The sequence below is a fragment of the Mercenaria mercenaria genome, chromosome 8 (assembly GCF_021730395.1).
Source record: "Mercenaria mercenaria strain notata chromosome 8, MADL_Memer_1, whole genome shotgun sequence".
NCBI classification, from domain to species: Eukaryota; Metazoa; Mollusca; class Bivalvia; order Venerida; family Veneridae; genus Mercenaria; species Mercenaria mercenaria.
The window spans coordinates 54,477,014-54,549,102 of NC_069368.1; the positions used below are offsets into that span (position 1 = coordinate 54,477,014).

The following is a 72,089-nucleotide window of genomic DNA, read 5'->3' on the forward strand; positions in this document are numbered from 1 at the left end:
TTATTCTGAGGAAGATGACAATTTGAAAGAAGTTTTCTTTTTTAAACCAATAACTTAATCATTGACACGATCGTAATTTTAGCACCTCGGACGTGTTATCGGTAATTAATTATAATACTGATAATTAGTTAATTTTATACTGCAAAATTTAATGATATATAAATTCATTATCGTCCTTGTCTGACGGATATTTAACACCATTTCGTTCTTAATTAAACAGATAATACGCATTATTGAGTTTGCTTTGACGCATTAGACACATTTACATTTAAGCAATTACTATACGAAATCAAATCTAGAAAGGCATTTTTGCCAACTTGACATGTCAGAATATCATTTCGATCGGAAGCACCTATATTTAGTTTAAGAAAGTGATTAAGGTGTTAAACATTCATTAGAGATTATAATTGCACATGAATTTTATGCGTTTAGAACTATAAGACTTTTGAATCCCTCTATCTTAATGATACAATAGAACAAAAGAAAATGTCATTATTTCAACTGTTTGCAAATTGTAATCTTTTAACCATGTCTCCATGTATTTTCCAAGATTTAACTTGATTGAGCTGGAGAAGGTTTCCACTTATGATCATACCCACCTTATTCTTCCATTTGAAAGGGCATATCATAGTCGATTGTACCGGGTCTTTGAAAATAGCCCTATTATATACATGTATTAAATGGCTTTACGGTCAATAGTAAAAACCAATGCCCGAGGTTCGAAGGACCGAGAGTCGATATTTTTGACTACTGATTAACATACCGTTCAATAGATGTTTTATAACATCGCATCAAAAATAAATGTTCATGTTTATTCTTCCATTTTTAACTAAAACCCAGCAAAATTAAGTGTTGATCTATAGACTGGTCAATAGACTTTATACAGGTAAATATTGAATTGTATAATCAACGCAATAAGATCATGATATAAATGGTATTTCAGAGGGATTGTATTTTGTTGTTAATATGATAAGAATTCGAATTCTGGGACTAAGAAGTGCTGTTTTTTCTATATATATGTTTTGTTTTTTAAAATCAGGATATATTCTTTATTTTGTCATTGGTTTACAGAGATTTTAACTTATTGACAAGTAAAATAAAGGGAAGAAACAAAACACATAAAATAACACCATGTTGTAAAACATACGTAGTTAATAAACAAAAACACGAGGAATTACTGTCTGTATTTTAAGAAGAGTTATTTTTTGCAACAATGAATGAAAAGTTGAATCATTCAGGTTAGGATCATTCAGCTTAACCTATCTTGAAGAGCCGAAATTAAAGAATTCTTTAACCTTGCAATTTAAATACGGGAAAAAGCTAATATATCATGAAAATAACCAAAATCACTGCAAATCGCAAAAAAAAACACGATATGGAATTCTCAGTGGTGCGTTACTTTAACATATCATATCGGAACGAAATACAAACTTTGTGTGAAGCAGTGTATTTTCAAGTTAATAAAGTACAAATAAAGTATGTTTACATTGCAGTTCACATGCGAGTTTTGATAATTTTGGGTTCATCCTATTCTTATTTCTGCATATAAACATTTGAATATCAATGAATAAGCTCAATACAGTTTGGTAGCGAAGAGATAGATATATATATACTTTGAGTAAATGAGACTAAATAACAGAAATTTATTGGTAGAATGACGAATTCAATAACTCGAAAAAGTACATAAAATCTCAACGAATAGCATTTCGCTATATCGCAAGTTTCTAGCACTGTCCTTCATATTTCGCAATGATTTTCAATAATTTCATCAACATTACTTTCAATATTGCTTTCATTTCATTTTCTTTTAAATTAATTATAAACTTAGTCTCTGATATTGAAAATAACCCATGCGAAAATAGAAATTATCGTCTTTACAATTTAACCGGCGAAATATGTTATTCCAATTAAGTTTTGCAGAACCTCATTTTCTGTCATGTTTTAAACTTGTAGATCTTGACATGACAAAGTGGTCTTCAACAGGTACACGAGAAATAATCTAAACAATTGTTAATCATTATCTATGAGCTCTTTGAATAGCTTCTCTGAGTCGAAAGCAACAACATTCTCAGTAAGATAAAGCAGACGAAAACAATTTCAAGCAAAACTGAGTCAGCCAAATATCAAAATAGTTTATAGAAATGTTTTAGCTTGACTAAGAGAGTAGTTCTGTGTAAAAGTTTTATCAAGTTGTCTCCTTTCTGCAAATGTTCAATGTGAGTGTTTTATTTATTTTAATAAAGCGTTTTGCAATGCTAACATAAATCATAGGTTTATTTTGTTTGCTGTATTTGATTAATTACTGTGCTGCATTATTGCATTTTGATGGAGTTCATAACCTACGTAATCATAATAATTTACTTCTGTAAAGGAAGATGGAAATGAAATGCATTAGCCCTTATCATGCTAAACACGACATTCTGTCTTTGCGACCAGTGAGGATCATGATTAACCTGCACATTTGTGCAGTCTGATCATAATCTGCACTGTTCGCCATTCAGTGAGTATTCTTTTTTGTAAGCACCCCTTTTAACAGTTAATGGTACTGTCCAAATTGAAAGGTGGACGAGTTCATTATAGAAATTTAGCAGGGTAAGGGTTAAGAACGACTGGTGTTTAATCTTCACATATAATAATATGTATTATACATGTATTAAGTAACATTGACTGTGATTGTTTAATAAATTAATAATTATTTATCCTGCTGACTTTTCGAACATGAGTAAGAGAATCATTGACAAAACACTACTTAAACGATATTTGATGGAAATACATGTCGGTTTTAATGAACAGTAAGTTAAAACATTTGGTTTACTTGTTTGCGTGATCTTTTACAAAACAATATGCATACATTGAGCTGTCAGACTTCAAAGAGTAACATATATTCTGACCAGAAGTGTAATTCCTGGAACAATGAACACATGTGGCTTTTCAATCAGTAAGACAAAAAACAGTCCAGTTACATCAGTAATGGAGCGTAAATTGACAACAGTTTTACCAGATCCCCGTTGGATATTTGACACTGTAAAGTAAGGTGAAATAAGATACTGTATAACAAGAAATGTATTCAACTAAATGAAATATTTCTAACAGGGGACGTTACGTTCTTGTATAAATATTTATTTGGTTAATACTTTCGGGGAACTGTTTACGGGGTAACTCGGCAGAGCCTCGTTACCACCTAAACAGGTACCCTCGAACAACACTATATATTTCCATGCTTTGTGGGGTCTCATACTTGTATATCATATATTGGATAATGAAGAGGAATCTTGCATGAAATGGCCTGTAATTTTATAACAGACTACTCTATTTTCCGGAATTGGTTTGCTTACCATCGTAAGTCCGTATAACAGCAGATATGGAAATCCATGGACAATCGAGATATCTTAATTTGTCTGTAGAATAACATTTTGACGTATTTCCCTTGACAGGAAAACAATTTGGAAATATCATATGCACGATATTTACTAACAATCTTTGTCTAAGCTACTAAAAGTGTCTGTGCGCATAGAAATTATCTAATTATAATCTTATTTTTGGCTCTGATAAATGCAAAGTATGTTCCCATTACATACAAATGACACTACATCATTCTTTACTGTATTTACAGAAACTAAATCAGCACGGCACGTCTTCATCATTCTTTTTACGGATAGTGCCAAAATATCAAAATATTTCGCGTAGAACAATATCGCAATAATAAATGGTGTTTTCATAATGCTATAAACTCATAAATTTCACATTAATGATAAATTCAATAATAACTACATTTCTCTTATATCTACATAAATAATCTTCGCATATTGTATTTAAAAAGAAACAATGCTGAACATTCATAAATTCCCACTAATAATGTTACCACAATCAGTAGCAGAAGTTGCAATAATGCTGTTATTCTAACAGAATAATTGTATGCCCTATTAAAAGTGTGTGAAATCATATAGTTTGTAGAGTAAGTGACATTATAATTTTACTGATTTATTGATGAACGTGTGTAAGATTTTCAGATCTACTCACTGGCACCAGACCAGAAAGAAAATGCCTCTGTATATGTTATACCCTACCCCTAGGTATCATATAAGAACCATGGTCGTGAACGGGAAAATATACTAACCCATTTCAATCGCGACTTTTCGCCCGGCGACCCCGCTTATTATCGTCTTTTCGCTCCGCGCCCCCGCTAAATAGCGAGTTTTCGCCCCGCGCTCCCATCTTAATCCTCGTGTTTTCGCTCGGCGAGATCGCGCGGCGAAATCTCGAAATGACACAAATCAGCCATATAGATAATTGCAACATGTAACACTTTCAAAACGAAAATGAAAAAGTCGCGCTGCAAAAAGTCGAAATAGAGAAATAAAACGGCGGGGTCGCGGGGCAACAACCAGCTAATTGTCGGGGTCGCGGGGCGAAAAGTCGAAAACTAGTAATTAAAATGGCGAAGGCGCGGGGCGAAAACACGATAATTAGCGCTCTTCAAACGTCGAGTTTTCGCACAGCGCCCCATTATTAGACTTACTAAATGTAGACTTTTCGCACCGCGACCCTGCTAATTATTGTGTTTCGCCCCCAAAATAGCGAGTTTTCGCTCAGCGCCCCCGTCATTTTAACTTGTTAATTCTCGTGCTTTCGCTCTGCGGGGTCGCGGGGCGAAAACATCAGCCTCCATAGATAACGGAACAGATATATTTTGGCTGCATGTGAATAATTTTCATGTGGTCAAACTATTTCCGAGCTGACTTATTAACAAACTGAAAATATAAACAATGATAGGGAGTCCGATATATTTTTGGAAGGGAAATCGAAACTCGGATTTATGACTTGGCAGTGAAGACATTAATATTGCATTATTTGTTTTATGAAAAGGTTCAAAGTTCAAAGCTAGATCTAAATAATAGATGTAAGATTCCTATATATCTGTCTTACTTCAGTCATAAATGCTTACTTTTATTTACTGTAGAAAGTTGTTGTATTTGCTACATGAATGTAATCCTAGGAAAAGCTGACATGAAAATAAAAATATAATTAAAAGTAACGTTTCTTCACGCCACACTTGTGCATAAACAAGAGCAAAGAAGTTGCATTTACGTTACCTTAAGTTTTAAAAAAAACAATTTAAATATGACCATCTCTGAAAATAGTATAGAGATTATTAACAACATTAAAGTAAATAATGACTATAAGAGATCATGTTAGTTTCAATAAGCCCACCAAGCGCTTTCAAGTACTTCTTTGATTGATCTTTTACAAAACAATGCATACAATAAACTGTCAGACTTCAAAGCGCAACCTACATTGTTACAAGACGTATAATTGCTATAACAATGAGCACAGGTGGTTTTTCAATCAGGAATTTCGTAAACTAGTTGAGTTACATTAATACACGGGCGTGGATTAACAGCAGTTGTAGAGATACCCGTGAGATACGTTAATCTTTGAAAAAAAGGCGAGATGCAAACTGCGATGCAAGAATTTATTTTGCTGTAATTATTGTTTTTTTTTTTTTTTTTGCTTAATCTGAATAGAACTGATAAATTACGGTTCTTGACCTTTTTGCAGTATAATTTTGTGTCATTTAAGCTCAAGTATTAATTCATAGAGATAAATACGTCTGCCACCAACGTGTTTTTACATTGTACTAAAATACATGTATAAGCGGCGTAACAGTAATGTTTTAGTTATGGCTGTAAATATTTTGGGAGTATGAAATCTGCATTTGGGGTGTCATGTTTGCGTAAAAGGTGCAAATACATTTTCTATATACTTTAATAGATTACACCAAATAACAGAATATAAAATTTTTAATTCAAAATGAATCAATAACACTTCACCGACGTGACTCTGGTAACATGAAGGTAACATGAATTTGTGAATTTTCCTTTATTCGTCTTTTGTCGTTTTCTGATGGGCACACATTCATTACTGCGATCATTGCGCATTTTCTTTTTTGGGTTTAGCGCCAGTTTAGATTTTTGAGTTCAACACAATTTCAATTAGTTAACCCTATAGGCGGTGTTCCTGTATCAGAACTAACCTTTTTTCCGCACATTACTGGCGGCTTTTCCACATGCGTTTGAAGTGGAGGACGAATGATTTTTCAGACACAATGTCTTTCATCAAATCATCACGGAGAACATACGCCTCGCCTGGGGATTGCACTCAAGACCCCTCAATCCGTAGATCTATGCTTTCCCTAATGAGCTAAGCGGAAGGGCGCTCATATTCTGATGTTAACACGGCAGACTGTTGTTGCCGAAAACTAAAGTATTTTGCATGTAGAATAATAATCTTTGAAACAGGAAGTTCATGGGATGATCTCATCATAGATAAACAGCTGTAATTTTAAAAACAGTTGACACTTGGGGACATCATATTACATGTAGAAGTAAAAGACAAGAAAACACTAAAACACATAGAAATGGACGATATACGCTTGCAAGAAATCTTCTTTCTATTATGTGCACGTATTGTATCCATATTTAAATATCTTTGATTGTTTCATGCAGATGCTTGCAGAAGGATAGAACTTCTAATAGTGGAACTAGTTCGTAGGTTTCGTAAAAAAACAACAACTGAACTCAACGCTAAAATGACACGTGGCCACCGTGGCCAAGGTCTTGGCTTCAAATTATTTGCCCCTCACCGATGTAGCTTCGCGCCTCGATCAGCTAACGGAAGATCGCTGGTTCTACCTAGGTGCCCGTGATGAAATAATGCAAATCGAGGCACCTACGGTCTCCCTACACCATCAAAAGCTGGCATGCCGCCATATTGCCTATAATTATGTTGGTATGACTTTAAAGACACTGACCACCGGATCGTGCGACAACAAAATGATCTTTTAGATATCACAAAATTATTGCTGTATATCTTAAGAAGGCCTTAACACTTAGTTACTGACAGATTATGTTATGGGAATATATAAAATAAGTTGTTTTTACTATTTTTTCCATTCAAAATTGAAAAGTGTTTGCAACGGGTTACCGGAGGTTAACTGCCTTAATCATTTAGCTTTATATTTAACGACCGTATTCTTCCGTGGTGTATTGGTCAAGACCGCAGGAAAATATTTATTGCCTCGGCAACCCGGGTTACATTCTCGACTTTGGGCATGTTTTTTCTTGATATGGCATTTTTAAGATAGTTTAGAAACAAACACTTATGTGCTAATGTCTATAATCTGATCGAAGTTTAATTTTAAAGAAAGATTAATTTTTAGCCAAAATCTGTAGATCCTTTAAACCCAATAAAAACAGAACAAAAACTAAAATAACATAATTCAGACTTCTTTATTGAACATGCGCAATGATTGCACTTTAACAAGAAATGAGGCTTAAAACCCTGTTTCAGGTTTTGCCTAATAGCTAATTAATTATGATTTGACAAAGTGTTCCACTACAACACTATAGATAACTGTAAGTCATTATCTTTGAAGAGCTCTCAGAATGTTTTACAGAATTTAGCTTTTCTACAGCTGCAATACTTTCACTTAGACATAATTCATTGGCTAAACATAATTTCAAACAGAATAGAGCCAACAGAAAATTAATATATTTGTATATGTTAACGGTTTTATTTATGTTACCATGCCCAACAAAAAAGATGTAATGACTGTTTTGATTAATTTCAATACATTTTTTTTTAATTATGTACAACGATTGCATCTCAAAGCTGAGTAATTTGTCTACCTTATAACCTATAGTATATGTAAATAATTATTTCTTTTAGAAACAAATCCGGAATAAAACAAAATATGACGGGTGGGAATGTTATAGTTTTCTACTTAATCTAGCTTTTTATTAAAAAATAGAATATTCATATGTACGGAACAAAACTAGGTATATTTCGTCTCAATTTTGTTGAACTGAATTACTGTAAACATCTACTTGATAATGATAAAGTTTTAAAACTTTAAAGTTATTACTGTTCTGAAGCGTTCTGATTTTGCATCTTCAAATCGCTGTAAATATCACGTGCAGAATGTCCACGTTTAATGGAGTTTTATACTTGTTCTTTATACATTGAATAATTGACAGAGAAAAAATAATTTGGAAAAAAAACCCGTAATTTGTTGTTTTTAATTACATCTCGTTCAATATCATAAAATGTCTCTGGGTGTGCAAGCGTGCGTGCGTTCGCACACGTGTGTGTGTGTGTTCGGGTTTAGCTTCTTTGTCATCAGTCTTTCAGTCATATAAACATCGGTGTCTATCTGTAGCAGTGTGCAAAATGCCCAACTTATTAGTGCTGCATCATTGGAATATCAAGCCGCAGACACGTAACATGATACCTAATTCAGTCGCAATATAACGACACTGGGGTTACTATCATCTTAATTGTGAGCGCCAAGCGAGGAAGCTATTTGTGCCAGTTTTCACGTCTTTGGTTTGACGCGGCCAGAGAGTGAACCCCCAACCTCCAGCACTCGAATTAGGTGCTCTACCACTAATCATAAAGATAACTAGAAGTTATAGAGATAGTAGGGAAATCCATTGGCAATACAGATACGAGTACATTTCAAATAAAGGGAAACTATTTACAAGTAAGATGTACTCAGTAATAATTAAAAACCTTTGTCTGACTTACTAGAAATGTCTTGTGCATAGATAGGCTTTATCAGGACGCCTTCAGCTGCTGGCTGAGCTAATTTGAAAAGCAAAATTTAATATTTTCTGATTACATACATACAAACGACGTTACGCAATATTGCATTCCCTTTCTTAATTGTGTTTATCCACAGAAACAAAATCAGCGGAGTAAATTAAAATGTTTGTCCTTTCTGGGACTTCGCGTAAACAAAATTATAATTATATTTTTCTTTTGTCATGTCTCTCAAATTACAAATTTTTATAAATGTGTTTCCAATGAACAGTCGATATGCATTCAAAAACGCCCGAATGTCTACGAATGTTTACATACATCATGCATTTGATAAAAAATGTGAAATTTACTAGAGGCATACCATTGAAAACGTACGTTGTGATTCGACGTTAAGCAAAACTTTGCTATTCCAGCGCAGCTGTCGGTAGTTGATGCATTGTCATTCTGAAATATGTTACTTTAAACATGCAACATTAAATCATATGAATAAACGTGAAAGAAAATGAACTTAGTACTGTATTTACAAGGAATATGAAAATACACTGGGTCGTTTAAAGTACGCATGAAGTTTCCCCGGCCTTCAAGTATCCGTTCATTAGAATGTTAATTTTGTCATAAGGTCTAAAAAATTCTTTGTTTCAGGTAACATGCTAAAAGAATCAGGATAGGTAGGTCGGAATTTTTTTTGGATTTTTTTTTATTAAGTGAGACTTTTTGGAAAGTATTTATGTGTCAAAAATGAATACAAATAAGGGGGTTATGCCTTTAGAGCACCAGTAAGTTTATTTCTAACATCACTGACCATGTTTAAAGCATAGAAAGTGCAGTTTTGCAACTGTTTGTTAAAAAGTTGAAAAAAAATTCTCCAAGGCCATAAAAACATTTAGGGTCGGGCCAGAAATTTAGGGTAGGTCGGGATACCGGAAACAAACATTTTTTTCCGCCTAAGTTAAATGTTGTGTAATGTCGAGTTCATCAAATTAGTTCTTCTAAACCTCGACAAGGGAGATTTTACCCGTAATGAAGGGTTGTCGTAAAGTCTAAATAATACATTATAGATATGCGACACAAACTACCTGCCCAACTATTGGATCTGCATCAGTATGGGTACAACGACTGCTGAAGGAAAATGTAAATAAATTCTTGTTAATCTATCTGGTAATAAAGTTGCAAAAGCAAAATGATATGGCTTGAGTAAGTAAATGTGTTGTTGTTTTTTTTTTCTAAAGAAAGACATATTTTCGGTACTCACCTAGTGCTATTCTCTGGAAAGCATTTATTAAAGATTTATCTGGAATCTTCAGATTTCGATAGATTTCATTGTCTGTGACAATTAGTAATTGTTTATTAACATTTTCTTGTTTTCCCAGTTTATATATCATATTAAAAAAGTTTATGAATAAGTTGTGTTTTAAGCGTTTCTAAAAGTAACACAAATGTCAGCAATGTGCCGGAGTGTATCTTGTCGGCTTATGTTTACAGGTTTGACAGGAATCCGAGTTGAGGTATTAGTAATACTGCCAGACGAAATGAACAAACACACATAGCCGATGCTATTAATGCTTACTGTCGTTTGCTTAATCAGCAGTGTTCTAAAACGTGTTTACATGTCTATCGATGCATCGTCAAAGAATGTCGTTATTACTTTGGACACGCAATACAGTCATCTTTCATTCCTATATAATTACCTAATTAAAAATTCATGACATTGTACAATATGCATACAGCAAAGTAGCATTTTAAAGAAACGTCAATGTAGCAATATGTAAATGTCACCAGTTACATTTATCATGGTTATAATAGTGTTTTTTTTTGTCATACTATGTATATTTACACAGTAAGTTCCAAGCGCTCAACACTTAAATAACTAACTAAACTGCAATGACTAGGACATCTAATATACCTCAGCCGAAACTCCTAATACAATTACACATTTCTCTCAATATCTCCGTGTCTGCACAATGTGAGGCATATCAGGTAGATGTGCTTACTATGCATGTAGATACGCCACATTATGAATATACCCAATAATTCAACCTCTGCAGTGAAACACAAAAGATGATAACAGAACCTGGTCTACCTAATCTCTCAGTAATCGAATTATAACAATGATATTTTCATTCCAGGTGATGACAGAACAGATACATTCTAGCTGCATGTGAATAACTCCGCGTTGACAAATTGATTCCATGCTGGTTTCATGACAAACTGAAGATAATAACAATAAACAATGAAGACTTTGACATATCTTATGGGAATATAAATCGAAATACAGTAATTTATATTTCGACAATAAATGTCTGGGCAATACCATTTCTTATTTGAAGGGGTTTTCAATGAAAATTTACTGACTGAATAGCGAACAGTGCAGACCATGATCAGCCTGCACGGATTTTGGTCTGCACTGGTCGCAAAGGCAGACTCACTACGGGTTAAGAATTTGAAAGTTTGATATAGATATTTACAGATAATAAAAATGTTGACTGAATCAATATTGAAATGTAGTAACAATAGTTATACCAATTCTTCAGCTTAGATTCTTGTCATTCCCGTAAACATAGGCCTCTTACACATTTGATTCTAAATATTTCTTTACCATAAAACTTAAATTATGAACTACTTGTCATGATTCCCTGTCCTTTATTCGAAACGTAAACATTTCAATTTAAATTAGAAAGGTAGGAAACATGAAACATATATAAACAGTGACTAAATATAGTTATCAAATAGTTTTCCATTTACTGAAGCGAAATTACGTAAATAACATAACGTAACGTCTCGTAGGATGTATGCACATTTACACGTTCTTTGCACGGCAATCAGCGTGCACTCATGTTTTTCACAGATTTGGCCCTACCGTTTATGTGACAAATAATATAAATGCTTCTACCTTAGTTAATATCTCTTTATGAGCGCTCATCCCCGATTGATATATTCCTCTCAAGCTATTTCTCTAGAATACTTACATGTGACAAGATTAACTCCGTCTAGAGCAGTATTTACGTAAGAACTGGATCTAATTATCTGTAAAGTATCAACATTTTACTGAGGGCAAAATTAGCTTCCATACCAACAATGGTTCATTGCTCCTGGCTATAGAGATAAAAACAATTATTCAGGTAGTCTGATATATGTCTACTGTGAAAGGATATAGAATAATTCCTTTCTTTTGCTTATACTGGTAGGAAATTCGCTCCTAATCTTTATTTGTTTAAAACTGCAACTTGCATGAACACGTCATCTGTTGATGTTTTGTGCATGTGCTCGTATAGACAGATTGTAAACATAACTGTTGAACTATTCAAGGTGATTTCTATCTGGATTTTAGACCAAAATTCCACGAATACTTCAACTGTATTACATTGTTTATCTTACTAAAAGACTAGCACTTTTAGTAACATCGATGGTGCTATCTTCATAGACGGTGTTTCCGACGTAACAGAACGATCCGGATAAGAATGAGACATTTCATTTACAATGGTCTAAAAGTCTGAATTTGAAATATACCAACGGGACCTGTGTATCGTTCTATTGCAAAGAACATACGACAGTAACCAATTAGATGTATCTGCTTATGATTAATGGCAAGTTGCCGGCGTAAGAGTATAGCCCCGAACGCGTATGTTCAAACGTATGATTTTGACTGGAGTGATAGTACTACGTTTATATTTTCTTACTCGGTGAAATAAAGTTGTTAGCAGTACTTTTATTTAAAAATATCCAAAGCCCATTCAGTACGGTTGTATCATTTTCTAATCAGCTCTATAAAACAATATAAGTAATGAAGGAACTTCTGGTTCTTAATTTGATTACGGAATAATTTTTCGGGAAAGAAGTTTTTTTTCTAATTTGTTAAGATTAGATGGCACGGCCAAGCATATATTTTTGCTGTTGGAAATTAGGTTACTTGCTAATAGTGCTTTAAGGGCATTTCCGCTTTAAGCTTCATTTTCTCATATAAATGATGCTGATTTTTTTCGCTGACACTGTCTGATGGTTAACGTCTCAAGAGCGTTGATGTATCTTGCGAACTGTCATATCTGCACGTAGTGTACTGTTGTTGTAAGCATTTTCAAATTGTTTGTGATCTTTAAGGAGGTAGGTTACCTTCATATTTTTATGTGCGCATGTCCAACCGAAAGCTAACGTGACGATTTACGACGACGTTTACGACAAACTAAATGTGTTTGTATATTCATTCATCTGAAAACAAATCATGAACTTGTCTTCCATCTGATGCTTTATGGTATAATAATGCAGAAATAATGAATAAACTGCCGCAGAAACGCTTCAAAACAATTTTGCCTTAAAGTGACGTCATTGACGTCATAACGTTACGTGTCAGTTACCGCGCAAAATTAATAGCTTTTATCTTGAAAGTACGTAATTCTGTACGTTTTCTTTATTTTAACTATTTTCAAATAACCATTATTTGCTGAAATATTTTTATGAGTCTTTTGCTCTGAATAATAATCAATATTTTGCTTCTTTTATGTAGTTATATTAAAATGTTATGCGGAATGTAAGAAAAAGGATGATGGCAACCAATGTTATTTGGAATATAGTTGGGTGAAAGATTACTTGTTTAGGCCATTTTCAAATAAAAAGTCTAGCAGTTTGATTTGTAATACCTATTTTTCAGGTTCCGTTGATTATTTGTTACTTATATACTAAAACTAAGATCTAAAATTGTTCAAATTTCAGTAGAAAATTGTGGTTTCTTGAATTGAATTGATGTTACCATGGAAACGAAGCCCGTGACCTATGTATCTAAATGTAAAATTCAAAAGCGTTGACACTGGTCTACTTACGAAACACAGCTTCGGCTTTTTATTTTCATTTCAACAATATCCATGAGAATAATAGCAGCAAGCTGAACGATTTTTCCATGAAAAATGGCAGACGAGGGGTACTGCTGTACGTGTTCGAAGCTGTGAAATTTGTTTGAATAAATGCAAATAACACGAAAATGTAACCTACGTTAGAAATAATATGTTTTAAAGCAACATCAACTAGGAAGATAATCTTATTCAATATTTTTTTTTAAAGAATTTACGACAAACAGCAAGATATAAGCTATTTTAAACATCTCTGTTGCAATGGTTACTTTAAAATTTAAGAAAAATAGGGTACCATGTAAAGTGCTTGGTATTTTGCTAATAATAGTACCCAAATATTTTATGTTGGTCATTAACAGAATGGCACTGAAGCCGTCGAAAACCCCTATTTTTATACATAGTTGTTTAAAAATGAGAGAAAATGCGTTACCATGGACACACGAGCCCCGCGACATATACATTTTAAGCTTATATTAGAAAGATAACGTGCATACCAGTAAAATTATCAATTATGCAGACTTCTACGGATATCAATGAAACTAAAATACACTGAAAAGTGTTAAATATCCGTATTTTCCTTCTTCTTTCAATATGAAATATATTTGGAGGGTCATGTTCTTCAAACCTGGATGAAAATTGAACTTGAAGGGACAGAGACAAACGAAACTGAGATTGTAGAAGTTAAAACTTCATATTACACGAAATACAATAACATGCTGCGGTTCAACTAGTTTGAATTTACCGTTGTAACAAGGTAACCTACCTCCTTAAGCAGTCAGTCGTTTTCCAAATGAACAATACATCACAACATTGACAACCAGACCTTTTGGATTAAGAGAAACTTTCTTTTTCTATTAAGTGCTTGTCAAAATGTTCGCTGTACGTACAAATAGTACTCAGATAGATCAGGTAATAAATTATATGTATTATATGTATATATATAGAATGCAAACATCAAGCTTGTCTCGCAAATACTTACCGCACGTACATAGAAACATACGGAAATCGTTTGTCATTCTAAAATACTAAAAAACACATTTTGCAATAAATATCAAATACGTCTCCTTAACTGCATAATTACTCTCGGTAAAAGTTAATGTGAGAAATGTTTGATGACAAATAAAGACATATGCATAATCTTTAAGTGCCGTGTGGCGGCTGTACAAAGTCTCCCCGTACTTTGATTCAGTGTTGTTAAGCCGGTGCTAGGGGCGTGAGAGGTGTTGCACATTTCATTACCTCTCATGAACAGACTCAATCAAACCGAGTCTGCTATTATTCTGCTTGGTTGCATTCTATGCTTCCAAAGGATCTTTTTACAGATTTTATTAATTATCACAACAGCAACCTTTAAGTGCCATGTGGCGGCTGTAAAAGGTTTCCCTGTACTTGGATTCAGTGATGTTATATTTTCTGGTCCTTTGGGATCATGGAGTCCATTCAATACATGTGTAATAGAGTTCCGCTTAAGCCGGTACTAGGGGGCCTGAGAGGTGTTGCACATATCATTACCTCTCATGAACAGACTCAATCAAACCGAGTCTGCTATTATTCTGCTTGGTTGCATTTTATGCTTCCAATGGATCTTTTTACAGATTTTATATGCATAGATAAGGAATATTTGTATCATCAGGCAGCAATATCTGTTTTTAAAGGTTGCATGTTTCTCTGATTTATGAAACAAGGTTCCAGTAGAAGAAGCTTTGACAACATGTATATCAATAATTGCAACAAATAATCAGTCAGGCAAGTACAATGTTTTCTAGCTTGTTAATGCCAAATGTGTAACTGTTAAATCCTTAACATTCCCTTTTACGTGCTTATTAGATGTTACACCATTTACATGCTATAGGTGTTGGGGTGTATTCCTGTGTATCTCTGTGACCTTGGCGAGCAAATAACCCGAAATCAATATCTTCCTCATGTTTTACGTTGTGTTAAGTTTGAAAGCCTTAGCTTTTATACTTTCTGACGAATAAAATACAAAAAATTTAGTCTGATACCTTTGAACTTGACCTTTGAGCCAATGACCCTAATATCAATAGGGGGTTTCCATTATTGATCAGAAATAGAAAAAGTGGAAACTCCACTGGTCGCTCAACACGACAAACACGATACTTAGTCATTTTGTAGTTTGAAAGCCACAGCTGTTATACTTCAGGACTTACTGTCTGGAAACTGCTTTGTCCCCCTACTATAACCGGGATATTCCTCAAGCAGTGTTAAGTCAACAAGCCAAGTTGGTAGCTTTATACCTTCCAGATATTATTTCAGTTTTCTGTCATTTTGACCTTCGAGCCAGTGCCTCCAAAATCCCGAATGGTACTTAAATGTACTAGCTGTTATAATTAATGACTTGTTTTGCCGAGACTATTTTTAGTCTACTGGTTACTGTGACATTGACCTCTGGACTATAGATGCCCAAAATAACAGGGATACTCATCAAGAAGTGCTTAGTCAGTAAAGTCGAAAGCTGTAGCTTTATACCTTGTGAGGCAGAGCCTGAAATAAAAAAAGTAGGTCAGGTCCCTGTGACCTTGACGTTTGAGCAACTATTTAAAAAGAAAGAAAGACAGAAATATCTTTTTGTCTCCGGGTCACTTTAACCTTGACCTTTGACCAACTGAATTTTTTAGGGATCCTCCTGAAGTAGGTAATAGTCATTCTGTAAACTTATAGCTATAGCTTATACACTTTATGACATAAGAGTCCGTAAACAAAAAAAAATTGACGCACGAACCGACAACGCCATTCCAAATTCCTTTTTTTTTCAGAACAGGCGTATAAATATTTCTTACCGAAAATCGTTTAAAAGACTCTTTTTTGATCCAGTATTATACATTACTGATTCGATTTCTCAAAGTAATTATTGTACACGGTCTCCAGTGTTGAGCATGTCTGTAAAAATCCTTTATAGAAGTTAGATCTACAATAACATATTTTGCCAAGTATATGTAAATTTGGCTTGGTGGAAACAGAAGCATTAAGATTAAGCCCTAGCCAAAGACAGAAAATGCGGAGTTAGATCAACAGTCAAAGAAAAAACATTCCAAACATTATCAATATAGAATCAGTTATTTCTTTATTAGGCTTTATAATCTCAGCTGGACACAATTAAAATGTAAATTATTCACAGGACCCAATACTAATTTAAAATTGCCGAAGTTCGTTGCCTTCACCCACTTCATATCAAGATAAAACGTTTGAATGCCAGAAGTTGAACATAAAATATTTTTATAATCTATGCTCTTATTGCAATACAAAAACTTTATAATATATGTAATATAGATATAACTGCCTGTTCTTTGTACAACGATCAAAAGCGTTTCATACAGTTATACAAGTCATCTAAGTGTAGATAGTGGTCAAGTTCTTCGAAGTGAAGCGTATAAGACACAGACGGACGGATGGATGGACGTACGGGGTGAATGACCTTCTCCATTACTATGTCTCTTCATATTCTGTGAGGAATAATGTTAATGAAATTTGTGAACAAGATCCTTTGGAAGCATAGAATGCATCCAAGCAGAATAATAGCAGACACGGTCTGATTGAGTCTGTTCATGAGAGGTAATGGAATGTGCAACACCTCTCACGGCCCCTAGCACCAGCTTAAGCGAAGCTCTATTACATGCGGAACTCTACTAAACATCTATTGAATGGACTCCATGATCCAAAAGGACTAGAAAATATAACAACACTGAATCCAAACATGGGGAGACTTTTTACAGCCGCCACATGGCACTTAAAGTTTGCTGTTGTGATAGTTAATAAAATCTGTAAACAAGATCCTTTGGAAGCATAGAATGCAATCAAGCAGTCTTGTAAAGTTAATTGTTTGCCTTTCTCTCAAAAATAACGAGAAAATAGATTTTTGCACTGGTTGCCAATAAATATCCGGCACTGTTCATGCAAAGAATTAATTCCTTTCATGCATGTTGACTTTTACTCTTTACAATTTTCAGATCTGCATTATAAAAAATCAAAACTTTATAAGGGACGTAAAAGGATAGTCTTTCACGTTTTAAATATTAGCACATAAAGTGGCTGTTCTGCAGATGTCACATTTAGATAAACACATTAAATTACTGTAGGAAGGGAAATGACGTGCTTACCTATCCTGAAACATTCAAGTACAAAACACTAACAGGATGTTAATTATTTCAAAGTCATAAAATAAATCGAAGAACCTGTTTCTAAGGATTAGTTCTCTTTGTTGCTTATACATTCACGTAGGTGACATTCTTTGTACCATTTTCTTATTGTCGTTTTTCTCTAAGGTTACTGTTTTATTACAGTTTGGCGATTCACAGCAAATAGTGGTCGTGGAATGACACGATGTTATCTGATGTCATATTTAGATTTGTACCATTCTGTTGCAACTCTTGAATTTTCCGTATCAGCAAAATTACTTACGTATCTATTTTTCGAAATTTAAATAATAAAAGAATATTACGTCAATAGTCTTTGTTAGTCATTTCAAATAATGAATGTGAAGGGCGTTGATTATTTCATTACCTTGAAAGCTAAAGGTTTCCGTTCGAAAATTTGAAAAAGAAAACAATAGCAGTTACTGTATAAAAACACAACAGTGACATGAAGTTTTAACTTACGAATTGAAATCAAAACCTGAATGAAATGTGATATATAATAGATGTATTATTTAGATATAAAATACTAGTAAATGTACCCTCGGAGAGGAATGATCACACATTAACGCTTTTACAAATCAAATGTGCATATTGTAAATAAATCACCATGGATCAGCTTAAGCATTGCCATGGTGTTGCACATTTTATTACTTCGCATAAACAGACTCAGACAAGCCACAAGTCTGCTTTAGTTTCGTCTGGTTGTGGTCTATACTTTCAACAGATCTTACAGATCTAATTGAAATTTAATTGTTGTTTATGGCCGGTGCGCCATGCTAAATGCCAAATGCTAAATGACAAATAGTGCGTGGAAAATGCTATTTGCTACATGTAGTAGCCAAACGCTAAATGCTAATTGTTAATTGCGAAATGCAAGCCAATTAGTGTCGAGCACGATATGGATGTTAATTGATTATTCTGTTACTATGGACTTAATAGTTCTGAACTGCATAAGTGTGCTATTCTTATTCTTGTTGCCAGTGAAAACTGAAGAATGAAGAAAACATATCAAATCTTAGATATTGACAGTTGAAATTTAGCCAGTGCTTAAAAGTCAAAGAAGAGAGTTTCTGAGGGTTATGTTAAGTGTCGTCCATCCAATTTATATCATTTCATAAGTTGCTTAGATGATTTGTTTCATTCACATAATATTTGAACAAAGTAGGTTTACTTTATTAGAATATATTGTGTATACCCGAGAATATTTATTTGTGTCTAAAGGAGACACAGAGTACACTGGAATTTAATCACTTCATTTGAAATTAAGAAATAAGTAATAATAATATTTTACTCGTCAACTGAAAAAGAATTACCTAGGATTGAAAAATGTTGCTGGTTTAAATTATCAGGTTTATAATTATATTAATACACCGTTCTTGAAACGATCAATTTGGTTAAACATTTAAAGCAAGCCAGCATTTCTGGAGTTTAATTGAAATCAGTACAATACTGTCAGATAAAGCGCAAAAATGAGCCCTTTCTCTCCTGATTTTGAACCAACACATTTCTGAACACATTTCTGGACCTGAATTCATCAACGTATAAAGTCTGAAATTTATATTTATACCAAAACCCTCTGAACCTTAATTTGATACTAATAATGTTTTGCTGTTTCAGCTTTTTAGTTGTACTCTATGCTATATTCATGCCGAGTTTCATTAAAATCCGTACAATATTTACATATAAAGGGCAAAAGTAATTCTCTTCTTTCATCAGAACATATTAAACGATAATTCATTCTATTCTAAAAGCTTTTAAGGCAAAATGTAGATTCTTATCTACTGTTCCATTTTGTTCTTATAACGACTGCATAAATTGCCATTAGTAGAATTAAGGAAAAACGACTTTGATCTGAGATTACTCCTGACATAATTGAGCCGTGCCATGGGAAAACCAACATAGTGGGTGTGCGACCAGCATGGATCCAGACCAGCCTGCGCATCCGCGCAGTCTGGTCAGGATCCATGCTGTTCGCTAATAGTTTCTCCAATTCCAATAGGCTTTAAAAGCGAACAGCATGGAGCCTGACCAGACTGCGCGGATGCGCAGGCTGGTCTGGATCCATGCTGGTCGCATACCCACTATGTTGGTTTTCCCATGGCACGGCTCAATTTAAGGGTATAAATGCAGCAACGTATCTATGGTAATAGTTATATAAGACGTCATTTCATATAAATCACTAAAGTCATGCTGTATTCCATTATCGTTTATGTAATATTAAATCTGTATAATTCCTGATTTTCTCCATGACAGAACAATACAGATTATTCTTAATATATAGACCGACAGTGGATTTCGTTCTTGTATAGTTCTCATATTTCTAGACATGATACTACCCCGTAAGTTTGTAAGGATAACGAATCTGCTGGCATATTACAGATAATTTCATATTCAGTCTTTCTTTGTAAAAAAGAACGATGGCATGCTGAATAAGTAAACATGTATTGTAGGGTTCACATTTTTTTGCTTTAATTATGTAACTTTAAAAAAATCCTAACATACTTACGCTTGGTATAAGTTAAGTTGGAACATACACAAATGCATGTTATAGCTTTTAATGTGTTGCTATTTAGAAATACATGTTTAGTATTTTCATATCGAAGATTCTTACAAAGTTTGTGTGGTCAAGCCAATCAGAAATGGTGTAGGCTCCACGTGAGCTAAGTTCTGTCAATATAAGTTTATAATCTGTCTCTCTGCTGCGTGTACATATTTTTTTCCTTAAATGAACACCTCGTCCCGCCAACCCCAACATGATGCATATTAACCTGGCTGCGCTTTCAATCACAGCTTTATATGCATGCTCATACAACGTTATTTTCATCTGATTCATATCTTTGCAGTTATTCAGTGTCTTGTAAAGCTTATTACATGTCTATATTAGTTTAAACTATTCTGCAATGTGGAAAATACTTAAAATTTAAATCTGTCGTTATATACAGATTATACATCTTAGTAAATAATCATTGCGCATATAAATTACGTTCAACAAATATACTGAAATGATGTGATGGATCTATTTTTCCATGACTGTTCAGCCATAATTTAGCTCAGAAACATACATGAGAATTTACATTTGTTTTTGTTTGCAATTTGATAGAATATAAGAATTGTAGAATTGGCGTTACGCATTAGATTCAAAGAACAGCTAACCGAAATAACGTTTAGCGTACATATTTTTCATCAGGCTTGTGTAAGATTCATGTATAAATATGTTTACCAATGGTTATCAGTCCATATTTTGTCTTTTGGAAATTCTGTTAGAACTGAACTTATTTCGAACCATACTGTTATTGGTTTGCAGAAAACATTTGTCTTTAATTTCAAAAGATAATTCAAAATAAAAAAATGCTTCACTTTTGTTATGCACATACGCACGCATTATCACATACATACTTTGTAAAGTTCACTCATTACAAAACATGTTTCAGTATACTAATCCGGGAGCGTTCGAAACTACTAAAAACGGGAATATCGCCTTATAACATGACTTGTATTGGCGTACCTTAATTCTAACACTTTAATTAACAGAAAATAATTGAGGCGAAAAAGTGTGTAAGTGTAAATTTGGAGATAAAAGCAATTATGGAAGACAATGATTACTTTATTTGTACTACGCTAGGACGTTGATTGCTTGAAAACTCTGACAATTACGGGAAGATATGTGGTAACAACCCGTATTGCCAGTTTAGTCTGACGTTTTACATTTGTATACGGTTGCCGTATCAATTAATTTTTAATATCTATAATTTTAGAATTAGCTCCAGTGTTTCATATTGTGTTATATCGACTTTGCTTCTGTAAATATGCAATAGCTTATATGTTGTTGTTTTTTGTGCAGATTTATTCCAGTGTTATTACTGAAACTTGCCATATGATACATTGACTCTAAGTGTAAATATGAATGTATTAAAGTATTAATTTAATATATCAGCATATCCTCGATTGCATTTGTTCCTTCATCTAAACATCCCTTTTGTCACACACACTTCTATCACATAATTATTATATTTGTATCAAAATCGTAATTTCATTATAGTTTTGTTTAGTGTTAAAAAAGATGGAAATTAAATTCTTTTTTAATACTTATGGCAGGTGGCACATGAATTTTTGGAATAAAGAGGGAGACGCAAAAAATATTTGTACATAACCTAAAAACACAGTTTAATTGTCAGTAGTTTGCGCTCTTTAAAATACGCTTGTGCAACCATGCAGTTATAACGGTGTTTATAGCCACCCTGTTTCAACATTACATATACAAAGCAGTTCCATCACTTTAAGATATAACGTCATTAGTCTGTAAAGAATGCAAACATGCATTACAGCATAATTTAACAGACGCAATGCAGTTCAATCAAAGAGATAGTAGTTATAAATTTGAAGAAATAAGTCTGATCTGTCTGACGATTTTAACGTTTAAAGCTTCTAATGTGTCAGACTGACGATATACACGATAATTCAATTAGTCTGTGCCATATCACGCGTCAGAAAACCACTGATTTTGTTTTGTTTTGTACGAAAAGGAGTGAATAATTTACCTTTTGGCAAATAACAAGTTCTCGCATCTTTCCGTCTACCGTGTTTATATTCTTTGATGCTGATAAAATTTCTAAATTTAAACTAATTATAACATCAATAATGTTTTACTGAATGTTGCCATGTACAAAGCTAAGACATGGTTTGGTTTGGCAGTTTCGGCACATAAACGAATCGGCGTTGCCAAAAGTCAATGAACTTGTGATAAGTTTAAGATAACTTTTGATAGGGAAATGAAATTCGAATATTCATTACCTTCGTGTGAATAAAATTAAAATATATAATATTAACATATTATATATAATATATAATATATATATATTCATATGAGCCGTGCCATGGGAAACCAACAAGTGGTTTGCGACCAGATGACCCAGACACCTGCGCATACCGCGCAGTCTGGTCAGGCTCATGCTGTTCGCTTTTAAAGCCTATTGGATTGGAGAAACTGTTAGCGAACAGCATGGATCCTGACCAGACTGCGCGGATGCGCAGGCTGGTCTGGATCCATGCTGGTCGCACACCCACTATGTTGGTTTTCCCATGGCACGGCTCATATGTGTGTGTGTGTGTGTGTGTGTGTGTGTGTGTGTGATTTCCGTTTGCATTACAATAAATAGCCAAAGTGAAATGACAACAAAACAATGTGAAACATTTATTACTTTGAACGAGTGACTGTGAGGTTTGCTTTGTATTTTTGTAATAACAATTATGATCTCTAGTACTGTGCTCTTTTCATGACTTGCAGTCCGTCCGTTCTTCCTTCCGTTCGTTCGTGTGTCTTGCATATCTCAAAAAGTGTTTGACACAGAGTTATCAAACATCAAAGGATTATCATTTAGCATTTGACGTTGTGTAATTTTTTTGTATTGGGACCCCTTCATCCACACCAGAGTTTTGTCCATTTAATTAGTAAAATATGCATAAAAAGGACATAAAAGTTAGCGTCGCATGTATTCCAAAAAGTGACCTAGGACTATGAAACATTATAGGAATATGATTGATTATGTGAAGTTGTGCATCTGCGGTTTTGTCAGACCAGAATTATTACCATTGACTTAGTCAAAAAATGTGTAAAGGGGCATAGACGTTTGTGTCGGCTGCATCTAAAAGTGCTTGACTTATAGTCATTTAACATTACTGGATTGTAATATAGCATGTGAAATTGTACATCTGAGACTGTATGGGGTTTCACTCAGCCAGACTAGAGTTATGGTCCTTTACTGAGTGAAAAATACAAATTAAGTGTTTAAAACTTTGTGCTGCATATATCTCAAACATATTTGACCCAGAGTCATTTAACTTTGTAGGACTATTGTGTAGCATTTGAGTTCTGCTTTGGATTTTACTGTGCAAGACCAGAGTAATGACCCTTGGCTCAGTAGAAATATGCATTTTGGACATAAACGTTTGTGTCACATGTATCTCAAAAAGTACTTGACCTAGAGTCATAGAACAGAGGGTTGTTATATAGTATGTGTAGTGAACTGGTATTCGGTTCTGGATCAGTTACAGGCAAAAGGTTGTATTGCAGTTGTCTTTTAAATATTTCACTTAAAGTCATGAAACTGTGCGAACTGTGTGAAGTGACAGGAAGATGGGGGATCAGTATCCTACAGACACACATCAAGTTTATTTCTTTTCTCAATGATTTTCAATGTGTCAATTACGGAAACAACAAAGCAAAATTTCTTGGTGTTATCTTGATAAAAATCTTTCTTTTATACTACATATAAAATACTTGAAAGCCAAATGTCTGAAGTCATTGAATCTTTTAAAGGTAATTTCAAATACTGATAGGGGAGCCGATCGCAAGGTTTTATTAAGAGCTATATTACGGTTGTGTTGTTTATGGTTCAACAAGAAAATCTTATTTACAAATGTTAGATACCATCCATAATCAAGGTCTTCGTATTGCTCTCGGTGCATTCCGAACATCGCCAGTTGAAAGCTTGTATGCTGGCTGAAGCAAACGAACCCTCTCTTTAGACACGCCGAGAAAACTTTTCATTGCGATATGCTTTGAGGGTGGCTGCAAACAAATCTAATCCCCAAGTCATTTTCACACCCAAGTACTTCGATTCATATGAGAAAAAACCAAAACAAATCAAACCGTTTGGATTTCAATAAAATCTTCTATGAATGAAACTGACTTTGAATTCGATGGTATTAAAGAAAATTCAATTCCAGAAACACCACCATGGACCCATAATTCCCTTACAGTTCTTTTTGATATGAAATTTGCCTTTAGAAAGTCTGAAACAAACCCTGAAATATTCAAGTCCAAATATAATGAAATCAAGTCAATTTACAAGGACTATTTTGCAATTTACACAGACGGTTAGAAAGATGAATTAAAGGTTGGGTGTACTGCTATCAGCCACCTTCATCAATTAAAATTACGTTTGCCAAATAATGCAACAATATTTTCAGCCGAGGCAAAAGCTATTTATTTAGCCCTAAATTTTATATCAAAATATAACGTAGAAAAGATTATTATCTGTTCTGACTCGCTTTCTGTTTTACAGTCAATTCATAACCGAAATATGGAAAATCCTTTCATTCAAAATATTCTTCTCAGGGTTCATGAACTATCTTTAAAAAAGTCTATCATATTTTGTTGGATTCCCAGTCATGTTGGTATTCATGGAAACGAGGATGCTGATACTCCAGCAAAGAAATCCCTGTCATTATCACAATCTAATTTGAAATTACCACCTACCGATTTTAGGCCAAATATAAATATATTTTACCTAAATGGCAATCGTCATGGAACAATGCTTCATTCAATAAACTTTATGATATTAAACCTACTCTAGGGGAATGGCACCAAGGGAACAGATCTGTTCGCAGGGAGGAAGTTGTTCTTTCTCGTTGTCGAATAGGTCATACTCGTTTGACTCATTCTTATCTTTTGATAAAGAAGATCAACCCGAATGTGTACCATGTCAAACACCGCTAACTATTAAACATGTTTTAATCGACTGTATGGACTTTGCTCCATGGCGCAGTACATACTATGACTTTCAAACTTTGAAAGAGTTGTTTGAAAAAGTTTCAGTCGGAAATATTTTATCTTTTTTAAAGCAGATAGGGATTTATATAAAAAAATCTGAACATTTCATATTTTTATTCACATCTTTTGCATTATTATTATGTTTGCAGCTGATATTTTAACATATACGTATATACATATTTACATAAATGATTTTAGATATGCTTAACATACTTACATAAAATTTTAATGATTTTTGATATGCTTTAGATATGCTTTACATTTTTACATAAATGATTTTAGATATGCTTTACAATTGGCGTTTTCAATATAGCTTCTTCTCGGCGATATATGACCATTTTGTGTCGATTCGCCGTAAAACTCAACTCACTCACTCACTCACTCACTAAAGAACTAGTTATTCTTTAAGTTAGATGAATTTTACTATATATTGTTTTAGAAATCCATGTCTTCTATTGTATTTAATGTATTGTGTTGCTATAAATGTGTGTAATATGTTTAATGCAATAAATATATTGAATTGAATTGAATATATATGTGATTTTATACAGATTTTCTGAATGTTTGCATGACTGATATAATAAGCTTTTTGAACACTGCCCCTTGTGACTTACACCATCAAATAACATGCCAACATTATCAATGGTCGATGTTCCCTTTATTAGCTTATGATGTGAAAATATTCTCTACCCACGGGACTTCAGAAATGAATATTAAACTAGAAGTTTTAGCAGCTACAAGGAATGTTAATAATTTCCTAAATACATGTATACATGTAAGGACTACTATCACGATAACTTTCTATGTTTTTTCGATTATTCTCAGTAGGAAAATCATGTTCTATATACTATTGCTTTCAAGTTTAACTAGAATTCAAGCGATATGTTTGATAAATGTTGTATCACACGTGTATATTTAATCAAATGTCAAAAGAAGGAGAAGCCATGACAAGAAGATGCATGTTCTGAGTACAGTAAACAGTGAATGTGCTATTTCATTTCCTGTTCACGTTTTACTTTAGCTCGATTATGATGAAAGCATATTTGAAAACCCTCCAGTCTGCTTCCTGAAAAAAAGCCGGTGCACGTGTCACGTGAGAAGGCATGGTCGTGACACCAGCTGAGTTCGAACCCACGAACTCCGTCATAAGGTTTGAATATTGCACCCAAAATTCAAAGAAACGAAACGCTGACTATATTCAATTATTCAGCACCTATAATGCTACTCCTTCAATTTTGTGAGAAAAATGAATACCTGTACTTATTTGTTTGTTAACACGGAGTTTTGTATAAAATGTATATCCTTGGTAAACAGTACTAGAAGTGAAAACAAGAATCAAATACAAGTATCACTGTTTATAGTAGAATTTTGACAAAAATGATCATTCATAATAGATGCAAGAAAACTTCAGTAATAAAATAAAACAAAAATTCCTCTAACGTGCACCTTGCGAACATTCATGCCATACGTTTATATTGCAACATGAGCCACACTGGTTTAATCAATTCCTTCTTACTCGCCGCCTCGACTTCTTGCATGGACATTAAATTGATCTGAAATAAAGTTTTGTTTCTTTTAATATTTGATTAGGTTAAAAACGAAATTGACATATTGTATTTATAATACTGAGCCATAAGGAATACATTTAAACAAGAGCCGCTACAAAAAAGTCAATTTTTAAGTTTGTTCTTAAGCTCAAAAAAATTCTTATAACAACAACAAAGAAAAAGAATTGCACTTCTCTACTAAGGAACGTGCTTAAATACGTAAACTTAAAAGTCAGTAGAGCGAGAAATTGGTGGAGTGTGAAAATGGAAATTAATATATAGCTGGTAGGCAGACTATCACAGGGTCAGCGGCTCATCTTCGTGGCACTTAATCCATTTCGCAATTTAACATTTTACTCTTCGCCACGGTTTACTCTAAAGAAAGTGAAAACATGCAAACAATTACTATTATTTTCCGGCACCGCCGTTTGTTTTCACTGAATATGCAAATTAAGCATGTCTCCCTGGACCAACGAAAACTCGTCTTATCGACTATGGAAAAAACGCGCGGGAAAGCCATTAAAATGTCACATGTTATGTCCGGAATTTCAGGTTCATATTTTCATATGTAAAATATTGTTTGGTTCACATGCAAGCTATTTCTTCTTTCTTTTTTTTTTAAAGTTCTGAATTAACACATTTGCAACTGATACAGGACATTTAAGGTGGGCGTTGCTCATTTATTGTTAGAATTCTGCCTTAACTGATCCGCAAAAATAATGTTTAAACTTTATCTAGATATATATATTGTCGCTAGAGCGATGCAGAGAAGCAAAAACACAAAATTACTTGGCCTAGGTCGAAACACGAAAACCTCGTGACCTGTCATAAAACGACACAACAATAAACCATTATTAAAGACGTTGACAATTGGAGGCCCGTCTGCTAAAGTAACATTTAAACGCACCAGAGTATTGCGTTGTGACTATTCAACTGCATAGAAACTCAAGGCACAACTGAAGAAGTGGGCCTCCAATACCCTGGGTTAAATCCTAACACTAAATATCACAGTTTTAAGCACGCCTGCACAGGGCGGGCAAGAAAATCATGTATAAGTACCACAGTGACTGTATTTTTTAATATACCGAACTAACGTCTTTAATGTAAATGCGCCGTTTATCTTTTTTAAATATATTTCTTGTTAGTGTTTATAACAGCTTATCACACAACAAATGTTTATAATAGTTTAACCATTTTACTAAGTAAACGTCACTCTTTTGTAGCATTCACAGTTGAATTAATAAATCACAGTTGACTAACAAAGGTATTAGGTATCACATTGTCATATACGCCGCGTATTGGGATCAAACTAATAACCATTCGACTCACAGTCTTATGTTTAGCCTACCACGGGGACAGAAAACCTGAACATCTGTATAAAACTATTAATTCCGAATTAAATGACGATAGTCGATAAATTGGTTTTATATTCAGTCTGTATAATTATTGTTAAAGATATTATGTCATGTGTTCGAACAATAGTTATATTGTTATGGAACCTTGATATTTTTTACTTTTGTCATTTAGTTTTCTTCATTTTACACTGTACATTCTGTTTCATGTTTTCTTCATTTTGTTTGTATTGTATATAAAAATATTCGCATACTATTTTATTTATTGAGGAAAGCTTTGGTTTGTTTAGAAACGTAAAGTTTGAACAAATAGGAAAACTATACATCATGTCATATTCATCATATGAATGACATATATCACTGAAACACGTTCTGTTTGATGAAAATTAACAATAGTAACTCTAAGGAGTATTGCGAGTGTCACTGGTTCAAAAATCAACGGCGAGTTACTCAAATTAAAAACAAACAAACGAAACAACAACAGAAACAACAACAACAAAAAAAGATTTCAGAGCATTTGTGATATCAAACAGTTTTGTTTTATCTTTTTGTATGTAATGTCTGTTATTTTGTTGTTGTTATTTTTCCATTAAAAGCCCACCTGAAAATCACCATTCATATATATAAAGTTATTTTAGGAGTTTAAATGAACGAAAGATACTTTGAGCTCTATTCTAAGAAAGGATTTAAAGTATTAATTATTCATTTACTTAAGAATAACACGATACGGGATTTATAGGTTGTTAGATTTGTGCCGAGAAATATGCACGAGTTCTGCAGCTCCTAATCTAATAATCTTTTTATTACATACGCATTTGTACTTACAAATTATTATATATATGTTATACATGTGTAAATTTGTTCTTAAGCCCGAGTAAAACTGAAAATACCGTTGTTAAAGAACTTTTTAACGCGACGAGATACATGAAACTGACGTCATAATTAACGTCACACACCCGGTATAAAATCTGAACGCAAAATGGAAAAAAATATTGACGTTTTAGGTTCCATTGAAACTTAACGGATTTTATAAATGAGTATATAATAAAAGAGGATATTACATGAGGTAATATGATACGATTCGATATCATTCAGATTTTTCAGTCCCCTGAATGTGTTGCAGAATTATTAAGACATATTGAGGCAAATGATTTCGCTAAAATATTTGATCAACCTATCAGACATTGAATTGATACGGAACTACAACAATGCTTTTTATACTGCGTAGATTAATGAATCTAGATTGTCAGACATAAAAAGTAAAATATGTATCTAAGGTATAGACGTAATGTTATAACATTCTCAGTGTTTTATGCTCGCATTATACTTTTCATGAAAAGTAATGGGTGCCTTATTACTGTCAGTGTGAGTTTCCTGCCATATACTAATAGAACTTTATATGAAACACATTATCTTTGTAAGGAGATTTTGCTGCCTTTTTCGCTCATTTAATCTGTGAACCTGTAGTCTATATGGGCCAGACAGCTAATGGCAGATTGATAAAAAATTATGATATTGGTATATATTTGCATTACAGATAGAAGTGACAATTCTGGCAACCTTTCTCCTATAGAAATAGAAAGGGATTGCAATATTACACTGAAATGGGGAAATACATTAAGCCTATATGCTAGTAGCAGTGATAAAGCTTCTTTATATAGAATGTCGGATATTTGTTTAATTTACACTGAGTTTTATAGCGTTTCTTTGTAGCGTCATACAATGTGTCTATTTTGGAGAATCATAGTTTTAGTCAAACACTGCTATTATTTTGGTTTGGTGTATTCTTTGCTACCAAAGGGTCTTCTTACAGGTTTTATTTACTATCACTAAAAATATTTCCCTCTTTGTTACTTTGTTATCATGGAGTTAGATCTAATTCAATTTTACTGAAACAGAATTCCACCCACGCCGATACAAGGGGGCATGTGGGTTATTTCACATTTTCATTAATTAAACGGCCCATGAACACACACAGTCAAACCAACTTTGCTATTATTTTGATTGTTTGTCTTGTATGCTACCAAATGATTTTCAGTGTAAACAGATGACTTCGCATTAATAGAGAATTCACTCTTGCCGCTAATGCACAGTTGAACAGGGACTCTACCTAATATGATAATCATAGATATTAATTGTAAAGAAACAATACACATTGTGTTTTATTTGCCGGCTTGCCTAGAGCAATTAAATGAATTATTACTTATTAATTTGAACGATCGTGCGAATGTGACATTTACACATACTAGCGTGTTATGTCAATAACTTGGGACAGACGACGGTCAAACGGCAATGTATGAAGCAGGTTGTTTAAGATGAAAAAATATATTCGTCCGTATTGCAAGAGGCAATATAAAAGTACTAAGCAGGCAAAATACCAAGCATTACACACTCGGGATAATACGAATGTCTCATCTAACCATTATAAGAATGTATTGTAGCAGTTTTTCCTTATTGAGCCGCACCATGAGAAAACCAACCTAGTACATTTGCGACCAGCATGGATCCTGACCAGACTGCGCGAATACATATATGAGAGCATTATGGTAATTTTGTTTCATATTCAACTTCCTTTAGATATCTACCTTTTTTAGTATCATCAGCCATTTCCCTCATCAAACCTTATACATAGACAATGGAAATGAACAGAGATTCTCTCGGAATGGTTGCTGTTTTATTACTAATATTGTGTCTAAGTTATAAGACGTTACCTATGCAAATATTTGATATCTCTTTTTTCGCATACATGAATACAACACTTATGGGATATACCTTCTTTAAGAGTAATTGCCGCGTTTAACTGTTCATTTCTTTGTATTCTTTCCATAAAAACAGAGTCTCAATATTTTCTATTTCAGTTGAAATATCTTTTGAAGATCCTTTAGAAGCAAGGAACATACCAACACATGCTACGTTTATAACAATCGCCTGAATGAAACAGCTTATTTCTGTACTACTACTATTCCTGATTTATCAGGGTAATAGCCCGCCCGCTTAGCTAAGTAGGGAGAGCGCAGATCTACGGATCGCGGGGTCGTGAGATCGAACTCCTGGCGAGGCAGATGTTCTCCGTTACGATATGCTAGAAGAAATTGTGTCTGAAATCATTCGCCCTCCACCTCTGATTCATATGGAGAAGTTGGGAGTGACTTGCGGAGGGTACTTGTACATAATTCAAGAACACTGGTTAGGTTAACTGCTCGCCGTTACGTAACTGAAATACTGCTGAAACAAAACAAACAAATTATCAGGGTAACACCCATATGTATAACGTATTCAGAACAAATGATATTTGTACTGGAGAACTAAGTGTTTTATCGGTGTTCCATATCACTTGAATTTGTGTGCAACATTTCAGGAAAGAAAATATACGATTGTCTGACATTAATGATCCATTTAGCTTCATTAAACACCAAAAAATGTTTACTTTACAAGTTTTGTGGTAGAAGGTGTTGATCTTACAAATAATGATAAGAATTGGGAGAAATGTTATTTTGATGTTAAAGCATATTAGATACAGCTGTTACCCTTCTAATGATGTGAAGTTTTAGAAACGCTTCTCAGATATATACAAGTCAAAAGCTTTTCCGCCGCCAGAAATGTATATTCAGATCAGTCATAATGAATGTCCTTTTTTATTGTGAGCAATGTTTTGTGGGCTAATGATCTCAAAAACAATTGGGATCATTACAGGTCATGACAATCTAAATATATTAAATTATATCCTAAACAATGTAATATCTATAGTTGATAAAACTAACCACACTTTCCTAACCAGAATTCCAACAGAAGTAATGTAAACAAATTTCCATTTACTTAACAATCGTTACATATCTCTATCAAAGGCTTTCATCTCACTGAACAGCTGATTATTTGTTTACATGCTATGTACGCAGATATGGATGACGTCATACGCATCAATCTGTTTTTACATTTTAATACTAAGATAAAGTATAATTCCACAAATCTCCGAGCATCTAGGTAAAATTATAAAATTCTTGTATGTAAGTCAAATGTACCACATGATAGGCGAAAACTGTAGAAATAAAAATGTAAACAAAAGGATCGTGTGAATTAGGTCATGGTCATCCAAAAGCGAAAGATGAAGATGGTCGTAACTTATGGTGTGTTACGAAGATGGTCGAAGATGGGCGAAACGTGTCACGTGACCCAAGTTTTTTTCTTATTTTTTGAAAAAAAAATATATATACATAAATATAATATTTTATCATTTAAATAAAGTATTAGTGTATCACACATCTACGACTGAAAACATCTGTACAGGATCAAAAACCTGTCACGTGAGTTGCTCCATGTCCCACACACGAAAATAATTTAGGATACCAATAAACCCGCCGCCTTCTGGCGGCGGGTAATTAACTATACTTACTAAAAAACACATTGGAACGGTCAGTGGCAGAATAACACTTGGGAGCTGAATCAGGATTATAATGCGTAGACAAAGTCATCGTGTTCTAAAGTCACACGACAGTGTAAAGAACAGTTATCTCACCAGGTGAATGCCTCTGAAAACAGTCAGATCATAAAATTTCTGTTATAATTTCATTTCCCTCTCAAACTAGTATGAATTAATCAGGAAAAAGATAATACCTGGAACATAAAATTACAGTATTACATTAATGTATTAACGATTGACAGACAACTACTTCCCTGTTCTCTGCTGGTGACTACTCTGAATAAATCGTATGTGAATAATTTGATTTAATGTTTTCTATCCAATCGTCAGAGAGGATGCCTTAAGACCTTACAGTATGTCTGATGTGTGTTCGGTTTTTTGTTTGTTTCTCCCTCTCTCTCTCTCTCTCTCTCTCTCTGTGCGTGTGTGCGTGTGTGTGTGTGCTCTCCATTGAGCTAAAAGAACGAACTAAATATAAGACCAATCTTTCATTTAATTCATATCCCAGAGGAATTGATTTATTGGTATTTAGTTAGGACTATAGGACTGTATTCACTGAAACTTGAATAATTGTAAATGTTTTCTATTATTCATTTTGCAATGAATGTGAAATACATCTTTTATTTGTTATCTACATGCAGGGATGTGCCTAATTATTTTCAAAAATAATTAATTAATTCCAATTACATTGAGAAAATTGCTAATTAAATTAAATTAAATTACACGCCATTTTCAAAAAGTAATTAATTAATTACAATTATTTTGCCAAAAGTAGTTAATTATAATTAATTATTTTATCTCTAACACTTCAGTCATTTGCAAAACAATTTTTATTATTCAACATAATTATTTACAATTCAAAGCTTTTTTGACAAAATGTGCATAAAAGCAGCAAATCAAATCACTTAAAAAGTTCCACTAGTATCCTTTGGAACGATAAAATGTTTGAGAGCTGATGAATTTATGATGTGCACTATGTGTAATACCAGGACAGAATGACAAGTTTCAATATCAGTTTTTCTGTACATTCCTAAATATGTATGCTGACATTAAGTCATGTGTTTCTCTCAATGGAGAAACTTCTGCATTTTTTTCCAGTGGGTGTGGTGTTAGACAAGGAGAAAACTTGTCACCGATTTTATTTTCCATGCACTTAAATGACTGACTTAGAACAGTTCCTCTTGATAAACAATAATGGTATTCAGTTAAATATAAGTAATCAAGATGCCTTAATCTATTTAAAGTTGTTAGTGTTACTATATGCTGATGATACGGTTATTTTTTCAGATAGTGAAGTCAATTTTCAGAATTGCCTTGATGATTTTTATACCTACTGTGAAACTTGGAAGTTGAAAATTAATTACTCCAAAACAAAGGTTATAGTTTTTGGTACAAATCGACCAGATAAATATTCGTTTAATATACACGGCCAACAAATTGAAACAGTTAAAACCTACAAGTACCTTGGAGTGTATTTCTCTTCTTCAGGTAGCTTCCTTTCATGTAGAAAGCACTTAGTTACTCAAGCCAGAAAAGCAATGCACCAACTCCTGGTAAAAGTTAGTAATCTAGCCCTTCCAATTGACCTACAGCTAAAGCTGTTTGATAATACTGTCTTACCCATCTTAACATACGGTTCCGAGGTATTTGGTTATGAAAATCTTGATATCATAGAACAGGTACACTGTGACTTTTTAAGGATAATAACAAAATCTAGGAAAAGTACCCCACGTTATATGCTATACGCCGAACTTGGTCGCTACCCCTTAGAAATCATTATAAAGTCACGTATGGTAAAATTTTGGAGTAAACTAACTCTTACTTAATGTAAACGTTCATAAACTTGTAAGGCAGACGCTCACTGACCAGTTCACACAAAATTGGAGGTCAGATCTAGACTCCTCCTCTAAAGGTCAAATGTATAGCCACTTTAAGGACAATATTATGCTGGAAAGCTACCTCAAGATCCTAATACCTACCCAGCGCTTATCATTATTCCATTTCCGAACTGGCAGTCATAGGTTCCCTATTGAGGTTGGAAGATGGTCGCAAAGTCATGTGCCACACAACGAAAGAAGGTTCCCGCTCTGCCCCTCGAATGACCTGGGTGATGAGCTGCATTATCTCCTGATATGTCCGTTCTTTAATGAAGAAAGAAAAAAATATATACCACTGAAATATTACCGTAGGCCAAATATTATTAAATTTAGAGACCTACTGTCAACTACCGACACGCAGCTCCTGACCAGATTGAGTATTTTATTGATGACTTGATATTTTTACAGAATTGTTATACTGTTATTGTCATGTAAGCTTCTACTTTATATGTAAAATAATGATGTTTAATGGGTTAGATATGGCCATGAAAAACACAAGTGGCTGATGTAATATTATTAATACATTGTATTTCGTTTGAGTCACATCCATTTAGATGAATCATTTTACATAAACGTATAAAATACTGTACATAAAATATAATGTAAATGACCACTCTAGTGAGTACAAGATACTTTATACAAATACGTCACCATTTTGACATATCAAACATATTATGATTTACAATAATTCGGCGAAGTCCCAGTTAAATAGACTAAATATAATGTGAATTAACAATTATTGTTCTCGAAGTATTAAATTCTCTCAACCATTATTAGATATAATTATGCAAAAGTATTAACTAACCTTGCAATTAACCGGATTAAGGTTTCGATGGAGGCCTTTAGAAACAAAAATCAAACAACACTAAATCATAGAAAGAAAGAGTTGTTTGACATGAAAATTGAACAGCATGTAAAACATGTATATTACTTTATGAAACAAACGTCAATATACTGATATAAACATTGAATTCCGGAAAAGGGCTGCCTAAAGGGGCTCCACTTCCGGACAGTTAAACGCCTTTAAAAACTCACCATTTTCAAAGAACAGTTACACATGTTCGTTTTGATGCATTTGCAATAGCGTGCGCGTGGTGAAATTTCGCATAACAAGGTGGAACACAGTTTTCAGCAATTGTTTATCTTTATTTCTTCACAAATGGCATTCATTTTCAAAGGGAGACAACTGTTCCCGATTATTTTAAGTACAAATGACATTCATTTTCAAAGGGAAACAACTTTTTCCGATTATTTTAAGTAATCTCTGAGAAAAAGTTGTCTCCCTTTGAAAACGAATGCCATTTGTAAAGAAAAAAAGATAAACAATTGCTGAAAACTACGTTCCACCTTGTTACGTGAAATTTAACCACTCGCACGCTATTGCAAATGCATCAAAACAAACATGTGTAACAGTTCTTTGAAAATGGTGAGTTTTTAAAGGCGTTTAACTGTCCGGAATTGGAGCCCCTTTAGGCAGTCCTTTTCCGGAATTCAATGTTTATATCAGTATACTGACACTTGTTTCGTAAAGTAATATACATGTTTTACATGCTGTTCAATTTTCATGTCAAACAACTCTTTCTTTCTATGATTTGGTGTGGTTTGATTTTTGTTTCTCAAGGCCTCCATCGAAACCTTAACCTCTTTCCAACAGAGCCACGCGTATTATGTTTGTAAATTCATTGACGGGTTACTCTAGGTCAGAGTAGTCAGTCAACTGAAACAGCGAAATTGGTCACGTGATGTGTCAATCAATCAGAAAGGTGGGCTACTCAATATTATGCAAATACGGTAAATTGACAATGTATGTTACTAACATTTTGAAATACGAAACACAGCTGTTATTGTTGTTGATTTCTTTTTTTGTTGTTGTATTTGCTTTTTGCTATAGATATTATGCTGTCCTCTAGTAGTAGCCTAGTGTTATGATGTAACACTAGTACTTCATTCACTATTCATTTACTTATTCAGCCCAAGATCATATCTCATTTAAAATATTGTACATAGTCTTAAGAAACAAAAAGTTTTTTGAATTGATTAATGACGATGAGGAATAACAAACTGAAGTTTATTTTGTTATGATCTGTTTCAAGGAAAGTTCTCTTTTTGAATACCTGTAACAAAAATTATACATAGCAGCTGAAATGTAAGTGCACTGACCCATTAATATCTTTAGAAAATTATGTATTACTAAAGGACTTCTAAATTGATTTAACATAGATATTCATTTCTGCTGATTTAAAATGTGTGATCACCATCCCCACATCCACATTGATCTGTATCCACCTTTGTCTATATATATATGTATATTTGTTCACATATTATTACAAAATGTATGTTTTTGTAATCTGTGTTTATCAAATAAAAGATCTGTTCTGTTCTGTTCTGTTCTAATTATTAGGTTTAGTGACTAAAATGTTCACCCAGTGATCACACTTAACAGAACTGAATAGGGATTAACACCTCTAACACATGATTGTTGATACAACAATACCTGTCAGCTATTTACTGTCACTGTGAAAATTTCACACGCCCATTGATAAGAAAAAGAGCGAAAGTAATTGAAAGTAATTAGATTTAATTGACAATTACAACCCAAATCTAAGTCAGTAATTAATTAATTTCAATTACTTTAATTTAGTTTGTGCTTAATTATTCATTATTTTCAATTAGATCAAAATTTATAATTAATTATAATTAATTAAATTACAATTATAATTAAGCACATCCCTGTCTAAATGATTACTATTGACAAACGATTATCGAAATGCTCTTGATGAAATACAAATACATATGCAAAGATAAAGAATATTTATTTGGTATGACAACTTCTTTCTTTGATATAGGTTTTATTTTATCGGATTTATTAATCCTAATTTCTACAGAGGAAGCTTTTACAACATATATAACTGTGAATTTAACGAATCGGCATACAAACTATTTTCTTGATTTCTAGTTTATACATTATAAGTTATATTAGGTCATGCAAAACTGACCAAAACGACAGCATAATATTTGTATCCACACAAATAGCATATGCAGGGTCCGTGAAATTTTTTGTCTTGAATTGGTTATGGTTCATTCGTTTAGAATCTTTTTCTCGTACTTAACCTACATAAAACATTTCACACTTTTATATTTTTACAAGATAAATAATATTTGACTAGAAACAGTCTTAAGAGGGTTTTATAATTTCTGCTTACTTGGGATAACGGAGTACATGTAATATTTTTGTATAATAAATTTCCGCTCAAGTTGTTTCTAGTCGCTAGGCTGTTGCACATTTCATTACCTCTGACGAACAAATTCAAGCAAATCGACTCTGCTATTACATAGCTTTGTTGCGTTGTATGCGTCAAAAGACTATTCTGATAGATGTTATTATACCTAGAAAAAAACCCTGAAGAACTTAGGAATTCGTCAATTTGTACGGGAAGGTCGGAAGAAAAGATTCTTACCCTGTTTATAATCGAAGACTGGTCTAAATAATACATACTTTTCAACTTAGGCACTTGGAGACAAGTTGATTTCCAGTATTTATGCAACATAGTGTCAACATTGAGAAGAGAATGGTTGAATTCTATGGAACTTCGGGACTCTCTGATGTGATCAACTATAGTTTCATCATAAAAGCAAATGTTGAGACAATACTTATATAATCATTATACAAAATGTTTTTAAACTGTAGATTTGGGAAGTTGTACATGATCTGCTGTATCTTTAATTCCTAAGTCGTAGGTATTAATAATTAGAATACGAATTTTACATTAACGTACATACGAAATTGATGGTAGTAGTTATATTTATATGTTTAAAGTTTATTTTAAGATAGGATTTGATATTTCAGGTGTAGAAATGATTTGTAACTTGTGTCAGACAAGTTGACGATTAACAACGTTTTTTCAGACTAAACCACGGATGGTTTTTCATTATCATCACCATCATTATTATTATTATTATTATTATTATATGAAATCTCGGCGCCATATTTAGATAATTAAGATTCAAGAAATAATAAAGGGATTTAATAAAGATATATCATTTTATTACGTTCTACATTTTATCTTCAAGATAGATATTTACGTACTTGATTTAGTTTGTCTACATAAAGGAATGAAAGAGCGTTTCTCTGCTCTGGAATGTGCAGTTACTTTTACTAATATCTACAGATAACAGACTTTTTCGTTAAAATTTTGAGCCGGTTTATCTTTTCAGAAATAAGTACTTTGACGAAAAGTATGTTGAAAGTAAGCATAAATGAAAATTGTCAAAATCTTGCAATTTTATTCACAAAGCTTTATTCCGCTAAGACTTAAAAAGCAACACATCTGAATTTTGGATATTTCTATAAATAAGTGAAATTTACACAGGCTAGTCTGAAAAGAAATAGCTCCTGCTTCTTAAATTTTGTAATTCTCACTTTAGTATGAAAGTTTAATATGTTTAAATAATTTTATTCATAGTGTTTTGCCATATTCTAATTAAATTACAATACTTCGTAGTTATAAAAAAAGAATAACCGCGAAATATATTTCTTAAAATAGACTGCGGTTTCTGTACTTTTTCGCCATTCTCCGAACAAAACCGATATTCCCGATTATGGATGTACGGCTTTAAACAAGTTAATACTGTATGTTAACATAATGAAATTATAGTTGATAACATCAGACAGTCCCGGCGTTCCATAGAATTCTATGACAGCAGCAACAACATCTGCATAAACGAAAAGATATTATATGCTATTATAGTAAACCAAGACTTGATCAAGCCTCATACTACGTACCTTTTCGAACGTATTATCAGAAATGACCAGAAGTGAATTATTTACGATCTGGTGATCGTCAAATGAAATACGAAGCAATCGAAGTCAAGAAATGCCAATCTACTGGTTTCATGTGAAGTCCGTACATAATGTATAATGCGTTGTTTTCCACAGGACGGGTAATGTACACGCTGGTAATTTGTTAGATAAAAGAGGTTTCTTTACACTAAAATTTCAGTGTTTTGTAGAGTATCTTTAGAGAATGATACGTGTTTTCTCAGATATTACTAAATTTGTACAGCTAAAATTGTGAGCGTTTGAGTTTCATTCTATATGTATAATACCACCCCAAACAACCTTATTCCTATATAATTAACAGTCGTAGCACTGGGAAGATTTTTGATTCACAAAGGATTTCATTGTGCGTGGATGTGCGATCCATAACAATGTATTGTATGCATAGTATTTCCGAGGCCGTGATATGTATTGTGTATACCTTAAGTTTACAGACTTTTCTTATACTTCCACAGTAATGCAAGAACAACTTCAATGTCTATCCCACTTCATACTTCAGAACTGATATTTTTATATAGCTGAAATTGAGCTTTTGAGTTTCATTCTATATTGTATAATACCATCTCACACAACCGTATTGATATATATCTAACATAAATTACACAGGAAAGCTTTTTGATTCCCGGCTGCTTGTAACATGGTGACAAGATGTTGCAACGCTATGTTTCATATAAATTCACATTGTATATAGGCGATATAATGAATAATGTAAAGGCTTAAAACTATTTCACCTTCATAATATTTTAGATCTGAATTTAAGTTAAAAATATGGAGCAATGTAATATCTTTATTAAAATCGAATTTAAGAACAGTTATACTTTTTACTGAAAATAAATGTCTGAAAACTGTTGCTATTTACAGTTATTAGGTACATACATATATCATATATATACATTGTACTGATAATGGCATTTGCTCTAAATATTTAAAGCAAAATATGTTGTTATACAGGAATGTAACATACTAATATTTAATGAATAAATATTACCATAAAGAGACATATATATATATATATATATATAGGCGGTTTGTTACATTCTGTTGTTTAGATATCTACAAATATTTATATTTCATTTGACAATGCAAGTCTGTTCGGCTTGAAGTACTTAATAAAGTCTCTTTTCTCACAATATGTCAAATGATAGGCCACTCAATTCTAAAAGCTTTTAAGGCAAGATGTAAATTCTTATCTGCTCTTCCAGTTTGACGTTATAACGGCTTCATAAATTGCCATTTGTAGAATTAAGGTAAGACAACTTTGATCTAAACGTCTGAGATTAAGTATATAATAACTGAGGGGTATGGTTTCCGAATGCATTTACAGTTGTCCCGTAATATATGTTTATCAGCCTTAATTTTCTGATGTTTTATTAAGCAGTACTGGATTTCAGCATCGTGTAGCTCTATGACTGCTCGTTAAAAATAGACGTAAACTGCGGATAACTTCAAAGGGATTCCCATAAAAATTCATTAAATTGATTACCGTATGTTGGATCTTCGTAGAGACGTTATTGATTTTTTTTGTCATTCAATAGTCATGTACTTTTTGGGATACTGATATAATGCTACTTTGTGGAGATTTGATCCTGTTAGGTACGTACATGAACTAAGTGGAAGAACTAGGCTTCAGACTTTGTATTATACTTATAGTTTACACTTACTTATAATCTATACACGCGTAAACGTTAATTCTAGGGAGTATAACAAAAATAACGAATTTTTTTCTAGGGTGGTAAATGGTTGGGACAGAAACAAATCCTCATCTCGCTTAAGGTTATTGATCATTTCAAAAGAACTTCTTTGGAAGTTCGTACATATGATTCTTATGAAATGTAGATGCACCACATTTTTTTTTCTGGGATGGACAGAGGTAGGTTCCCATATTCCATATGCCATATGCACCCATCTCCTATTAGATTTATGCAACAAAATTATGAAAGGGTTTTCAGTAAAACTTCATACATGTATTCAGTCTTAATGTAATCACGTTTTTGAAACCTGGCATTCCCTGATATATATTTATCCTTGTTTCTAAAGAGTAGATAAACGTGACATATTTAATGTTTTGTGGAGCTGACAGAGGTGGGATCACGCATGCCCACTTTCCCATCAATATTTCCTTTTTTGAAATTTCGTATATGTAACCAAGTTAAGATGTTCGCGACCATTGACAAAGGAAAGCCCCATTCACTCTCATGTTTGTGGTGTAAATAGTAGTTCCCAAAGAGAAGGGATTCAAAAAACATTCCATTGAATTGACCACTATAAATGTAAATGTTTTTTGGTTGGACTGATGTAGGGGAACACCACCTTTGCCCCTGCACCAACTGAAAGATATCCCTACTTCTTCTGAAACCTCAAACATATGATCATTATGAAATGTAGGATGACAAATCTGGTGGGCATCCAGGCACCAATCCTCTCTCAACTATGTGGTAAATAACAACAGATTAAAATAAAACTGCACAAACACGATCACTAAAAAGTGTACATATGCATGACATATAACTTTTGGTTTGGGAAGGCAGGGATTGGGGCAGCAGTACCATCTCTCCGACCCCAAGCCCCCCAAACAAGAAAGGTTTTCTTTTTACATTTACTCATGGTTTTCTTTTTCAAGGCCTGGCATGGGTTGGTTCACACATTCCTCCAATTTTATGGCACAAACTGCGTCCACAAGTATATTTTATTGGAGTAAGAGATTGTTAGTGAGGTGTGAGTGTGGTAACCATACGCCTAAATTGTCTTCTTTCCTCTGTCAAAGTGGAGTTCGGGCGTATTTATCTTATTAAGTGATAGCTTTAATTCTTGTTCATTTGAAAATTGAAAAGAAAGCTCGAGGTTGCAGATCATGTCCGCTTCCTTTCAAATACTAGTGCTGGTGATATATACGGAAGTTTGAACTTACACCCAAGTTGGGTTTGACCGCATAACCTCATTTCCGTTATCTTCCATAGCAATGGCTTTGTGTTTTAGCATTGTATACTCTGACCAAAACTGTAATTATCATCCCCCAAGCCAAAGTCTGAGCCTGTGGAATTCAACTTCACATTCCTTTAGCAGAAAAAGCAACTTTGTGTTGAGTACTAGATTTGAGGACAATAGGCATTTTGTTATATAAAGTTACAATTTAGGTTTCATAGGCCATAAATTGATTTGAACAATACTGCTTTATAATGATTTTAATGTCAAGGGAAAACAAGAAATATGTTTAAAAATGATGGTCGGCGAATTGTAATAAGGAAAGAAGTTTATGAATTTTTCATCTAACATTCATCTTTCATCTAACATTTTTCAAATTGCAAAACTAAACACCGTACTTTAGCAATTTAAATGGTTCTCTTTTAATTTTTCGCAAAGGTTTCGTGGGGTTGCAATTTTGTTTCGTTTATCCTTAGACGAATAATTACAGCAGTAGTTTGATGAAGATCCATGAAGCGGTTCATGAGAAGAGGTCATTAAACGTGTTTATATTTTTTAGCTAAATTGGTCCCTATCCCCATTTGTAACAAAATAGCAGGAGACCTTACAATATTGTTACACATCGAGTTTGATAAAAATCCAATACATTTTAGTGGTTAATGCAGAAAGTGAAGAAAGGCATAATCTACTTTTAGCTTTAGTGGTCCCTAATAGGGCCCAAGTTCCTATATAAATAAATTTGGAAGAGGACCTTATAATGCTGCTCCAGACCAAGTATGACAAAGATCCACCAAGCTGTTCATGAGACGCTGTATAAAGGCATTTCTAGTTTTAGCTTTAGCAGCCCCTAAAAGGGGTTAAATGTCCCAGCTGAACAAAGTTGGCTGCGGGCCTAATAAAGATGCTACAAATCAAGTTTGATTAGAATACATGAGAAAAAACCAATTAAATTTTTTTTTTGTTTATTATTTCTATTTATTTCTAAAATAGGCCAACTGATCCCGCTTAAATAACAAATGCATATTCGCTATTTATGAACCTTTGGACAATGACGTCACACCTATAAAAAAGTGAAGGTCAAGCAAAATATACAATTGTAATTATTTCAATATTTCTGTTTCATAAACAAAGTTTGACCGTACTTCATTTCAGTGTAATGAGATTCAGTCATTATATAGCATATATATAATAAAACAGATTTCAACTGAATTCAATATTTGCATACCATACTAAAGAAAAATATTCATATATAATAATAAATCAGTTAAATAATTTATAACAAATATATCAAAGCAAACAAGTACTCATTTTAATATGCAATCTGAATAAGTCACAAAAGCAAGAAACCCTTTCATATACAGACGACAATTGTAACAAGGAAAATCTTTTAAAAAAAAACTTCTCTACATAAAAGACTCTTATCACACCCTTATTCATGTGATACGCAGACCGTATTCAGCTCTTTCTTTAATTTGATATATGTTGGTATTTATTAAACTTACTTATCATTTTGAGATATATCAATATTCTTGCTAAATATACTGAGCCAAAGTTAGCTTTTAAACTGTGAACAGCGTCGTTTAGGATAAACGTTTTGTCTACATTTCACTCAGCGTAGCACAGTCAACAGAGTGAAAGAAATTGACACTCTCGTCCAATCAGGCAGAGTGTTGCATAAATCTTCCATTTTGATAAATTATCTATAATGCGTTATCAAGTAGTTTGATTTGCAAACTGAAGTCACGTGGCATAGGTAACGAAAACGAATTTAGACGGCGTCGCCGAAAAACTTAAATGAAGAAAGTAAGTAATAAATCAATGCGTCTTTGCGTTATTTGGTTAATAATATCGATTTTTCTAGATAATACGGTTAGTTCTGCACGATTCACACGAATATTGTTCTTCAATATGTGTAGGTTACTAACCGAGTAGGAGGTGTTCATAAATTGAAAATACTTTTTTCAATTCATGAACACCGATCTAATAGGTAAGTAACTGACTTACACAACGTCATTTTAATTTGTTAGTTTTTATTAATTTATTTATTTTTAACTATAAGTCTTTCCTTCTCACAGTCAGAAGAAAATTATTGTGGGAATTACTTTAACTTCAGCAGTTAAACTGAAATACGTAAAATGATATTAAAAACATTTATGGAAGTTCTGCTAATTCGCCAATTTAAATGCATTTTTGTTAGCCGATTATTTGTTGGGAGTTTTTCTTAGTTTCATTTTACAGAAAAACAAAGAACGCACCAGTATGGTCTCTGTGACATCAATATTTCACATTTTGAAGTTTACATTCTCATGAAGTGATATTTAACAATTATGTATGCGAAAATGGTATCGTCTGTTTATCTTTTTAACTGAATGAAAAGTCCGCAATTTGTTTAATTCTTTTTTGTTGTTGTTGTTGTTTTCTTGTGGTTGTTTTTAATTTTTTAATGCACAACTTCACACTTTGGTTGCATGTTTATAAAACATTTTTCATGATAAACGTAGTTTCAGGCTCTGCATTTATGGTTTCGTCGTGGTCGTGGTCGTGGTCATCATCACCATCATCATCATCAACATCATCATCTAACAATAATAATTAAAATGATTATTTTCATCTTCTACTCCTCCCTGTTAAGTACTGAGCCGTGAATATATCTTGTAGATGAAAACATGACGATCGTAATTCAAAGGTCAAAATATACAATATTTAAAAAAATAAGTATACATTTGTAAATGCTACTTGACGCAGGTATTGTCTATTGTCCGTAAGTATTGACCTGACACTCATTAGTCTTCGCCAGTATTTTCGGGTTGTCCATTATTTCAATGATCGTAAGAAATATTTGCATCCTAAAATAACCAATATAAATAACCAATGGCACGGTGGCATAGTCGTAGCTGTCTGACTGCCACGCACGATACCACGAGTTCAAAATCACCTCAGACCATTTTTTTAAATTCAATGTAATGTTGTTATCGATGTTAGTTTTACACTTACAATATCTGCGTAACGTATTTTACGAAATTTGATTGTTTTCTCTTGTAGATCTAGTATTCATTTTCAGGAAACGCTGGTGAGAAATACTTTGTCTTTTTATCTAACTACATTTTTGTAAGATACTTTTATATACGTTTTATTCAACATTTTCCATAACGTTTATAGACCATAAGGTTTGATCAGATAAGTATGGCAATATTTCTACCGATAAAATTGGGGGTGGGGTGAATCCGCACGCAGGAGTTGAACCAAAAATACAGCCTATATACACAATATTTATATCGCTATTTAACTTCAGACACCGAGAATTAATTTACGGAAAATATTCGGAATATTCTTCAGTGTCAGACCAATACTTACGGACAATAACATGCTATTAAATAAACATTACACTTTGAACTCATCTAACATTCTTTTCACGTGCTCAGGTATGGTATGATACCTGTGCACGAGCGCGCAGGTATGGTATGATACCTGTGCACGTGCGCAGGTATGGTATGTAGGTATTCATTTTGGTTATTAACCCGCAGAGAATAATAGAACAATTGTGTGAAGAATTTTATCAAAAGCAACATTGCATCCAAAGTAAATTCAGCTAATAAAAAGGATTAGGCCATGTTCTTTATTGTTTATTAGACCGGCCAGTTGTCACAAATGGCTTTTTTGGGCAAATCACAAAAAAGTTCCACATTGTAGATTTAATATGTATTTTCATAGATGTAGGTCCACATGCTTTCCATTATATATATGAATGAAATGTATAGATAAGTGTGCGTGCTTTATCACAATTCGCTAAAAAATCAGTTGGATTCCTTACAAATCTTCTTATTCTATGCCATTATTTTGTATTATTTATGCCAAAACCTACGGTATATAATAGATTCCCCTGCAGTATTTAGGCTACCAGTATAACGGCCATCATGTTTTATTCTACGGTTACCGGATAAATGACATTACGCCATCGTGTCCGGTTAATCAAAAGTACAGAACTTCCTTAAAGAAAGTTATATCGTTTAATGCATTCCTTGTCATTCTTTTATAATTTATATGTATGCGTGTCTTTGGTAATAAACATGCAATGTGCCTGTCCATAAAATTTGATTAATGCTCAAAGTGAAAAGAATTAATGGCATTTTTAATCTGCACATCGCCTGCTCTTTCTCCTTTACTTACTCTTCATGTGTAATATGTCTGACATAGCATGGACCTTAAGGATGTATTATATTCTAACGCTTGAACTTCTTTTCTCATAAAACAATGGATAGAACATCACAGAAACATGATGTTTGATGACATGTACAACAACGGACGGAAGAAGTGGACTGTCGTCTTGCAACTTGTCCAGTCGTGCCCTTAAAGGTTGTGCTCTTTATGCTGTGACTTCAGGTAAGTTCTTAAGTATATTGATTTACTGATACCTCGTAGGGACCATGTTCGTAGTATTACGTTATACTGTCCCGTATTTTCTGTCTAATGTCAGAGCTTACCTTAGCGGAGATGTATTTTATTTGCACTGTCTAACTAGTTTGAATAAGGTAAGCGTGAAGTTGGCATGCCACAAACGAGTTTAAACCCCTAGTTTCCTTCTTTATATGACTGACGGTTTAAAGGTTGTGCCTCTACTATTTAAAGGTTGTGCCTCTTTTTATGCCCCCGAAGGGAGGCATATAGTTTTTGAACCGTCTGTCTGTCTGTCGGTCTGTCAGTCTGTCGGTCTGTCCGCAATTTTCGTGTCCGGTCCATATCTTTGTCATCGATGGATGGATTTTCAAATAACTTGGCATGAATGTGTACCACAGTAAGACGACGTGCAGTGCGCAAGACCCAGGTCCGTAGCTCAAAGGTCAAGGTCACACTTAGACGTTAAAGGATAGTGCATTGATGGGCGTGTCCGGTCCATATCTTTGTCATCGATGGATAGATTTTCAAATAACTTGGCATGAATGTGTACCACAGTAAGATGACGTGCAGTGCGCAAGACCCAGGTCCGCAGCTCAAAGGTCAAGGTCACACTTAGACGTTAAAGGATAGTGCATTGATGGGCGTGTCCGGTCCATATCTTTGTCATCGATGGATGGATTTTCAAATAACTTGGCATGAATGTGTTCCACAGTAAGACGACGTGTCATGCGCAAGACCCAGGTTCGTAGCTCGAAGGTCAAGGTCACACTTAGATGTTAAAGATCATTTTTGATGATAGTGCATTGATGGGCATGTCCGGTCCATATCTTTGTCATTCATGCATGGATTTTAAAATAACTATGCATGAATATGTGACACAGTCGCGCGCAAGACCCAGCTCCATAGGTCAAAGGTCCTAAACTCTTAACATCGGCCATAACTATTCATTCAGAGTGCCATCGGGGGCATGTGTCATCCTACGGAGACAGCTCTTGTTTAATTTGCTTTTTGTCTTTCTCATTTTATATTTTGTATATTGTCTTTTATGATGGCGGTGTCATTGACCTTCACCCCCCCCCCCATGCTTTGTTCCCCATTTATTACCCCTCAACCTCTTATGTGATCCCAGTATTTCTTGCCCTTTTCCCCATTTCGTCTTTTTCTATTTTTCATTTAATTCAAATGTACTTGTAAATGGATATTAGAAAAAATCCTTCTGCTATGTTTTTATTTGTGGTTGACCTACTTTGCGATGTTTGACTCTGACTCAAAGCTTCCGTGGAATGAACTCATACCTTTTAATTCCTGTAATAATTTAAAAAAGAACATAGTTGTTCAAATCAGCATAGTTGTTCAAATCAATATCAACTTTTGCCGATTTTATATGAAATCTCTCAAGAGACAACAGAACCAAAGCTCAACAGCTTATGTTTGGTTTAGAGTGTTTCCATATCTTATCTAAGTGTTCTTACTTAATTATGCAACTAAATCAATGAATGCTTCACTGAAATATACGTAATATGTTACAAATTAGTTTAACTTGCTCAAAATATCCATTATTGCAATACATGTTATAATTTTCAGTTAGAATTTAATAACAATCAAGTGCACTAAAGTGTTGCGATTTGAAGATAATTTACCCTGTATGTATAAGAATTTGATATGCATGTAATTTGATACCTTTTACATTTGCATGCTCTGAAGAGATTTGAAGACGATGAAATACTTATATCAAAGTTCTTTTCCGTTTTATAATAATTATTCACATACAGCGCGTATGGAAATTGCTATCAGAAAATTACTTTATGGAAGAAGAGTAGCTTGTTCTTTCTCCTGGGACAGACATATCTATTTCAAATCGGAAACATCAAAATGAATGTACTGAACTTGAAAAATATATATACACTGTTATGATATTTAGCATTTTCCGTATTCAATTGTGCTAGTCAAAAGAACTTGTCCATAGTTATGTCTTTTATAAACGATTTTTGATACAGCTTGGCAGATATTGCGTTGTCTTTTATTCAAAACTAACTTGAGTCGTAAGTCACGAAAAACTTAACATACCGGCTCAATCATAGTTTTACAATTAATAACGATATTGAATTACAACACGAATTGGTGTGTGTATATGTAAATGCGTGCGTGCCTGCATGCGTGCGTGCGTGCGTGCGTGCATATGTGTGTGATTAAGCAGACTGAAAGATCAAGCGTAAGTACATTGTGTGACCAAAGCCAGAACAGATCAGACCGTAGGTGGGCCGGTGGTCTAGTGGTAACACGCTTGACTGTCAATCCAGAGGTCCAGGGTTCGAATCCCGGTCCAGGCACTGAAATTTCTGAGATGCTCTTGAGTGTCTTCCACCTACCTTAGAGGCCTGTACTGGTTCTTCCCAGGAATTACGGCTTCGCGTGTATCGGTGCTACCTGTATCTAAAAAGAATTTCTCTCGATCTGTTCTGGGGGCTTTATCTCACTCTGTCCCTCTGGTCAGATCGCTCTGTGTCTGTACCAGTAGAGGATGAATTTCGCGCCCTGTGTGACTGCGTTTGATATATGTAAAGCGCCTTTGAACGTGTTTATCATGAAAAGGGCGCTATATAAATCTGGTATAATAATAATAATAATAATAATAATAATAATAATAATAATAAAATCTTAGTGTATTAAGTAAAATATATGACTGGAAAAAGAGTGTTAGATATATACATTGATAATAACATCACATTACATTTTGTATGGAAAGAAAAACGCGTTTTTTTGTATAAACAAAATTGGTGTAATGATATGAAGGATTGCTCTTTCCGCTAGATTGACCTGCAACCTGACGTCATTCACAAATAAAACATGAACAAAAAGGCGTCGTTCGAAATTGCTTTCAAAATTCGGCACCAAACTTTCTAAAAGAAAAGAATATAACATTAAAGCTAAAATCATTTTTATCTGACGACAAAAATCAAAATTGATATGACAAGACTCTGTGATTTTCACTGTATTTAACAATAATTTAAATCTTAACTAGGAACTGTATTTTTATCGGAAGACGAATAATGTGTATTTTTGGCTGCTCCATTTAGACGTATCCTGACATTTATTTATATTTTCTGGTACGCAAACAGCGCGATTCATGGATGTGCTAGAAACCCAAATGTTGTTTATAGCCGTATGAACGCACGAAAAGTAGCGTTTCATTTTCAATGAGTAACGAGTTTTTGCCCACCTGACAGGAAAAGATAAGGTTATCCTAGCTAAAGATTACATTGTCTTTTCCCAAGTGAAAAGATCACCTTATAATATAGGACAAGATAAGTAAGCTACAGATCCACATACAGACGTCATCATTGACGTCTTTTTATTACGTCATAGTATATTATCGATTTTTGATTTACATTATCTTTAAAAATGCTGCAGAAATATTCACTTTAGGCAAGAAAACTGACCTTTCATTTCTTCATGAATACAGCCTGATGTTTTCCAAACCCTCGTGACAAAAACTGCCAAACAAACCCCGCCAGCTCTCGGTTTTCCATCCCATGCGGTCTCTCGGGTTTCAGAAATCCCAGTCATATACAGGCAATTATATAAGTTATATCCTTATAATCTTTGTCTTTGTCATGACGAAAGGTAACTCAAATATGTATCATTTTGTAGCATTGTACATCTATTAAACCGTAAGTCCTTTATTCTACATAATATTGAAAAAACTTCCGATGGCTCAAGCACACATTTTTTAATGTATGTATTTTACATTTTCTTGAAGAACATTGTGAATACTAAATAAAAACCAAAAGAAAAAAGAAAAGTGGTGTCATGTCTGATTCAAGAAAAAATGGTCAAAATGGTAAAAAACACTAACATCCGCTCGAAAGTTAATTATACACCAGTTTATAGTGATGGTGAGTGGCTTTAATGCCATGATAAATTGTGCAATGTAATTATTTCATAATACAAATGCTACGTAAATGGCATGCCTTGTTCAATCATGGGAATTCAGCAAAGCAAATATATTGCAGTGAAATTATGGAACAATGTTCTACAGAGCAGATAATCTGAGAACTATTTGAATCACGCATTATAGACGTTAATTTGTTCGTGCTTTTTCCCTACTTGGTGTCTGTAAACCTTAACTTATTTCCAAGTAATCAAGTATATTTACTTACATTACATAATCTGTAGCTAGAAGAAATAAAGAATAAATCAAGACACGCCAGACAATATAACAGAAATATAGATTTTTTTTATCAAGAAATCACGCGATGTCTGATCTCTAGGTCATTGTCGTAATTTTGATACAATCAGAACACATGCGTTGGGTCTAAAGTTCGGCGGATGGTAATGTCTGTCAGTGCATATATCACACAATTTGCATTCTCCTCTTTCACCTAAGCAGCGTATTTATTTATTATAGTACCCTAGTTGAATACATATTTCCTATCTCTGTCTAACTCACTCTGTATGACAAAAGTATCACTGTATATTTCCAACGTATACTTAATTAATTAAAATTCATAAACATATGACAGAAACAGCAACACTATTACCATTTAACAACATCGGAAAGTGTAGAGCAATGCAAGGAAGTTCGCCACTTTGAATCTATGGCCTAGCTATAATTGGAAGCCCTGTCTATTATTGGAACTTATGTATCCATAAATCCAGCGGCGTTTTATCATAACCGCCATTTTATTTGTACCAGTCGTACGTTCTGTCTGTAAATGTGGAATATGTGTTAGTAAGGTAGGCATCATAAACTGTCAATAACTCAAACAAACCGCAATAAAATCTCTTAATCCCGGTATTACTTGTCTGGATTTTCGTTTATATTCTTTTAAGACAAACAAGATAGTCACGACTGTATCTGTCTCTGTCTTATGAATGCAACTCATTCCTTTTCTGGCCAAATACAAACGTTTTACAATTCAGCATTTGATTTATTTTGACAGCTGTCATATGAGTTTCCAGACGTTATACGACGATAAATATTGCATTACTCCGCACAGACCTAAACAGTGAATCTATGTCGGCATGAAAAATATAAAGTATAATAAACACCATGCCATATTTTCATTTATACTTTTTTAAAAATTAAAACATAACAGAACGTACAGTTTATTCAAAAAGACACATATTACAGAATACAAAGGATTCTGCAATAAAGTATTATGGATATGAATAATTATCTGCCATTTTTAAATAGTATGTGATAAACATTTTACTATATTGTTTAGCATATGGGTATTGTTGTTAAAATATTTTAGTCAATTGGCAATAGAATTGGGAGTCATACAAATTAGGATTCTTTTTCTGTTACAGGTTCAATATAGAGAGATTGTAAGTATTACATGAATGAGTAAAATGTGGAATTGTAAGAGTTCTTTACTTAGTCCGAAATTAAAGTCTATTATGTTTTCTGTAATACGATCTGGTCAAGACAGATGTGACAGTAAGTAACGTTTCCCTTACTACAGCTATGAGGGGTTAATTCCTTGTGTCACGTGACTATATTTATTTATTCTAAATTAAAAAATACTCTGTAACTCAAATAGCTGAGAAGTTTAGCCTCCATCAATGAAACTGATCTGAAACTAAATAATTTGATTAACCTCTATTTCTATACAAAGACATATTATGCGTTGCAAAAATAGATATAAAATATATTGTATAATAACTTTATTAAAACTAACAGTTATGACTGCACCCTGTCCTGAGCATTTTAAACCTATTGCCGAATATCAGTATTTAAAGCCTTACATGGTACGCCCATACGGGCTGCATATAGAGGTTCAAGCCTCCTGGTTAATGGTGCCATCACTTATTATTCAAAAAAAAAAAAAAAAAAAAAGAAATACCGCACACTACCCTACCCACAGAACCAGTACCAGCAAGTACATTTAATTTAACAAACCTTGAAAATATAAGTGTTGAAATGTAAACTTACAAAAACAAACTATCTCTGATGTTTACGCATAAAAAAAATTATCAAATATTAAACAATCATGAAGTCTCTGAAACACAGTGTCTTAAGATTTTTGTAATATATCAAATGATTTACTTTTGCGTAGTTCTAACGGCAGTTCATTCCACAGTTTTGGACCAATAGTACAGAAACTTCTACCATTAAATGTTTTGCACTAGTTGTATGGAACAACAAAACGGCATTCAGAATTTTTTGACGACCTCAAACCTTGTGGCCTAATGGCAATGATCCCTTATCACACGATGCAGTATCTCGTATAAAGGAATTATACCATGAGTTGATAAGTTAATGTTATCCAGGATTACAAACAGTCAGATTGCCAGGATAATTGTTTGATCTGGTATAAAATCTATCATACTTTGTTTAGCAGTCTGTCAAACATACAAATTATCGGCTTTATTGCCGACCCTAAACAACGTTCTGTTTTTATTTTGAAAAGCTAAAAACGATATATCTTGTCCTATCTGTGTTATCATCTCAAACGTATATACATGCAGCTGAAAATTAAAGATGTTGGCAGATGTTGCGAACATCAATGGTAAAACATTCAATTGCGTAACAGGCAAGTTCACATTCTAGAACATTTCTGATGTTACTTTTTTAAATTTGTAATGTTCGCTATTTTGTTGTTACAAACCATACATTTCTCCAAAAAGGTCTAGACGTTTAAAGTTTTAGAACAATTACATGTCGCCTTTTACATAGACTGTTAAGCGTTTGACTTAAAGCAGTATTCAATTACAGAAAGAATACACAATAGAAGTTATGGTACAGATACGTTAACCTTTCTAGCTATCTAAACTTACTGATGCCAATAGCTTCTCTTTAATATCTGTTTCAGAGTTCAAACTATCCTAAATAGATTTTGGAAAACTGGGCAAAATATAGTATTGCCTTTTCATTGTGTAGATTAATAAAACTAGGGTTTCAGCGAGGAAAAAGCATACACTTATTGCTGTAATATTGCCAGATATTTTTTGAACTTGCATTGCACATTAAGAATTCCATGAGGAGTAATGAGTACCTTTTAATTGTCTATGTTGGTTTCCTGCCATTTGTTAATCAGCCATTACAACAAACACATTATATTTGCTATGAGAAAGTGTTGTCGCTTCCGCTTAGTTAGTCTGTGAACAAGATTTTATATGAGGCAGACAGCTAATGGCCCATTGATAAAAACAATTATGGCATCAGTATATATTTGCACATTTGACGGCATTGACAATCCTTTCAACCTTTTGTCTATAAACATAAAACGCGGTTGCTTTACTGAAAATAAGCAATTACCTATGCCTGATATAGCTGTAACGAATCAGTATTTGAGAGTCAACTTTCAAGTAGCAAATGCATCTTTTTTAAGGTGTGGGGGAAGGGTGGGGAGGGGGGGGGGGGTTAACGTCGCACCGTCACAATTATAGGTCCTATGGTGACATTCCAGCTTTGATTGTGGAAGAATACACCATATGCCCCTTCGGGCCTTATTACATCACACTCAGGCAGCAGGGTAAAACCACCGACCAAAACCATATCTTAATGCAAACTATATAAATTCAGTATATCCTTGAGATCCAGTTAACTTTCAAAGAGAAAAATAAAGTTTCTCTGGTCGCCGTTTGTTAAAAAGACTAAAATGTCACTGCTGATTTGTGGAAAATGAAAACAGTGAACTGTTTGTGACCTTGACCGTAGACCTACCGCCCTGTTTTATGTACTCTGCACATAGTCTTACATCCAAAGTTTGAAGTCAATGCCTTGATGGTTAATAAACTAAATATGACGGACAGATTTGGCCCTTGATATCTCTTATCTTGACATATCTTGTCTATAATACAGAAGTTCAGGTATTAACTAAGAGAGATTACCTAAACAAAATCAGAGAGAAAGTTATTTAGATACAACCACTATGATTGCTTTAATCAAACTCGTTTAAACGTTAATTTGAAAAGTAACATGCATGCGAGAATGGTGGTTTTATATGCTAAAATGATCTGACATATCTCCATTGATACTGATAACCGTCTTCGGTTTTACATTATGGTACCGTATTAGAACTACTAAACTTAAGTCTAATTTTCCTCAAACAGAATTGTCAGACTCAAAATATTTTCAGCGTTGGCAAGATATTGATATGTGCATGTATTGCCGAGAGAATGTGCCTACGCCTATATAATTCTCAAGAAATGAATCGGAACCAATATATTACGTGACTATATCCTTAAAAATCTATGTCAAAACTGCAACGCTGCAATACCTATAAATCTCATATATAAAACTTTCCTCAGGCTACCTTGCCTTAATCATTCTAACTGACTTGCATCAGATTCAATAATTTTCAAACGAATTTCGAACTTCAGGGATCAGCCTTTCAGATCAGACTAAACCATAAAATGTGTAATGTTCTGCTTAACTTCTAAAGGCTGAATTTATTACGTATATTTCTTGCCTTTTGAATGAAGCTAATGTCTTTTAGCAATAATTCACAACTTCTGTATTACGGATTTTCCAAATATGGTTCGAACGAAAATTATTCAAACTCTTGAAATATAACAAGTAGGCTTCTTTTAAAAAAGAAACATAAGAGAGGTCCAGTGTTGTTCTCAGAGACATTGTTATCTATGTCTCTGGTTATACGATAGGTTGTGCTATAGACGAAAAACAGCTTCCCTGTTGCAGGCCACTGCGGCCTATTAGGGGTCATAGTCACTGTGACCATGACCTAATGACCTCAAAATCAATAAGTCATCTTCAGATTATGGTCAACCTCCGCCAATCGAGGACTGTAGTTCCAAGCATTTCCTAGTTACTGAGATTCATTAGTTACCACTGCAATAATTGTATACAGAACTTGGCCCTGGTGAAAGCTGCCAAATTTGCATATTACCATTTTTACGAGAACCTCACCTGACAGGCTTGTTTGTCAACTGCCCCGTTCGTTTGGGCCCAAGAGAATAGCTTCCGAGAAGCTTTAGAAAAGATTAGAACGGACGTCTGTCGGAAGTGAAAAAATGTATCATTATTTTCATTATTTTTTTAAATGTATTTTTTCAGAGATTTTTATTGTTAATGTGCTATTTGAAAAAGAAATTCTACACATTTTATTTGTTCTAGTTTATAACTCAGTTTGTAAGGTTTATATGTCGAATTGCCGCCTTGTTTTGATCACGTGATATCGAAGCTCGCAAGAAATATCTTATTCCGGCAGATCTTCCGAACAGGGCAAACGAACCCGCCAGTTAAACAATAAATTCATTTAATTGAACGAAATACACCTTAACGTGATTCAATTCATTTGCATATCTTTGAATACTGCAAACAAAGAATATATATATATATATATATATATATATATATAAGAAAAACATGCAATGGGCTTCCTCTATCTGTATTTCTGTCTACCTACCGGTTTCATATCATAATCATCAGGGCAGACATATAAAAAATGTGTAGTTGCTACACAACGTCACATGTGTACACATGTGTACGCAACGTTATTTTATGACGTCATCAATATTTGTTTAGTTTTGGCTTAAATATATCAAAAAAGTAACATTTATTTAAGCCAAAACTAAACAAATATTGATGACGTCATAAAATAACGTTGCGTACACATGTGTACACATGTGACGTTGCGTAGCAACTACACATTTTTTATATGTCTGCCCTGATGATTATGATATGAAACCGGTAAGTGGACAGAAATACAGATAGAGGAAACCCATTGAGTGTTTTTTTTTCTTTTATATATATATATTCTTTTTTATATATATATATATTATATATTGTATCCATGATTGATTTTTAAGCTATTATTACTTTTTAAGTAATCATCTTGATATTATTTGTTAAACTGATATATCGAGCATAAATATGTTTTAAGCACAGTTATTAACTCCCTTTTAAATGGTACAATATATGTGTTTCAAGTTTTATGTGCATACATACACCGGGTATTCTTGAGTGTATAATACATTTTTCTTGAAGTTTGCCGCAACGTCTGTTTACGACGTTTCCCGTAATTTTTGTTATGACGTGACGTCATTGTACATTATTTCAAAATCTAAACTGCCTGAAGATATATGTATTGAAAGCGCTTGCAGTGAAGAATTAAAATAATTGTAAAACACAGAAATCTGCTGCTGTTTATTCCTTACAAATTGAACTTATATATATATATATATATATATATATATATATATATATATATGAAAAGACTCGGCACAAGATGGAAGTCTATAAATAAAATGACTTCACATGCCTTTCCAACAGTATTTAATTATAAAGATACAAACTAGTTTCGCCTATCGGCTCATCAGTGTACATACAATGTAACGTGACGTTACTATGGTAATGACGCGACGTCGATATAAAGGAACGTAATTCTGACGTTATTTTCTCAAAGGGGCTTAATTAACATTGTTGTTTAATGATTCAGAATTTAACTGTTACTGTAGTCTGTTAAGTTTTGGTTTAAAGCATTTTATAAAATAATTTTCTTTCGCTAACCTAGCTGAAGTACTATCTACTTTCATTTTAAATATTTGGAACATTTGAAACTTTGGATCTTTATTACTGCAAAATCTTTATGATTACTTAGTGGAATTTGTCTCGTTGAAGGGTCTCTTATCTGTTGTGCGTGGATAGTTCTTCATGTTCTTAATTTATCGCCAGTTTGGCCAATATAATATTCTTCACATCCGTTGCAGGTGATTACATACAGTACATTTTACATCACAGGACATATTTTCATTTACGTAAAATGTTTTGTCGTTAAAGTTGTATTAATTGCTTTCTTTTATATGTTTGCATAAACTACAGTTGGGTTTTTTGCATTTTGTAACGGTGAAATTTCCGCTTTTATCAGACTTTATTGTGAATCTAGCTTTTGTCAATAATTTTTTAAGGTTTGGTGGTTGCCGTTTGCTTTTGATAAATTTTGAGTTTGTGAGTACCTCTTTCATTTTAGTGTCTGACATTATTATAGGTAAATTATTTGTGATAATTGTATATAGTTCAGGCTTTTTAGGGTTGAATGTAGATAGTCAGGAATTGTGTCTTTATGTGGTTTGATTTGTGTTTTAAGTAGTGTCTCTCTTGGAATTTTAAGTGCTTTGCTGATTCCATTTTGGATGATAGTTTTAGGATAATTTCCGTTAAGAAGTGATGACATAAGTTTTTTTAAGCGTATGTTCCTAATGTTAGTATCTGAAACAATTGTGCAAATACGTCTTGCTAAATTATATGGTATACTTAATTTTGTATGTTTTGAATGGCATGATTTAAAATTAAGGTATTGTTTTGTATCTGTAGTTTTAAAGAAAATGTCTGTTGAAAGATGGCAACCATTTTTCTTAATCAAAATATCTAAAAAAGATAACTGTGTTTCCCCTATTTCTACTGTGAATGTTATATCTGGGTGCAAATTATTTAATAGTACGTGGAAATGCTCAAGTAGGTTTTGTGATTTTGTCCAAATGACTAAACAGTCATCTAGGAATCGTTTCCAGTTCTTTTTTATTTATGTAGCAAATGTTGTGTCTGCTGCATGTTCCAAGATTGTATAAAGCTTTTCTTCCAGGTAACCTAATCCTAATGTTGCATAGTATTATGGAAGTGCAAATTTTGTTCCCATAGCTGTTCCCCTGTTTTGATTGTAAAATGTTCCATTGAATGAAAAATTGTTATTTTCCAAAATTGTTTTGATGCCTTTTAAGATGAATTCTTTTGTAAATCTTTTATGAATACAATCAGGATGTTTTCCAGCCAATGTTGAATTGCTTCTAGTCCCAAGTTGTGTGAAATATTTGTATAAAGGTTTGTAACATGAAATGAAACTAATAATGCATCTTCAGTTGTAATTGATGGAAGGTGGGAAAGAAAGTCTATATCATCTCTAATGTAACTTTTAACATGACAGACAAAGGGTTTTAATAAAATATCTATGAGGTTACTAAGTCTATGTATTTCACATATTGGGTCTACATTTGAGATCATCTGGGTCTCTTAATTCTATATATTCTGTGTTTTGTTCAATGCATTTATCTTTTAAAAGCTTACTTTTATGAATTTTAGGCAGACCATAAAACATACTAGGTCTGAATTCAAAGTTTAATAAATAATCTATTTCTTTCCTACTAATATCTTTACTAAATTTAATGACATCTCTAATTTTCTTAAATGTTGTTTTAGAACATGTTTCATCAGTTTCTCTGTAAAATGTTTTATCTTCAAGCATTTCTAGAATTTTAAGTTTATAATAATTCTTATTCATTATAACTATGCCTCCCCTTTTGTCTGCCTATTTGATTACAATGTTGTCATCATTTTGTAAGGACGTGATTGCTTTCCTTCCCTCCATTGTTATATTATATTTCTGATTGACATGTAAATGTGTGTGTGGAAATTTTTTATTGGCTTCGATAAACTGGTCTAAACTTATATTACGACCCTTAGGTGGTGCAAAATTGCTCTTTTTACGTACAAGTGAATTATCATTATCTATAATTTTATTATGAAAAAATTCTTTCAGTCTAAGTTTTCTATGAAATTCATTTAAATCTGTTTCTAACTCTACTTTGTTTTCATTCTCGGGTGTAGGTGTAAATTTGAGACCCTTCAATATTTTTTTTCTTTCCCCTTGTGTTAATTTTCTGTTGGATAAATTGAATATTTTGACATAATTTTCTGTAGTTTCAGCTAGGTTAGTGTGTCTGAGCTGTCGCTCTCTTCTAAAAATAGGTGTCATGATCAGAATCAACGTATATCTCTTCTGGGTATCTTTCTTGGTGTGGCTGTCTGCGTCTCGGTTTGTTAAATGTTGTTGGTCTATCATAATTTTCAATCTGCCCCTCTTTTGTTCTATAATCTCTATTTCTGTTCCATACCGGATCTTTTCTTGATGCGTTCTGTTTCAGGTTGCTTTCTGCTCTGTTATATCCTCTGTTCTCTGCTCTGTTATTTCCTCTGTTTGTGGGAATCTGTTGAAATTTGTTATAATTTTCTCTGACGGGTTTAGATTTTGCAGCCTGGGCATATGTTAGCTGTAATTTACGACTTGTGTCAAATTTGTTTAAACGTACAACAAATAAGAGACCCTTCAACTAGACAATTCCACTAAGTAATCATATAGATATTTGCAGTAATAAAGATCCAAAGTTTCAAATGCTTCCATTTTTTAAAATGAAAGTGGATAGTACTCCAGCTAGGTTAGCGAAAGAAAATTATTTTATGAAATGCTTTTAACCAAAACTTAACAGACTACAGTAACAGTTAAATTCTGAATAATTAAACAACAATGTTTATTACGCCCCTTTGAGAAAATATTGTTAGAATTATGTCCCTTTATATTGACGTCCCATCATTACCATAGTAACGTCACGTTACATTGTATGTACACTGATGAGCCGATAGTCGAAACTAGTTTGTATTTTTATAATTAAATACTGTTGGAAAGGCATGTGAAGTCATTTTATTTATATGATATATATATGTATATATATATATATATATATTGTATTTTTTTTTGTTAACAATAGTATTACACTATATTTCTTTATATTTCACCAACAATTATTTTCGTCTTAGAGGATTTCAAAACTTACTTGTACGCAAGTGCATTGGTCCATTTTAGACTGGCTCGCCATAATTTGCGCTAGAAAGTGAAATCTAACGCGGTAAAATTAGTAGATTAGTCTAAATTCTCCTAGTTTGAATAGACAGACCTCTCCAAGAAGTATCGCTACAAGCACGTAATTATCTCCTCTCTATAAAGTACCTACGATCAAACTATATCTAAACCTGCGAGACTGCTTAACCACAAACCTTTGATTTAAACCTGGTTTCAAACACTACTAAGGTTCAGCATGATATCCATCAATACAAATATAGTTCAAGTCAAATGGTTTATCGCGGCCAGAAATTTGTACAAACCGGACAGAAGTTGCGAAATTGTCATTTGTGCAGGAAAGAAGCGTTTACCATAATGTCCAGTACTGGACAGGTATAGTGAATATGCACGGACACAGCCAATTTTCTCAGAGGGGTCCGATCCCCTGCCCCCCCCCCCCCACCCCCCGCACCTGGAAATTTTGAAATTTAGCACTTCATTTTTTGCATTCTGGGACAGTTTTATGGACTAACATGTTAAATTTGGGAAAAATGATAAAATCAAGCTTTCTTGAAGGTAAAATTCTTAGTTTCTTTTAGATAAATAATATGAATTATGTCGGGGTCGTATGTAGCAGCAGCCGCATATACTTTACATGCAGTTCTAATGTTGCCTTTTTCGAAAAGCATTTTCTTTCCTTCTTGTCTTCTTTCCTTTTTTAAAGATTTTCCAGAGGGGGTTCGGACCCCCGCTCCCCCTCACCCCCCTCTGGATCCGCGCATGGTGACATATCATGCTTTCTGTTTATGCAGGTAAACTTGTGTTTGGTTAAATTTCAACAGAGCACAATTGTCTGAACAGTGTACAAACTCATTACTGTTTTTTTCAGGCAAGGTGGAAAGTGGTAGAAAATGAAAGCAGTAACATTTTTATTAAAAAAAATAAACAATGAGACAAACATTTCCAACATCTTTGGACGGTTTTCCCAAAATCCCATTTTAAAACCTACAAATAAAGCCCAAAACCGCGTAAAAATTTCCAAAAGAAATGGGGGTGAAGGGGCGTTTCAAAGAAACGTCTGGTTATTAAACGGGGGGGAGTCTACTTACTTTTTTTTTACTTGAGGATGAAAAAAAAACTTTTTTTTTAAATGTTTTTAAACAATGGTGGGGGTTTGGGAACTATTTAAAGTAAAAAACAACAGTTAATTCACAACAAATCGTACGGTTTTTTTTTAAAAAATGGGTAGAAGCTAGTCGTATTTTCGTTTAAAGAGCCCTGTTTCCCCCACAAGAAAAAGGGAATTTCACAGGCCCCCCCCCCCCATCATGAAAAAATTTTCCCCACGCACATATACTTGTAAAAATTCAAAATGATCGCGGCCTAAATAAGGCCCCCGGGCCGCTAAAAGAAGGATCCTCTTTTTAAAACCTCTAAAAAAAAAAACAAACCTAATATTTTTCTTGCCCTTTGGGGGCGGTTTTCACTCAAAAGGGGCCCTGTTCGTAAATGATCCCCCTGTATTTTACAGGTTTTTTCTTCTTTATGTAAGGAGTTTTTGTTTGTTTTAAGATATTCCGAAAATTAAAATTAGAATTCCTGAAAAAAATTAAAATAAAGTTTAAAAATAAATAGAATGCCGTGCAAATTTAAAAAACAATTAAAAAAGGTTGCATTTTAAAATATTCTATAACGTCACATAAAAAGTGCAGCGTTTTTTAAAAAAAACTTCAAACAAGCAAAAAACCAATAGTTTCTTTTTTAAAAGGGAAAATATCCAAGTATATTTTTTTTTTTGGGGGGGGGGGAGTTCAATATCAATAAAAATATTTCCTTCCAACAATTTTCACGGAAATTTAAAAACAAATAACAAAAAACCCTATTTCCTTTGCTTTTTTTTATAATTTTTAAAAAATGTAATGTATCAAATTTAATAAGGAAAAACCCGGAAATTTTTAATTGCTTTAGAAATAAGAAGTTTTATGATATGAAAGCATTTTATTTTGTAGGGAAAATAGTGTAGATAAAATAAAATTAAAAATTTATAGCTGTCCTTTTTCCAAAAATTTCAAAAACATGAAGTAAAAAAAGATGGGGCGTCACAGACTTCAATTACCCTGGTAAGGGAAATTTTTTTTTTTCAAAGTATTACCTTACATGAATCAAATTTCTGAAAAGGTGCCCTTTTTAATAACAAAACGTGTTAAACGATTTGGCTATTACTTTTATAAAAAATGTTCTAAATTTTTAAAAAAATCAAATATGAAATTGTTGAAAAATTTGCTGTTATACTCAAAGGCCGTTTACAAAAAAAAAAACCGAATTAATTATGTGCTGTGAAAAAAATCTTTTTTTTTCAGTTCCGATTAAACAAACTAAATTTTTTTGGTTTTTTTTAAAAAAACTTAAAAATTTTTAAATTTAAATACTTTAAACATTTTTTTTTTAACCCCAACCCTGAAACCATTTTAAAAGGGCCCAATATGCCTTCGAAAAAAATTTATGGCGGTCACATTTTTAAAATGAACATAAAAATATTTTTTCCCTTTTAAAAATTTAAATGTTTAAACATTGTTGGGCAGTATTTTCATGGGTTTGGGAACTACAGGTTCCCAAATAATAACATATTTTAAAATGCATTTTTTTTTGATTACCCTCCCTTTATGCCCCTTTACTTCAAAATTTTCATTTGTAATATTGAAAGTACCCGTTTTCTAACTTTTTAAATTATGGGGTTTTTTTTCTCAATTTGGATAGCCGGGCATTTTTTTTTTTTTTTTTTAGCAAAAAATTTAAAAACCCTTTATGGAATTTTCCAAAGCACATTTATAGGAAAATTCAATGTGCCAAAAAGGCTTTCGATATAAACGATTTTGTACATGAAGTCGTTGGTTTCACCCAAAACTTGACTTTTAACAGGCAGGTTTAAAGTTTGCAAAAATACAGAAAATCAAAGCTTTTTAGATAAGTTTTAAATTTGGGGAAATTAGGCTAAATTTTTATCCCAGACAAATGTCAAAACGAAACCCACAGTTTTAAACGAACCCATTCCCCCTTAAAAATAAATGGGTTGGGTGAAAAAAATTTTTTCTCGAAAAAGCGAAAAAATAAAAAACCCAAAAAGGGCCCTTTTTAATTTAAAACCAACAATTAAAAATCCCAAGTTATGTGGGGAACGTTTTCTAAGTTTCTTTTGAAGCTAAAAAACCCAAATACTATTACTTTAAAAATGTTTTTCTTAACTATTTTAAGGGTTTTGAAGATTTTGAGGGTAAAACCCTTTGCTGAAAATTTTTTTAAAACATCGAGAATAAAAAAGCCCCAAAGGAAAATCTCCAGCCCTTCCCCCGGGCAGAGGCTGTGCGAAAAATTTTTTTTTTTCGTACCACCCCCCCTTTAAAAGATTGCCTAAGCCCCACATAGATTTTTAAACCCCAGTTGAAAAATTTCACGGGAGCAAAATTTAATCTCAAAAAAAATTTTTACTATTTAGATACTTTGTAAAAGATCGTGTCTTTTAATTTTACAGTCGAATTTTTCACATTTGGAAAACCATGTGATCAAAAAGGCGACTGGTTATTTTTTAAACGGGTTTTTTGGGTTTGTATTTTCCCTGCGAAATACATCATAAATTATACTTGGGTTAAAACTTTAGACGGTCTGTTTCAAAACTAACATAATACTACTTCAGCAATATGTAGACTGATTAAGGTTGTTCTTGTTTTTTTGGCCTCCTTATAGTTCTAACTTTCGATTATTAATAAAATCTGTTAAAAGATCCGTTGAAAGCAAAGAACCCAAAAAAGACGAAAAAAAGGGCAGACTGGGTTTTTGGTTTGAGTCTGTTCATAAAGGGAAATGAAATGTCCCAAACCCCCTCCACCCCACCAGCACCGGTTTAAGGGGAACTCTATTACAAATATGTTAAATGGCCCTCTTTTATCCCAAAGGCCCAAAAATATAAAAACACTAAATCCAATTTAGGGGGAAAACTTTTTTTCAGAAACAGTTTCAAAAACCCAAATGGCCAGCAGGGTTTTCTATAAAATTTTTTTAATTTAAATTGTAAGCGAAAAAGCGAAATAATAAAAATAAAGACCCTAGTATAGTTAAAATATATGGGGTAGCGGGGCGGGGTTTTGACCCAAAAAAATTTTAAAACCCTTGAACCAAAAACCGACCAATGCGCCCCAATTTAAACAAATTTAAAAAAATTTAAAAACAAATTTTTTTAAAACCATAGAAAAAATATAAAATTAAAGAAAAATTTTTAAAACCCCCTTCCCAAACCAAATATTTCCCAAAAAATCCTGCCCAAGTGGCAGAAAAATGGGCAGTCGCTCCCCAACTTGAAAAACCCTTTTGGGCAAACTTTGGGGGAAAAACCCAAATTCCCAATCAAAAGCCTCCATTTTTTTTCCCAAGTGGCAGCAATTTTGACAATTTTTCCAATTTTGGCAAATTTTTGGGCAGATTATTTTTATTATAAAAGTAACTTTTTTGGGATCTTATTTTCAATTAATAACTACATTATTATCTTTAAAAAATTTTAAAACTTTATATAGATGAGTTTACAAAAAAAAATATATTTTTTTGAAAAAAGAAGTTTTTCCCTGATAATATAAATCCCCCTTAAATGTTACAAAACAAAAAAACGGGAGAAAAATAAAGGTTATTTGTTCATTTTGTGGAAAAATGAAATCAAAGTTTTTTAAAAAGTACAGGGGGTAATTTAGATATTCACAAAGCAAGGGTTACCTTTTTTTCCTAAAAAAGGTTTAACATTTTCCAGGAAAATTTTTTTATTGGGGGCCCCGGAAAACCCCCTAGATAATGGCCCCCTTCAATAAACCTGGATGCAGTATTTTGGGACCATGTTTTTGCTATGACAGTGATGTAAAAAGGGAAACTGTGAAAGGGCCAAATGTTTTCCAAATTTTAAAAAAAAAAAAAATAAAAAACATTGGAAAAAAGATTGCAAAACATTTTTGTAAAACCATATTAAAAAACAAAATACAAATTTGGGCCCTGGGACAAAAGTCAAAAAACGGGAAAAGGGGGTAGGGGCAAACTTTTATTTACCCCCAAAAAAATTTGGAGCGATAAATTAAAAGAATTACACAAACCTTAAAAAAAAATTTGGGAAAAACAAGATGATGGGTTAATGAATTGATGATCCTTGGCACTGATTTAGTTGACATGCAAGCTTTTTCAAAATATAAAAAAAGGGGAGTAAATACTTGTTCCCTTTATTAATATTTTAAAAAATTTTTTGGGTTATTCCATTAAAGAAAAAAACGGGAGAATCTGTTACGGGAAGCATTTGAAAAAAAAATTTTTTCTGAAGGACGATTCCCAGAATTTTAGGGGAAAATTTGAAGGAAAAAATTTTTATAATAAAAATTTGAATCATTTTGAATAAAAAAAAGATTAAAAAGTATCATCCATTTTAATGAAGGAAAGGCGTAGTAATAAAAAAATTTTAATAGAAGTTTAAAAAAAATAATTTGGAAATATTTTACAGCAAAAAATACTTAAACTTATTTAAATAATTTTGCGGGAAATGGTTGATAATATAAAAAAACAAACTTTCTGGGTTAAAAATAACACCAACCAAAGCTGTAAAAACTTAAAAAAAGGTACGTTTACTTTAATTTAAGGGTAAATTTAAAGATCCCAAAAAGGCCCAAAGAAAAATTTTAAAATTGGTTGAGTTCTTTTTTAAAAAAATTTAAAAAGACATTTTAAAAAAAGGATATACCCAAACGGAAAAGGGGAAATATTTTAAAAATTTAAAAAAATTAAAAATACAAACCCCAAAAACTACACAATTAAAGTTTTAAAATGATGAAAAAATTCAAGGTTAAATTTTTAAAGAACAAAAATTTTTAAACCTACTACAAAAAGAATTTTTAGAATAAAAAAATGTTATTAACGAAATTAAAAGAAAAAAAAATTTAAAGTAAAAGGGAAGGGTTTAGCAAAAAAATTTAATATTTTGGGTATCTTAGCGACTTGAAAAAATTTAAAATTAAATAAAAGTTTAATTTTTAAAAGGGGGGAAATTAAAAATCAAATTTCAAATAAAAATGGAAAGAACAAATAAATCAAAAAAAAAATTCCCTTTAAACTAACTACTGCTCCCCTCCAGAAAAGTTATAAATTTTGGGGGGAAAAGTAAATACGGGATTAATATTTACAGCAGGTATTTGGGTTTTTTTAGCTCTTTATACTTGTCCAGTTTAATTCCTTATTTGAAGGGCATTTTCTGGCGCTGTTCCTCAGAAAATTACCATTTTACTAACAACTAAAATTGACGACAAGAAATTTTTTTTTAAAAATCCCCTCTCATAAAAAAAAACCCCTTATAACAAACAGATTGGAAAAAAAATAAAGAAAAACCAAAAAAAGTTATTCAGGATATTTTTAAAAAACTATTAGAAATGCAGAAAAAAAAATTAAAAACCACCTCTTGAAAGGGCAAAAGAAAAATTTAAAACTAAGGGTTTATAAAATTAAAAAAAAAAGAAGATTGTTTTTAAAGATTTTAAAAAATTTTTTCTATAAGTATTTTATAAAAAATTAGAAAATTAAAATCATTGAAGGAAATTTTGCACCCAGGAAAAAGACGTTTTAGATATTTTTAAAGAATATACCAATTTTAATAAAATTTCCCAAAACCCAAATTCCCACGAATGGCAAAATGTTATGGATCCAGGGGGAAATAAATATAACCCTTTTTGAACTTCCCTGCTCAAAAACCTTCCAAATTTTTATTTCCTTTTCACTAACAATTTTAAACAGCCCAAAAAAAAAATTTGTTATTTCTGCTAAACAGTTTGATGGTTTTTCTGTCCCTTAAACCGTTGTTATTTAACAAACAGAAACCGTTTTTTACAAAACAACACACGCAACGGTGTTATAATGCCCCCGATGGGCAGTATACAATTTTTTCTTAACTGATCATATTAAAAAACCATAGGGAAAAAACCCCAAAAGGGAGGGTTTTGTTTATTTTTAAAAACCGACCAAAAATATGTTTAAAAGACTTCAAAAAAGAAACAGAACGGAAGAAAAAAAAGGGTTTTTAGTTTAAATTAAAAACCAAACCCAAATTACATGAAGAAGGTTTAAACAGAAGGTTCAAGAAGGTATTAAATTTTAACATTTTGATAAAAAATTTTAAAGAAAAAATAAACTTTAAAATTTTAATTAAAAAGATATAGATAAATAAACCCAAAATTTTTCCTCAAAAAAATATTTTTTCCCTTAAAGGTTTTGGGGGGGTTTTTTTAAAGTTTTTTTTCAAATAAGTAAAATTAAATTTGAGGGTTAATAGAAAGGTAGATAGAATGATATCCCAAAATTTAATTTTAGCATTTTAGGGGGAAATAATGAATCCAATAAAAAATTCATATAAAAAATTTTTCTTAAAAGAAAAATGTTTATTAAATTCGGTTAAATAAATTTAGTTAGCGTTTAAAAAAAAATTTCCTGTCTTGAAAAATTTTTACAAAATTTTAAGACCCTTTAAATTTTTTTAAAAAAATAATTTTTATTTGAATGGAACTGCGGTTGCCTTTTAAACTGAAAAAGAAAATGCTAAAAGATTATTGTTGTCCCAGCCCCAAAATATTCAAAACCCAACCCCCAAAAAAAGGGTTTTGAAAACCGATTGTGACACAAATGAAAAAAAAACATTAAAAGCATTTAAAGCAGAATCCAAAGCCCTTTAAAATTTTAAATTCCCCGGGTTTAATAATTTTTGCTGAAAAGGGAAAAAAACCCAAAGTTTAAAAGGGGAAACAAAAACCCCAAGGGGAAAAAGATATAAATTTAAAATTTTAAAAATTTTCTTTTTAAAAGGGTTTTTTAAAAAATTTTAAATTTTTTTTAAAATTTTTTTTTAAATTATTTTTTTAATTTTTTTTTTTAACCCTTTTTTTTCCTTTTGATTTTTTTTTTCTAATATAATATTAGATAAAATCGAGAGATCCCCAAAACAATTAATAAAAAATTTTTAAAATTTAAAATTACATATAACAAGATCCAAAAATAAATTTATTTTTAAAACTATAAACGACTTTTAAAAAATATTTAAAAACTGAATTTAAAAACTTTAAAAGGTATAAAAATAAACGTTTTTTTTAAAAAAACTTTTCCCAAAAAAAGGGAAAAAAACTGATACAATATATAAATCAGCTTTTTTTCCCAATAAAAGGCTTTAGAAATTTTAAACCACAAACCCAAAATAAAAAAAACTTTAAAACAATTTTTTGAGGAAATAAAAAAAATAAAATTTGGTTAATTGGATTTCTAAAGGGAAAGGGCGGGAAAGAATAGAGTCAGTTGATTCTCATTATATAAATAGATAAAATTTATATTCCGGGGGCCTGCTTCAAGTTATTTGAATTACCAAAACCATTAAAAAAATTTCAATGAAAGGAAAAAATAATAAAAGAATGATGAAAACGAATTTTTTAGAGGGTGTCCTTTTGTTAAAATTTTCCTTTTTGAAAAAGACCCTTTTAATTTTTTCCCAAAAATAAAAAAAAACCCTTAAAAACCGATCTTGATTATACGGGGAAATTAAATTTCCTTTTTACTTTTAAATAAAAATACCTAAAATAAAATTTTTTAAATGAAATATCATTTAATATTTTGGGGATATGAAAAAACCCCCGGGGAATTTTAACCATTGTACTAAAAAAATTTTAAAATACAAAAAACTGTGCCCATGTTCCCAAATTTACTAATGAAAAAATTTAAAGAAAAAATAAATATAAAAAAATGATAAAAAAACGTGATAAACTGAAAAACCCCAAAGAACTGAAAGTCCAACATTATTTTTTGGATAAAAGACTTTAAAAGTTTAATGTTTCAAAAAACCAAACATAAAAAAAAAACTTTTTTTGAAAATCATGTCTACAAAAATTTTTCACAAAAAAAAAAATTAAATGAACATATTCCCCCCAAATTTTTTTTAGCTTTTAATGGTCCCCCGGGGGGGGGGGGGGGGGAAAAAAATGCCAAAAGAGGGAAGAAAAGTACAATTTAAAAATTTTTCCCTAAAGGTTTAGCAGTCCCTTTTTGTAATTTTTTCTGATTTTGAATCAATAACTAAAAAATTTTTAAACCCGTTTTAAACCATCAATGAAATCTTCTTTAAATTTTAACCATATCAAAACCCTATAGATTGGGGTTTTACGGCTTTTAAAATTTTTTTGGGTTGTTTACAAATAAATATACAAAAACCGCCCCCCAGATTTATAAACCCCTTAATTTCAGTTTATAATTTATTGAAAAAATGCTTGAGGAAGAGGAATATTGTAAAAAATTTTTTTAAAAGAAAAATTTAACAAAGAACTAAGAATGTCAAAAATGTTTCAACCAAATTTTTAAAAAAAAAAATTTTTGTCATATCTGTGAAAAAGAATATATAGAAGGGGGAAGTGCCGTCCGTATCACGTCATATAACAGGAAAATTAGAGGAATGCTCACCCCAGAATGTATTTTAAAATTTTAAACTAACACATAAATTCCTGTTTTTTTTCCCAAAATTTTAAAAAGGTTATGACGGTCATTTTATTAGCAACAAATGGGGGAAATTTAAAAAAAAAAATTAATGTTTTTCCTAACTATGGAAAGATATAGGCCCATTTAGTTTTTCTGATTGGTCTTTATTGTTCTTCCAATTTATGTCCCCCAATAAATTGAAACCAGAAAAAAATTTCCCAAAAAAAAATTTAAAATTTATTTCTCAAGAATTTATTGTAAAAACATTTTTTTTAAAAGACAAAAGGTTTTTTTTCCATATGATTCAGGGTTTCTTTTAAAAAAAATTCAAAAAAACAGAATTACCTTCTAAAGAAGATTTTTTTATTAAATTTTAAATGAAACTATATTTCTAAATAATGAATACAAAACATGCTAAAAAATTTTGGGAAAAAAATTTTAAAATTAAACCCGTTTGGGAGAAACCCTGATCTATTTTTAAAAAAACTGACTTTATTACTTTAGCTGATGTATTCAAAAATTTTAGAAAATTTGGGTTTGGAGTACAACAAAAAAACCCTTTTTGTCATTATTTTATTAGTCCGGTTTAGTTTGGGGAAGGGCAATTTTAAAAATGACGGGAAATTAAGTTAGATTTAAAAACCTGTTTATTAATTGAAATTTTTTTTTTAAAAAAAAAGGGGGGACTGAGAGGGGGAATAAGTTAAAATTTAAAACAGATACAGTAAAGCAAACAATAAAAAATTTAAGGATTAAAATTTTAAAAAGAAAAAAGAAAATACATTATGTACCTCAACGCCAATAACCTTTACGGGGGGGCCCAAGTGTAAACCCTTTACCCCTGGAAACTTTAAATTTTAAAACCGAAAAACAATTTAAAAATTAAAATTGGGAAAAAGGTAAAATTTAACTTTTTGTTGAATGTAAATTTTTAATACCAAAAGAATTACAAAAAACCCACAAGGGTTTATCCTTTACTCCGGGAAAAATTAAAATACCAGTCAATGGCTTTCTGTTTATAAAAAAAATTTAAAAACAAAATTTGAAAATAGGAAAAGTAATGAAAAGAATTTGGTTTCCAATTTTAAAATAAAAAAACAAAATTATGTAGTTCATTATAAAAATTTTTGAACTTTTATACACAATTAGGGTTAAAAGTAAAAAAAATACCCCAAATTTAAACTTCTGACGAAAGTCCGGGTTAAAAAATATATTGTTTTTTAATACTCAAAAAATCAAAAAGCAAAAAATTCATTTAAAAAGGATTTTTTTTAATTAATGAACAATTTCTGTATTGGGTTAAACGATGGAAAATTTACGTAAGAGGGTTAATTTTAAAATTTAAAACACATAAAGAAAATTTTTTTAAAAAAAAAAATACATACCCAAAACCCTTCTTTTTGTTTTTCAACGATTTTTAACTCAAACCTTTTTGTATTCATAAATAAAAAAAAGTTTGTTATTAAACAGACCTTTTTTATTTTTGGAATGTGCTTTCCCAAAGATTTATCAAAATATTTAAGGGTATTTTTTTTCATTATTTAAAATTAAAGGAAAAGAAATGAGGGTAATTGAAAATTTTTTTTTTTACTCCCTGATTCATTATGTTTGAAAAAAAAACCAAAGATGCATATAAAGACTTTTATAAGGAAAAAGATTTATTTGTTAATAGTGATTACGTAGGGAATTTTAAAAATTTTTTTTTGGTAATAATAAAAAAATAATTGGAAAATTTTTAAAAATGAAACGCCGGTTTAGTAATTGTTTTTGTTTTTGATTTTAAAAAGTAAAATGTTTTTCAATTTAAATTTGAAAAAAAGTTAAAATTTAAAAAAAGTAAAGGGAAATTTAAAAAAATTGTTTTTTAAAAAACAAAAGTTCATAAAAAATTTAAAGAAACTTTGTTTTTAAATTTAACCCCAAAATAACACACCTTTTAAAAATTTTTCGTTCTGATAAACCCAATCTTTCCCCGTTATTTATAAATAAAAAAATTTTTTACTTTATGATGATAAAAGATATATTCTTGATTTAAAGGTTTGTACATTTTGTTTTTTTCTTAAAATTTAAATTTAAAGGGTTTTTTTAAATTAAAAATTTTTAAATTAAAAATTTTTTAAAAAAAAATTTTAGAAACCCTAAATGTTAACCCGAAAATTTTTTTTTTTAAAGAAATTTAAAATAAAAAACATCATTTTTTTTAAATTTATTTTGCAAATTAAAAAGAAATAGATTCATTTTTTTTGTTTAAATTTTTAAAAATCGTAAATTTAAGAATTACATTTTCTTTATTTTTTTAAAAATTTTAAAATTTTTCTTCTTTCCCTTTTTCTAATTTAATTGCATCAAAAAGAATAATTTAAAATCAAAAATTAAAAAAAAAAATTTTTTCAATTTTTAAACCTTTTTTGAAATCCGGGCTACATTTACCGTTTTTCCTTGAAAAATCCACCATCCGTATCTTTTGGGATAACTTTTAAAAAAAATGGAGGGGTTTTTTTTTA

At 32.3% G+C, this 72,089-nt stretch overlaps 1 long non-coding RNA gene across 1 annotated transcript; it reads right to left on the reverse strand.

Annotated features, from left to right (window-relative positions):
- Positions 1-26,482: 26,482 nt before the first annotated feature.
- LOC123565729 (uncharacterized) lies at positions 26,483-34,594 on the reverse strand. Its single transcript, XR_006689220.2, has 2 exons — positions 34,438-34,594; positions 26,483-26,695 (listed from the first exon to the last, which is right to left on the reverse strand). It is a non-coding gene; the product is annotated as an uncharacterized LOC123565729 (long non-coding RNA).
- Between the last annotated feature and the right edge of the window lie 37,495 nt (positions 34,595-72,089).